A 72,089-nucleotide genomic window follows, 5' to 3' on the forward strand; every position below is an offset into this window, starting at 1 on the left:
CTTTGACTTTCTTAACTCTGGCCCATTCAATAATTGTCTTCTTTAATCGCTTCATATTTTCCATGAACCAATAAGCTTTTCCCCTATCCTCATTTGTTGCGACCGACCTCCAAGTAGTTTTAAATAAATTGTTATATGATTCCTCCTTGAGCTAGGACGGTTGAATTTAAAAGGGGTAACCGACTTTTTGTTTGGCCCTTTCATTTCAAGAAGGATGGGGAGATGGTCTAAGTCTCCTCCTTCTCCCACCCAGTGTCTAAAAACCAGGATTTTTGCCATCACTTCTTCACTCAGGAGAAAACGGTCCAGCCTCTTAGCCACCCTGGCTTCCCCTGTTCTCCTATTCCTCCATGTAGGTCTAGACTTGATCAAATTCATGTCCATCAGTTTCCTCTCACTTATCTTGTTTAAGAAGAAATCAAATAGTGGGTCGACATGTGTTGAGGGTCCCCATGTTTCTGAGAGGCCCAGGGAAAAATTCAAATCCCCCCTAATCACCAAATTCGGGTTCTCCATATAAGACTTTGAAAACAAATTATTCCAGTATGTCACCATATCCTGATAGAGACCATGGATGTTTAGGATTAGAAGGTTTGTGCACATCTCCAAAGAGTATACCTCTCCTCCTAGAGCCTGGTCAACTCCCTAGGAGGAAACGACCTTCAACCTTCCCTCTTTCACTCTAGTGGCCAATCCCTCGTATCTGCCTTTGGCATTCAGAGCCTGGAAAGTCCATCCATGCAATATTTTATGTAATGCTTTACTAATCTCCTCCCCAATACCCAATACCCAATGTTTCATTGTGCCTCTTCTCGGCCAACTTCGTGATGCGAAACTTAGCCTCATCCTTTTGTTTCTGTGCTGCTGTCCTATCCAGCTCCGCCAGATTCGGGGCGCGCCACTCGGGGGGCCGTGGTTCTAACACTGAAAATATTTCATCATCAATGGCGATGAAGGGGAGCTTGGTCGATTGCTGCATCAGATCCTTATGCACCTTGATGTAAACATTATGCATGTTCGCCTTGAAGTATGCAAAGCTTCGCATACTGTTGTGCACTGTGTGGGACAGACGCGGCCGTCTATTGATCCAAATCTGGATGCTCGCCTCCATGAGCACCTAGAAGATCTGTGTCTTGCGAATCCGCTTTGTGTCCTTGGTGGCCCAGAGTGACACGTACTTTGTGGCCTCTGGTAAGTTCTGTTCAATGCTGGGGAACTGATTGTCCTCGGGCAGTTCTTTTGTTACCAGCAAAATGGACAAGAGAAACCACGCGTAGTAGAATGTTTTGCCATGCTCCTGGGCTTTCTTATAGTTGGTCAAGAATTCCTCGTAGAGGAACTCGACCCAGTTGAATTGGACCCCCTCTGCACATTGTTAGGCAAACGCAACTACCGGCGCTGGTACCTCATCGCCGCAACATTTTCTCATTACCTTCCTGGCCAGGAGTTGGGTGGCTACATGCACCCCTTTATTTTTGATGCTGTTGATTGCATAACCCCTCTTTTTCTTCTCAACCTTGTATTTTGTCTTCTTAAGATATTCACATATAAGAAAGTTACGCATATACAGAAGATATGCGAATATCTTCCGTATATGCACAATTTTTGTATATAGAAGTTGCGCATATACGATAGATGCACATATATAAAGACGTGCATATACGGAAGATATGCACATATAAGAAATTTACGCATATACAAAATATATGTGCATAAATGGAAGTTGCGTATATACGGTAGATGCACATATACAAAAGATGGACATATACGAAAAATATGCGCATATCTTGCGTATATGCATAATTTCTGTATATGCACAATTTCTATATATGGAATTTGCGTATATACGGTAGATGCACATACATAAAAGACGTGCATATATGGAAGATATGCACATATAAGAAATTTATGTATATACGGAAGATATGTACAATTTCTGTATATGCGCAATTTCTGTATATGAAATTTGCGTATATACGAAATTTATGTATATACAGAAGATATGCACATATCTTCCGTATATGCACAATTTTCATATATGTGCAATTTCTGTATATGGAATTTGCGCATATACGATGCAGATACATAAACGACGTGCATATACGGAAGATATGCACATATAAGAAAGTTAGGGATATACCGAAGATATGCGCATATCTTCTGTATATGCACAATTTCCGTATATGCACAATTTTTATATATGGATACTGCACATATACGGAAATTGTGCATATAGGAAGATATGTGCATATCTTCTGTATCTACATAACTTTATTATATGTGCACATTTCCGTATAGGTGCAATTTCTGTATATGGAAGTTGCACATATACTATAGATTCACATATATAAAAGACATGCATATACAAAAGATATATACATATAAGAAAGTTACGCATATACGGAAGATATGTGCATATACGGAAGTTGCACATTTACAAAAGATGCACACATACAAAGTTATATATACTAAAGTTTCACATACATAGAGGTTATGTGTATATACAGAAGTTGCACATATACCTGGAAGATATGTGCATATAGAAAAATTTCGCATATACAAAAGATATGCGCATATCTTCCGTATATGCACAATTTCCGTATATGAAAAATTTCCATATATGGAAGTTGCACATGTATGGTAGATGCACATACATAAAAGATGTACATATATGGAAGATATGCATATATAAGAAAGTTACGCATATACGGAAGATATGCACATATCTTCCGTATATGCACAATTTTTGTATATGGAAGTTGCGCATATACGGTAGATGCACATATATAAAAGACATGCATACATGACAGATATACACATATAAGAAATTTACGCATATACAGAAGATATGCAAATATACGGAAGTTGCGCATATATGGTAGATGCGCATAAACAAAAGATGCACATATACGAAAGATATGCACATATATTGCGTATATGCATAATTTTCGTATATGCGCAATTTCTGTATATGGAATTTACGCATATACGAAATTTATGTATATACAGAAGAGATGCGCATATTTTCTGTATATGCACAATTTCCATATATGCACAATTTTTGTATATGGAATTTGCGCATATACGATGCAGATACATAAATGACGTGCATATACGGAAGATATGCACATATAAGAAAGTTACGGATATACCGAAGATATGCGCATATCTTCCGTATATGCACAATTTCCATATATGCACAATTTTTGTATATGGAATTTGCACATATACAATGCAGATACATAAAAGACGTGTATATATGGAATATATGCACATATAAGAAAATGACAGATATATAGAAGATATGCGCATATCTTTCGTATATGCAAAATTTCCATATATGCACAAAAAAGCAATCTCTATATAGGCGCAACCTCTGTGTATACACATCTTTTATATATACGCAAATCTTTTATATACGCAACCTCTATATATACACATGTTTTATATATGCGCAATTTTTGTATATGGAATTTGCGTATATACAATAGATGCACATACATAAAAGACGTCGAAAGATATACACATATATGAAAGTTATGTATATACGGAAGATATGCACATATAAGGAAGTTATCTATATAGACGCAACCTCAAGCTCAAAGCCCAGGCCACTGCCTAGAATGGAATGAATGCTCATAATTAATTAAAGTACAGAGAAACAATGATGCAAAAGTAAATAGTTGATCAAGGCCTTAACCATACCCATACCCATACTAGCCATGATAGGAATTTCATCAAACATATCATCGACATGTAACCTACAGGTGTAAACAACAGAGTTAAGTGTAGGGATATCTTACTTATCTGAGAATCTCCATGAATTATTGTTTCCTCATGTCACTTCCTTTACCAATTTTCCTAGCCATTTACAATGAAATGAACACCCATAGAATGTCTTTCCCAACATTCAGCTTGGAATAAGTGTCCTATTCATCCGTGGTTATTGTTTTTAACATTTATTACATGGAATTTTCACCAGGGTTGTTACATTCACTTTGTAGATCCATCTAGAACCAACCACTTTGTAGATCCATCCATCATAATTAGGTCGAAACAAACAAACTTTATAGTGGGGCAACAAATCCTTGATGGCATAATCTCGGCTCATGAAATACCTCTCTTTGAAATCTTGACGAAGGCCAGGGATGTTGATGAAATTGGACTTATCCAAAGCATATGATCACTTAAATTTGCAATTCCTCTTTCAGATGCTGGCAACCATTATATTTTCTTAAGACTATATATGATGGACTAGATCCATGGTAATAACCCCTTTCTTTTCTATTATTCTCAACAGATCTCCCTAAAGGAAATTCCACTCCATCCAAGGCTTGAGGTAAGGCGCTTCCTTATCCCCATTCTAGTTTATTATCACAATATAAGACTTAGTCCATTTTCTTCAAGAGGCAAAGTGAGAGAGTCACATAAAAGGAAAAAGATTCCTAAAACTGATTGCTCGGCGACACACCAGCAATTTGTGGACAATAATATGCTCTTTAGAGAATTGAAAATTTGAGAGATTAAAGCCTTGCATGTTATTTTGGAAAAGTTTGAGTTAGCCATAAGTATTTTGTTTCCTTCCTGTTGCGTCATTTTTGACTTTCTGTCACATCCATGTCTTGCTGTTGTATTTATGCTATAGAATGAACAGGGGAAAAATTTGAAAATTGGAGACAAAGCAGAGGATTAAAGGAATGTAGGAGTGATCAGGTGTGGGGAGACCAAATAGGGAGGACAAAGCTTCATATAAGATATATAGGGATTACATGAGCTCTGAATTTAGAAAAGGATCACAGAGGAATCGAGACCAAATCGCAATTATATCGACATAGGAGAGGCCGTGGCAGTCAGGAGGTTGATTTTCATTTAATATTACAAACATATTTTAACAGAGGAAATCCTCGTAAAACTCGGCTTAGTGGGCTTGAAATATTATTAAAATTGGCAGATAATGTTTTTGGGTACGAAAGTTGTGTATATATAAAAGATGTGTATATACAGAGGTTGCGCCTATATAGAGACTGCATTTTTGTGCATATATGGAAATTGTACATATACGGAAGATATGCGCATATATTCTATATATCTGTCACTTTCTTATATGTGAATATTTTCCGTATATACACGTCTTTTATGTATCTGCATCGTATATGCACAAATTCCATATACAGAAATTGCACATATATGGAAATTGTGCATATACAGAAAATATAAGCATATTTTCGGTATATCCGTAACTTTCTTATATGTGCATATCTTTCGTATATGCACATCGTTTATGTATCTACATTGTATATGTGAAAATCCAATATACAAAAATTGTGCATATATGGAAATTTTGCATATACGGAAGATATGCACATCTCTTCCGTATATACATAAATTTCGTATATGCGCAAATTCCATATAAAGAAATTGTGCATATACGCAATAAATGCGCATATCATTCGTATGTGTGTATCTTTTGTATATGTGCATCTACTATATATGCGCAACTTCCGTATATGCGCATATCTTTTGTATATGCGTAAATTTCTTATATGTGCGTGTCTGCCGTGTATGCACGTCTTTTATATATGTGCATCTATCGTATATGCGCAACCTCCGTATGCAAAAATTTCACATATATGGAAATTGTGCATATATGGAAAATATGTGCATATCTTCCGTATATGCGTAACTTTCTTATATATGCATACTTTCCATATATGTACATCTTTTATATATGTGCATCTATCGTACATGTGCAACTTCCATATATAAAAAAATTTCATATACGGAAATTGTGCATATATGGAAGATATGCACATATCTTTTGTATATGCGAAATTTTTATATATGCACATATCTTCGAGGTATATGTGCAACTTCCGTATATACACATAACTTCCATGTATGTGAAACTTTAGTATATATATCTTTTGTATATGTGCATCTTTTGTATATGCACAACTTCCGTATATGCGTAACTTTCTTATATGTGTATATCTTTCGTTTATGCATGTTTTTTATATATGTGAATCTACAGTATATGTGCAACTTCCATATACAGAAATTGCACGTATATGGAAATGTGCACATATAAGAAAGTAATGTATATACGAAAGATATGCACATATCTTCCGTATCTGCACAATTTTCATATATAGAAATTCGCATATATGGAAATTGTGCATATACGGAAGATATGTGCATATCTTCGATATATCCCTAACTTTCTTATATGTGCATATCTTCCATATATACATAAATTACTTATATGTGCATCTCTTCTGTATATGCACGTCTTTTATGTATGTGCATCTACCATATATACGCAAATTCCATATACAAAAATTGCGCATATATAGAAGATGTATATATACAGAGGTTGCGTATATACGAAAGTTGCATATATACAGAAGTTGCGTATATACAGAGATTGCGCCTATATAGAGACTGCATTTTTGTGCATATACGAAAGATATGCGCATATCTTCTATATATCTGTCACTTTCTTATATGCGCATATCTTCCGTATATACACGTCTTTTATCTATAGGTATCATATATACGCAAATTCTATATACAGAAATTGCGCATATACGGAAATTGTGCATATACGGAAAATATGCACATATCTTTGGTATATCCGTAACTTTCTTATATGTGCATATCTTCTATATATGCACGTCATTTATGTATCTGCATTGTATATGCGCAAATTCCATATGCAAAAATTGTGCATATAGAGAAGATATGCGCATCTCTTCCATGTATACATAAATTTCGTATATGCGCAAATTCCATATACAGAAATTGCACATATACGAAAATTGTGCATATATGCAATATATGTGCATCTACCGTATATGCGCAACTTCCGTATATACACATATCTTACGTATATGCGTAAATTTCTTATATGTGCATATCTGTCGTGTATGCACATCTTTTATATATGTGCATCTACAGTATATGCGCAACTTTCGTATACAAAAATTGCGCATATATGAAAATTGTGCATATATTGAAGATATGTGCATATTTTCCGCATATGCGTAACTTTCTTATATATGCATATCTTCCATATATGTACATCTTTTATGTATGTGCATCTACTGTACATGTGCAATTTCTATATATGGAAATTTTTCATATACGGAAATTGTGCATATACGGAAGATATGCGCATATCTTTTGTATATGCGAAATTTTTCTATATGCAAATATCTTCCAGGTATATGTGCAACTTCTGTATATACACATAACCTCCATGTATGTGAAACTTTAGTACATATAACTTTTGTATGTGTGCATCTTTTATATATGTGAATCTACAGTATATGCGCAATTTCCATATACAGAAATTACACGTATATGGAAATGTGCATATATAATAAAGCTATGTCTATATGGAAGATATGCACAATTTCCGTATATGCGTAGTTTTCATATACATAAATTGTGCATATACAAAAGATATGCACATATCTTTGGTATATCCCTAACTTTCTTATATATGTATATCTTCCATATATGCACGTTGTTTATGTATCTGCATCATATATGCGCAAATTCCATATACAGAAATTGCACATATATGGAAATTGTGCATATATAGAAGATATGCGCATATCTTATGTATATACATAAATTTCGTATATGCGCAAATGCCATATACAGAAATTGTGCATATACGGAAGATATGTGCATATCTTCCGTATATACATAACTTTCTTATATGTGCATATCATCCGTATATGCACGTCTTTTATGTATGTGCATCTATTGTATATACACAAATTCCATATATAGAAATTGCGCATATACGAAAATTGTGCATATACATAATATATGTGCATATTTTTCGAATATGTCCATCTTTTGTATATGTACATCTAGGGTATATGTGCATATATTCCATATATGCGTAAATTTCTTATATGTGCATATCTTTCGTATATGCACGTCTTTTATATATGTGCATTTACCGTATATGCGGAATTTCCATATACAAAAATTGTGCATATACAGAGGATATTCGCATATCTTCCGTATATACATAACTTTTTTATATGTGAATATCTTGAGAAAAAAAAATACAAGCTTGAGAAGAAAAAGAGGGGTTACTCAATCAACAACATCAAAGATAAAGGGGTGCGTGTAGCCACCCAACTCCTGGCCAGGAAGGTAATGAGAAAATGTCGCGGCGATGAGGTACCAGCGCCGGTAGTTCTGCTTGCCTAACAATGTGCAGAGGGGGTCCAATTCAACTGGGTCGAGTTCCTCTGCGAGGAATTCTTGACCAACTGCAAGGAAGCCCAGGAGTAGGGCAAGACATTCCATTACGCGTGATTTCTCTTGTCCATTTTGCTGATAACAAGAGAATTGCCTGAGGACAATTAGTTCCCTAGCATTGAATAGGACTTACGAGAGGTCGCAAAGTATGCATCACTCTGGGCCACCAAGGACACAAAGTGGATTCACGAGACACAGATTTTCTAGGTGCTCATGGAGGCGAGCATCTAGATTTGGATCAATAGACGGCCACGCCTATCCCCCTCAGTGCATAACAGTCTGCAGAGCTTTGCATACTTCAAGGTGAACATGCATAATGTTTACATCAAGGTGCATAAGGATCTGATACATCAATGGACCAAGCTCCCCTTCATCGCCATTGATGATGAAATCTTTTCAGTGTTAGAACCATGGCCTCCCATGTGGTGCGCCCCGGATTTGACGGAGCTGGATAGGACAACAACACAGAAACAAAAGGATGAGGCCAAGTTGTGCATCACGAAGTTGGCCGAGAAGAGGCACAATGAAACATTGGGTATTGGGGAGGAGATTAGTAAAGCATTACTTAAAATATTGCATGGATGGGCTTTCCAGGCTCTGGATGCTAAAGGTAGATACGAGGGATTGGCCACTAGATTCAAAGATACTATTATCGCCAATTTTAAGGATAAGTTGTGGGATGGCAATGAATTGGAGGGTAAAATGAAGCTAAGATACTATAAGCAGGTGATCAAACCCACCTTTGATAACCAAAATTATCTCTCTATGTTGACCAACACTAAGAAAAAAAAACATCGCTAGGATAATAACTAATTCTCATGATATTTGAAGTGAAACCAGGTTCTGGTCTACTCACAAGACTCCTTGGGATAATAAAAATTGTCAGATTTGCGATACTAAGAGGGTGGAATATGAAAAACACTTCCTTTTAGACTGCCCAACTCTTACTCACATCCTCTCTCAATTCCCTAACATCTGCCACACTTCCAATCTTCATGACTTGTTAAGTCAACCCAACTATACTAATTTTGGAGCGCTTCTTTCCCTTATTTTTAATCATAGAAACAAGATTTTGAAGAATCACAATTAGATTCTTTTTCTTTTCTTGAGCTCTGAGACTGCAATGGTCTTAGTGGATGTTAATCATCATTATCATAAATATGTGTAGAATAATATATATTTCTATTTTATAAATGCTTTATAATAATTGCAATTTTTTTTATAGAAAGATAACTAAAATATTATAAAATATGTATTTTATGAAATATTATAATTTTATAAAGTTAACTTTGTTATTACAATTTACATTAAAATTTATTATACACTTTATTTGTATATAATTTATTTCTTACTTATTCACTTAAAAACTATTTAGTTTATTAAATTAAGCATTTTTAAAATTCTCATTAGTTTATTTTTAATATAATATTAATTACTAATTTTATAAAAATATTAAAATTTAATTATGTATTTTTTGCTATTTATAGATTTTGTATTTTTTTCCTAATATAATTTTATGTTTTTCTTCCTTTAATGTTATACAAATTAATTAGTGTATTTTTACATATATTTATTAAAAGCTTAATTATATAAAAAAATCATGGTTGGTAAATATGAATGGTCAATCTAAATCTATGCCAAGTATCAAATCACTTATTGTTGTTATTTATAAAAGGAAGTAATATTTGAGTTAAGCATATATATATATATATATATATATATTTAAAAATTATGTAACATATCTATTAATCATATAGATTCATCCCCATTTATTTATGGAATTTTTTAATATAAAAAAATATGTAACAAAATTATTAATCATATAGATTCATCCCCATTTAATTACGGAAATCTTTAATATACAAAGAAGTTTTTGTTACAATACTATGGACTAATACCATAAGTTATCAATATCATATGTTCATATAATCATAATTCATTTCCTATAACATTTGTTTATATGAGTTTTTTTTAATTAGTCAATTTAACTAAAGTATAAAAATAACGTAACTCTTTTCTATAACTACTATTAAAAACATTTTAAAATCTCTCTATCATCTTTTTAATAATTAATAATAATTAAATTAAAATTCTAAAATTCTTATTCCAAATCGTTAAAATATAAATTTTTTTACATTATTTATTTATTTTTATTTTTATTATTTTTATTTTATTTACAATAACTTCTCCCATAAAAAAACACAAATACCAATTAACAAAACTAGACAATACAAATTCCATGTTAATTCAAAATACATCTTCTAATTTTTTTCCGAGTTGAAATATAAAAATGGCAATTTCGACCCGTTATAAAGACGGGGTTCCAGTGCAAATAACACAGATCATTAAAAAGAAATAAAAAATTTATCATTATATTTAATATACTTTTATTTATGTTTTGTTTTTAAATAAAATTTGGTAATACGGTTTTTTAGATTTTTATTTTTATTTTTTTAAAATATAAATGAATTTAATATTTTTAAAACCATTCAAACAAATTTATAAATTTCACAATTTAAATTTCTGGTTTTAATAAATCTATTAAATTTTAAATAAAGTTAATAATAAAAAAAAAACATAACTTAATAAAATTAAATTACAGTTAAAGATATTAAAAAATCAAATAATCGTTTAAAAGTAATAAAGATAACATGAAGTTTAAAGTTTACAAACAGTGATTAAGTAAGAAAAAGGTTGATTTTATGGATTCAAGGAGGGAAGAATTAATTTTCTTTGGGAAAAATAATCCCAAATTATTTTGGAAAGAGCCCTAACTGAGAAAGATATAAATTCGAAATAGTATTACAACTTCTAAATGGTTTGACTATGCAAGACAACTCTATGAGCAAGATCCCAAGGTTGACACTCCCCCCTTGGTAAACACTGATACTGAACTCTTCACGATGCAAGATGTAGAGATGGGTATCAAGAAATTTGGTGTTGGAAAAGTAAAATACTTAGCTGAACTCCAAGCAGATATCTAAAGTGGGGCTCAAAGATCCTTGCACCACACATTACAAAAATTTTCAACAACATCATACAACAGGGGCTCCCCATAGATTGGACAACTAGTCTGGAAATACCTCTTTTCAAAAGAGGTGACCTCAAGAATCCCACCAATTATAGGACCATCATGATAAACCCTTTGTTTGCAAAGCTATTTGGAAGCATGCTAGAAAATAAAATTAGCAAGTGGGCAGAGGAAAGAGATAAGCGTGCCAAAAGGCAAGCAGGTTTTAGACCTGAACATTCCACAGTTGATCATTGTATAACTTTAAGGAACATAATTGAAAAAGTTTGGGAGAAAAAGGAAGAAGCCTTTTGTTGCTTTATTGATTTCAGAAAAGCGTTTGACATGGTTCCTAAGAATAATTTTTGGCATAGAATGGAGGAACTTGGGGTTCCTAAACATTTGAGAGCAACTGTGTATAGGCTATATGAAGAGGTGAAAGTCAAAATTAGAACTTCAGCAGGCATTTCTGCAAGTTTTAAAAGTGATATCGGGGTCAAGCAAGGTTGCCCATTGTCTCCTACTCTTTTTGGTTTATATATCGACAAGCTTGAGGAGTGGCTAAATTCTCAAGGGGGTGATGGTATCTATTTGGGCAAGTTTGTTATAAGGCTTCTTTTGTATGCATATGACCTTATTCTCATTGCTAAATCAACTCTTGGTTTGGAAGAGCACTTACTATCCCTTGAGAATTTTTGTAGAAGTGTGGGGATGCAAGTCAATATCAGCAAAAGGAAAGTAATCGTTTTCTTTAAAAAAATAAATGATAACCAGCATAAGTTCTACTTTGAAGGCAACATTCTGGAAGAAGTTGCAGATTACAAATACCTCAGAATTGACTTCAACAAAAATCTAAGCTGGGATGGTTGTAGAAAGAAAAGAACTTTGGGGCGTTGGAAAGCATTTTATGTTTTTCAAAATAGGTGTAGAGAGGCAGAGTTATGGGATTGGAAAACCACTCAAACTCTTTTTGGGCTTCTACTGATTCCAGTGATTCTCTATGGTTGTGAACTATGGGCCAGCAGTACATTTGACATGTAGTGGAGACAAATTGAGAAAACTTTGAAGCTTTTGATTACAAACAAATTCAAGATTAAAAGTGCAATTCCTTATGCTATCTTGTTAAGTGAAACAGAGGCTCGTCCTGTTTAAACAATTGCTATGGTGTGAGTCATAAGGTATTTAAAAAAAATGAGCAAATGGAAGAGGGTAGATGACCTAAGGTTTTATTTGATGATAGATTGTGCAACATAAAAAAACTTGGATGCAACAAAATAACAAATGGTTTAGTAAGTGGGGTATTTGCTTGAACACGTGTCCCATAAACATCAAAGAGATAAAATCTTTTGTTATGGATAAGTTCCACAAGCATACTTAGGATAAGGAACTAGGAAGAAAGAAAAAGTACTATATTAAAGTGTTTAATCCCACTCATATTCATCAACCAAAAGCATACATAAAAGGCTAATATCTCTTGGAGAGCCAAAATTCTTATTGCCCAATTAAGGACTAATTCTCATCAACTGTGTTGTGAAACAGAGCACTGGAAAAGGCCAAAAGAAGTGTGGGAGGAAAGAGTATGCATTTTTTGTTCTTCTAGAAAAGTAGAAACAGAAAGCATTTCATTTTAGAATGTGAGGCCTTCAAAGACAATGGGGAAAGTTATGTAGATATGCTGGTAGCTAGCTCTTGGGATAATCTATTTAGTGAGGGGTTTGTCGAGAAGCTTGAAATATTTATTGTGAAGCTTCACAAACAAAGGGCCGAATACATCAAGCAGACGAGGAAACAATCTGTCCCATAGGCTATTTTTAGCCTTGTGGACGTTAAAATAATTTCTTTCTTCTTTCTTTTGAAGGTGGCCAAAACATTTAATGCTATTTGAGACCCATAAATTCCACTACCTCTATTAGAAGGTTGTTATTTCAAAACAAAGCCATTGTGAAGTTTTGACATTTTTTTTGCCCGTTTTTATAGTTTGAAGGAAGAATTGAGAGTGTATTGAATATTTTTAGTTATATTTGATGGAAAATGATGTTATGGTTGGCGGTCAAATTTTATCCCCTTAAGTTTGGAATTTCATATTTATTTTGTTTTTTCAAGTGGAAATTTTATTGACGGTTAATTGTTTTTGACGTCTTAGCTTTAAGTTTTATGTAGATGTGTGAAATCCAATTTTTTTAGTGTTATTATATGCAATTTTTTTATAACAATTGGAAAATAGGCTCGAAGATATTATTCAAAGAGAAAAACGCAAAATAACTCCAAACACCAAATATTTTTTTACGAAATGAAAGTGAACAATGTTCAACTAGAGAATGCCACTGCTTCAATCTTTCTTTGTATTTATTTTTAAAAGATGTTTATGAAATGTAAGTGAATGTTGTCCAATTAAAGAATGTGACTACTTCAATTTTTCCATTTATTTCTTTTTATGTTTATAAGAATCTCATTTCAAAGAATGGTGACAAGCAATAGGTGTTGCAACTAAACAAATTATCTAACTTGGCCTAGGTCTAAATCACTCATTAGAATTTATGACACATTAGAATATTAACCACTCATTACTATTTATGACATGCAACATAAATACTTAGACGTCAAAATTAAGGTTTCAAATATTTTTAATCAATCACTTTTGATATATCAAAATGTTCCTTCACTTTCAAATACCTTAAAAAAGACATTGTCTAAATATTATAAATTTTGGAGTTTCCTTTAAAAAGACATTGTTTGAATATTAGAAGTTTTGGAGTTTTTGGTTAGAATTAGGCAAAATAAATTTTGATCAAATCCTATTTTTTTGTTATTTAAAATGTATTTTTCAATTTATATATATAAATTCAACACCTTGAAAAACCATTAAAATACTTGTAGAGAGTTCCTAATTCAAACTTGTGATTCGAACAAATCTTCTGACGCAAGGCTACCTAGAACAGGGTTACTTGCGTGTATTAGTATTCAAACCCTTACGGTTAAGGCCCCTTTAAATAAACCCCGAGGGAATCAATTCCTTACAATAGCCTAGTTTTATAAACCCTCATAAACCTTCCACTAACCCTTATGCCACATATATAATCAGTTCCCACATAATCTTATGATAAGGTTGGACTTACACATAAAAAACACATATCGATGCTTTATTTCATTATAAACCCTTTATAAGGGAAATACACATAAAACACATCTTTTATTCCTTCTTCCGCCTATTTCATGGCTCTTGCACAGTTCTCGAGGCTCCTTTATCGCTAATCGTAGTCGCCATCTCTCGCGGGTTTCTTTAACACATGCCTCTATCGCATCTGATATGCGATAATGCAATAACGAATTTCAAATCCCATTAAACTGTGTCTATATATTATCGGGTTCGCCTTATCGCTTGCATCAATACTCCTCTGCCAATAAACACCATTAAATGTTGTGATACAATCACTTCGATGATTGCGTCATTATTCGCTGTCGCACTTCTTTAAGGCATGGTATATTCACTCCCCAAATTAATATCGCGATTAAATCCCCATCGTTGATCCTCCCCACAGATCCAACGGTCCTCGCTCTATCGCTTGATCGCAATCGGCGATCGCCCGAGGTCGGGGTTATTCACACCCTTTTGTTTTCCTCTAATGCGATAGTTAAAACTCCGCTCATTCTCCACAATCAGATCTCAACCGTTGATCTATTAGATCCAACGGTCCCTGAGCGCCACTTCCTCAATCTTTCACTCCTCTATTATTCGGGTCTTATAACACTTTCCGCTATGCCGTGTGCAATTCTTCTCTATGTATTCAATCTCCTCTTTGAGTCCGCCGAATTCACCTGCACATATATATATGGTACAGAAGCTCTGATTCACATTGAATTCATCATTCAATCATTCGAAACACACATTTATATTGATTTGAATTTATCTTTGCACATAACAAATAAACAAAGGATACATATTGAGACTTTGTCTCTCTCTATGGCCTGCTCTCCTAATACCAGTGGCCTCTTTTACATTCTGCCCATAGGCTTACAATCATACTCTAATTCGGCTAACTCTCTACTCTTCTCTCTTGTTTCCTTTTCAATACATCATTAGCAGTTTCTTTTACAGTTCGAGGAACTATTCCTCAGTTATGAAACAGTTTCTTCAAACTAGTTCCTATCTAATCCTATTTTGTCTAATTCAAAAACTAACAATGGTTGATTCAGCCTTAATTTAAAATGACACAAAATGAAACTAAATGAAACAAAAACTTGAAGTGTTTTCCTCTCTATTTGTCAAAATAAAATGAAAATAAAACAAGAAACATCTCCCAGCTGTCGCCTCTTCATTCGGATGCTCTTGCATCAGGCTCCCGAGGTAAATTAAACTCATGGCTCCTATCCATAAGCTCTTCAATAGAGTATTCGACGCTTTGAATCTGACCAACAACTAACCAAGAATTATCTTCAATAGGATGACCCTTCCACTTGACTAGGTACTGCAAATATTCCTTCCATCGAGTCCATTTAGTCACCTCTGTATCTAGGATCTATTCGATCTCTAGAGGCTTTGCTGGGGAATTTGTTTAATCCATTAATCATTCTCTTTCTGGGTGTCCCATTTTCGTCTTTCCGAATTGTCTTCGTCATCCACCGCATGGTAGGGGTACAGATCTGCTACATTGAAAATGGGTGAAATCCCAATACCTGGGTGGTGTAACTCCAGTTCATAAGCATTCACAGAAAACTTCCAAAGAATCCTGCAAGCCCCAATTTTTTTCCATTTCAACTTGTTGTATTTGCCCATAGGAAACCTCTCCTTGTGTAGGTGTGCTAATACCATGTCTCCTATGTTGAATTGTACCTCCGGCCTTTTCAAATCTGCCTTCTTCTTGTATCTTTGGCTGTTGTTCTGTAATTTTAATTTCACTTGTTCATGAAGATTGCTAATGCCTTTGCGAAGTCTTCACCATCAACACTCCTGCACTCCAACTGTCCCAAATCCCATAACTCATGTACTCCACGTGGGTGCATTCCGTATAGAATCTGGAAAGGACTACTTCCCGTGCTTTGGTTGGGCAAATCGTTATAAGCAAATTCCGCTTGTGCAAGCACACGATCCCACTATCGAGAATTTTCTCCAACCAAACTCCTCAATAAATTTCCCAGACTTTGGTTCACCACTTCGGTTTGACCATCGGTCTGCAGATGATAAGCTGAGCTGAAGTTTAGTTTGGTGTCTAATTTTTTCCATAAGGTTCGCCAAAAATGTCCCGTAAACTTAACGTCTCAGTTTGAAACAATAGACTTCGGCAAGCCATGCAATTTGACTATCTCGGTAAAGAACAAATGTGCTACATGTGTGGCGTCACTGATTTTCCTGCATGGAATGAAATGTGCCATTTTGGTGAAACGACCCACCACCACCATATGGAGTCGAATCCCCATTATGTCTTTGGCAGACCTAAGACAAAGTCTAAACTGACTGAGTCCTATGGTCTGTTCGGAATGGGTAAGGGTGTATACAACCCTGTGTTTTGGTTGTGTCCCTTTGCAAGCTGACACACTTTGCATCTAGTCACAAACCTTTGTACATCTCTGTGCATCTTCCTCCAGTAGTAAAAGTGGCTCAACTGATCCAAAGTCTTGTCTATGCCAAAATGCCCAGCTAAACCTCCATTATGATTTTCCTGGATTAAGTTCTCTCTCATAGAACATTCCAGAATACATAACTGCCCTCCTTTGAACAACAATCCTTCTTGCATATTATAGTCCAGCCATGAACTATTATCTCTCAACAATGGATTTTGTCAACCTTCATAGGCTTCCTTAAAATCTGCATCTGTCTCATACAAGTCCTTAAGATGTTCAAATCTTAATACTTGTATTGTACTCTCCTGTAGGATCAAATTCCTCCTACTTAACGCATCTGCCACTTTATTGGCTTGACCGCTGATGTGTTTCTACACAAACGTGAAACTCTGCAAGTACTCCACCCACTTCGCATGTTTATGGTTCATCTTAGGCTACTGCATAATATACTGCAAAGAAGAATTGTGTGAAAATAAGACAAATTCATTGGCCAACAGATAATGTTTCCAATGCTTTAGCGCTTGAACCACTGCATAAAATTATTTGTCGTAAGACGTGTATTTCTTCCTAGTTTCATTTAGTTTCTCACTGAAATAGGCTACTAGCTTGTCCTCTTGACTGAGTATAGCACCAATGGCTGTCCCACTGGCATCACAACAAACTTGGAAAAGTTTGTTAATGTCTGGTAATCTCAAAATCAGTTTTTTGGTGATTTTCCTTTTGAGAACCTGAAAACTCTTCTCTGGCACTTCTGTCCAATGGAAAGGATGATTTGTTTTCTTAATGGTGTCTAGCATGGGTGCACAAATCCCACTGAAATTTTTAATAAATTTCCGATAAAAACTCGCCAATCCATGGAAACTCCGTACCTCAAACAAACTTTTGGGAGATGGCCAGCTAACTATAGCTGCAACCTTTTCCGGATCCATTTTTAGTTCATTCTTGGAAATCACAAATCCTAAATAAATTAACTCTTTCTTGAAAAAAGAACATTTCTTCAAATTTATCAGCAATTTATTTTGCTGCAATTTTTCCAATACATACCTCACGTGTCGAAAATGTTCTTCCTTCGTCTTGCTGAATATAAGTATATCATCCAGATACACAATCACAAATTTACTAATGAATTCCTTCAGCATCTCATTCATCAATCGCATGAATGTGCTAGGGGCATTGCTTAACCCAAATGGCATAACCAGCCATTCGTACAAGCCTTCATTAGTCTTGAAAGTTGTCTTCCACTTGTCACCTTCTCGAATTATGATTTGGTGGTAGCCACTTTTCAGGTCTATCTTTGAAAAGTACGCTGCTCCACTCAAACAATCCATCATATCATCCATCCGAGGTAAAGGGAATCTGTACCTGATGGTGATCTTGTTAATGGCCTGAGAATCCATGCACATTCTCCACTCACCTCCTTTCTTGGGGGCTAAAACAGTCGGAACTGCACAAGGGCTTAAACTCTCTCAAACCAGTCCTTTGTCCAACAATTCCTGCACCTGCTTTTGGATTTCTTCATTATCCTTTCGACTCATTCGGTAGGCAGCCTTGTTTGGAAAACTCGCTCCTGGAATAAAATCAATATGGTGACTAGTGCTCCGCTTCAGTGGTAATTTGTCCGGTAGATCGTCTACCACAATATCACTAAATTCTTTCACCGTGTTTTGTATTTCCACAGGTAAATCAGTAAAGTTGGTATGTACTAACACTGCCCTTGGTCTTCTCACAACTACATAACCCAATTCACTCTCCTCAATCTGTCACAGAAACTCCTTTCCTCCTAGTAGCAATGCTTTCGTTCCACTTGTTTCTGTTGTCTCCTCTTCTTTCATGGGTACCAAGGTATGCTTTATCCCATCTTTGACAAATATGTAACAATTTTTCACTTCGTCATGGACTACCTTTCTATCGTACTTCCATGTCTTCCGAACAGAATATGGCACACGTCCATCGGCATTATGTCGTAAGTCACCTTATCCTTGTACTTGCCTATCTGAAAATCTACCTCGCATTGTTCATCAACTAACAATTGGTGTCCCTTCTGCAACCATGACACCCTGTATGGAGTTGGGTGTTTTTCTCTCTTCAAACCCAGTTTCTCCACCATCTCCGTAGCTACCAAATTATCAGTGCTCCCGCTGTCAATAATCAATTTACAGCATTTTCCGTGTGACTTACATACAATCCAGAACAATGCTTTCCTCTGTGTCTGATCAGCTATTTCCTTAGTTGGTTTTAATAATACCTTGTTCAACACCAAGGCTTCCCCGATTTCTAGCATATTTTCCACCTCCTGTGGCGGTGCCTCCGCTTCATCGGGCTTAGTGACATATGCTCCCCTCTGCCTAGTTTGTTTGTTTTCAGGACATTCAAAGGACCCATGTCCCCACTTGTGACACTTGTAACACTGATAGGCATTTCCTCTGCCTCTGCCATTACCTCTTCCTCGCTGGTATAACCTTCCTCCCCTGGTGTTACCTTCCCTTTCACTCTGTCCCGAAGTCTTCGAACTATTACCCTCTTCATTGTTGTTGGAAGTCCTACCTCTGCTAAAGGTCTGTCCTCGCCCTCTACCAGAATCACGTCCTCTTCTGGCATTCTGTTTCCTAGCAATCTTTTCCTCCGCCGTCAAAGCACTCTTATAAGCTTCCTCCATGGTCTTAGGGGAAATAATGCTAATTTCGTCTAGGATCTCCATTCGTAGACCATTCACAAACCTCACTGTTTTCTCAGGGGTATCTTCTACATAACCAGCTCTCAGGTTAATTTATAAAATTCTTCAATATAATCCTTCACAGTCATCATTCTCTGCTTAAGGTTCTATACTTGTCTATAAAGGGCAATTTGATAATCCTTAGGTAGAAACTTGCTCTTCATTCTAGCAACCACCCCGTCCCATTTTTTAATCAATGGTTTGTTTAATCTCCTCCTTTCTGCCTGTACACTGTCCCACCAAAATGCTGCATGTCCCTTCAATTTGGTGACAGCAAACCTGACCCTCTTGTCTTCATTGATTTCTTCATACTCAAAATATTTATCTAATTCACTTATCTAATCTAACAAGGCTTCTGTGGAAAAATTGCCATCATAATTAGAGATCTCCGGTCTTGGCTAGCTGCTAGCCAACAAAACTGACCTCGATAGTTTAATTTCTGGTCCTTCATTATCTGACCCATCTATTGTGGCTATGTTTTCCTCCTCACTATCATCCCCACTTTCCGGATCTCTACGCCTCCCTGCTTCCACTATTGCCAAACGTGTAGTTAGATTTCTAATCTCTTCTCTTAACCCTTCATCTGCTGCTCTTATGACGACTCTTCCTCGTCCCCTTCTTCCTACCTCCATCTTTACTAAGAGAAGGAAAACTTGCTCTGATACCAAAATGACACAAGGATACCTGGAACGGGGTTACCTGCGTGTATTAGTCTTCAAACCTTTACGGTTAAGGCCCCTTTAAATAAACCCTGATGGAATGAATTCATTACAATAGCCCAGTTTTATAAACCCTCATAAACCTTCCACTAACCCTTATGCCACATATATAATCAGTTCCCACATTATCTTATGATAAGGTTGGACTTACACATAAAAAACATGTATCGGTGCTTTATTTCATTATAAACCCTTTATAAGGGAAATACACATAAAACACGTCTTTTATGCCTTCTTCCGCCTATTTCATGGCTCTTGCACAATTCTCAAGGCTCCTTTATCGCTAATCGCAGTCGCTGTCTCTCGTGGGTTTCTTTAACACATGCCTCTATCACATCCGATATGCGATAACGCAATAACAGATTTCAAATCCCATTAAATTGCGTCTATATATTATCGGGTTCGCCTTATCGCTTGCATCAATACTCCTCCACCGATAAACACCATTAAATGTTGCGATACGATCACTCTGATGATCGCGTCAGCATTCGCTGTCGCACTTCTTTAAGGCACGGTATATTCACTCCCCGAATTAATATCGCAATTAAATCCCCGCCGTTGATCCTCCCCATAGATCCAACGGTCCTCGCTTTATCACTTGATCGCAATTGGCGATCGCCCGAGGTCGGGGTTATTCACACCCTTTTGTTTTCCTTTGATGCGATAGTTAAAACTCCGCTCATTCTCCGTGATCAGATCTCAACAGTTGATCTATTAGATCCAATGGTCCCTGAGCGACACTTCCTTAATCTTTCACTCCTCTATTATGCGGGTCCTATAACACTTTCCGCTGTGCCGCGTGCAATTCTTCTCTATGCATTCAATCTCCTCTTTGGGTCTGCTGAATTCACCTGCACATATATATATGGTACAGAAGCTCTGATTCACAATGAATTCGTCATTCAATCATTCGAAACACACATTTATATTGATTTCAATTTATCTTTGCACATAACAAATAAACAAAGGATACATATTGAGATTCTGTCTCTCTCTATGGCGTGCTCTCCTTATACTAGTGGCTTCTTTTACATTTTGCCCGTAGGCTTACAATCATACTCTAATTCGGCTAACTCTCTACTCTTCTCTCTTGTTTCCTTTTCAACACATCACTAGCAGTTTCTTTTATAGTTCGAGGAATTGTTCCTCAGTTATGAAATAGTTTCTTCAAACTAGACTTTCCTATCTAATCCTATTTTGTCTAATTCAAAAACTAACAATCACTGATTCAACCTTAATTTAAAATGACACAAAATGAAACTAAATGAAACAGAAACTTGAAGTGATTTCCTCTCTATTTGTCAAAATAAAACGAAAATAAAAATAACAAGAAACATATCCCAGCAGTCGCCTCTTCACTCGGATGCTCCTGCATCATCTTCGCTAGATTCTGAACAAATCTATCAATAAAACTTTTAAAAATACAACATCAAATTCCAGACTTACATCCACCCACCAAAATTAAAAATAAAATTCAAATTCCAGACTTACATTGACCCACCAAATTCAAAGATAAAATTTGATGAGCAAATTCCATGTGAGCGGGGGGTTTTCTCCTCAAATACAACAAACAATTTTCTGTAACTATCAACAATATTTTTGTTGAAATGGTCAAAACAAACAATAGAGTTGCACAAACATGTTTCACAGAAAAAGGGAGCATTTATTGTGAAGCTTCACAGAAAAATGGCCGAATACATCAAGCAGATGAAGAAGCAATCTGTCCCATAGGCTATCTTTAGCCTCTTGGATGTTAAAATAATTTCTTTCTTTCTTTCTTTTAAAATTTCTACTTAATCAAGATGGATAAGGCTCACCGTGTGCGTGTGCGAAAGAGAGTAATAGTTGTACTGTCCACAAACAACAGGCTCTTCATCTTCATGGATGATGGACCTATTTACGCCCGCCACATGTCAATCATCGGAGTTGCTTCATGTCACACTGTCCGACAACGGCACGTGTTATCTGCAATCATTCCTGTTATGTATTACAATTATGGAAATCTACATTCAAAAGAATATTTTTGATAAGTTATTAATTTTTTATTATAATAAATATAAATATTTTGAAATGTAATATATATTATTAAAACTAGTTTTTTATTTTCAATTATTTAATTATAAAAAATTTAGTATAGTAGTTAATTAAAATTATTTTTGTTTAGATAATTGAGTGTAGAGTAGATCGTGAGAGGGTGCTTTGTTAAAACACTTTTTAGTGAAAAGGTTTTTGGCAAAAATCTAGTCATGTTAAGGGCTGGTGTGAGGGTGCTTTGTTAAAACACTTTTTGGTGAAAAGGTTTTTGGCAAAAATATAGGCATGTTAAGGGCTAGTGTGACCGAGCTCAAGTGTGATCCTTGGTGATTTTAAATACTAAATATAGTGTATATAGGACATATTTGAACCCAAGATCTCTGGTTTACTTAGACTTCATTTCCACAGCCATGACCACTTGAGCTACCCCACATGGACAAGTATACATGAGTAATAATTCTTATTAAAATATTTTATTGATAAGTTACACTGAATATTTTTTTATATACAATATTAAAATGTTTTATTTTAATACATTTTTCTATATATCGATATATATGAAGTTGACATGGACATAAATTAGTTAACATAGATCTTCAAATAGTTCATTTAAATCTCTGGTTGAAATAATTTTGAAAAGTATAAGATATAATCATCTTACTCATACATTTTCTTACTTCTATTCATTTTTTATAGCTGAAATTATTTTCTTATTTAAAACAAAAGTTTTTATTTTTTGTTTTTATTTTAGGAGGAAATTATTTTTCTATTTAAAATAAATTTTTTATTTTTATTTTAAGAGTGCTGAACATAATTACACGTCCATTAAACTTTCAACTTAATTATTTCATTCCAACCCACCTAATTTAAGTAAAATAAAAATAATAAATTAACCTTTAAACAACGTATAATAAAAATAATAAATTAACCTTTAAACAACGTATAATAATTATCTTTATTATAAAAAAAATGGCTGCTTTACCCAAAAGGGCATAAAAGTTCTTAAACTCATACGATTTTAACAAAATTATATAAGCTTTACCCAAATATATAAAATTGTAAATATAAGTAACATAAATTAATGTTAGATTTATCTCAAATTTATAACGAGCCTAGTATCGACTTACTCTATAGGATTAATCCCAACATTTCTACCGGACCATTCCAAAATTGTCAAAAAGTAATTATTTTAATTTTAATGCACAATTAATTTTACTACACAATTAACTTAATGATCATGTGACCTATGGCAACGAAGCTCGAGGTTCCTTCCTGCCAGAGCTACGAATGTTATTTAAATGTCCAGAAATCCCAATTTCCTCCTGATTAAACTCTGGGTTTTATGCTGTTGGTCTTCTATTTATCTTAGGTTTCCTTTCTGATAGATCTGGGTAAGAACCGCTACGTTGATAATTCTTGTGCAAGCATTGTCATTAGAATCATGGGGACGGCCAAAGGCATCAATGGGTGGTGGTTGTTCATGGCTATGTTGGGATTCTGTTTAGGTATATCGTTTTTTATGGCTATGGGAGAGGAGTTCCCGGCAGTGCAGCTCATATACCACATGGGGCCTCTGCTGAGCTCTGATATAGATGTTCACGTGATTTGGTATGGGAAGTTCAGTCCGATTCAGAGATCGATTATTGGGGATTTCTTGCAGTCTCTGGGAGAAGAAGAAGAGGAAGCACTAGAGAGGAACCAGCCATCTGTACATGAATGGTGGAAAACCACTGAGATGTACAGAGAGGATGGATCATTCGATATGAGCTCTGCTGTACCGAGTAAGAAGAAGATTGAGAAGATTGCACTGGGGAACCAGACACTGGATGAGTCCTACAGTCTTGGAAAATGGCTACAGAGAACCCACATTGAAGCATTGGTACTCAGGGCATCTGTGGCGTCCAATGGGTTATGGGCTGAGAAAGGGGTTTTCTTGGTCCTCACTGCCCAAGATGTTGTAGTTGACAGATTCTGTATGAGCTCTTGTGGGTTCCATTCTAGTGCAAGAAGTGGAAAAGGGGGCTGCTCTGTCTCTCTGCCATATGCATGGGTTGGGAATTCTGTAACGCAGTGCCCTGGTCAGTGCGCCTGGCCTTTCCACCAGCCTCTCTATGGTCCTCAGACTCTACCTCTGGTAGCCCCTAATGGCGACGTGGGCGTGGACGGTATGATAATAAATATTGCCACTGTGCTTGTGGGGACTGTAACTAATCCCTTCAATACTGGTTTTTTTCAAGGCGATGCTGCTGTGCCGCTGGAGGGTGTGTCTGCTTGCAGGGGAATTTATGGAAGAGGGGCATATCCCGGGTATGCAGGCCAGCTCCTGGTAGATGAAACTACAGGAGCCAGCTTCAATGCTCGGGGGCTCAATGGCCGCATGTTCCTCCTTCCAGCCATGTGGGATCCTCTTACCAGGTCGTGCAAGACGTTGGTTTAATTTAGACAGGTTTGTTCTACTTAGTCTAGAACAACAGTTCTCCTGGAGCTTCTGTATAGTACAATCTGTGCTGGTGGCTGTGATAAATCCTTGTATTTTTATAAGTTGGGCCTTGTATTGAATTCTGTTGCCCATTATTGAATATGATACAAGGGATTGGGGCAGCTAAATTCCTATTTTGTCAGTGTTCATAGAACGAAGTCAGAACTGAAGTTTGGTTTTTCTGTGTATGGTTCCTCCAATATGTGTGAGATGAGGTCTGTCTCTGAACAGTTTTCATGTTATATGAGATAAAACAGAGCCATAAATTTGAGGAAATTTAGCTAGTTGACCAGATATTTCATGCCTGTAGCCCTTCAGGCGTTTGCCTTATACATAGCAGTCCCCATTGCAAACTAAATAAGCCAGGAATCTCAAGCACCCACACCTAATTGAGTTTCTTATTCTTAATGTTTAAGCAAATTGTTTTGAACCTGCGATCCATCCAAAGGCCAGACGTCGATCTAAACATTACCTCAGGGAAGAATAAATGTGATCATGAAGTTTTAGTATGACTTTGGCGCGGTGCCCTCTCATTTCTTCACATTATGCATTCCGTCAATGTTAGTACACAGGGAACTTGGAAGTTAAGACCATAAGCAGGGTCTTAGTGAAGTTCTGCAGGTTATTTACTTTAAAGTAAGGATTCTAGTGAAGTAGAGTGAAGTTCTATAAGTCATTTACTTTAAAATAAATAGAATTAGTAAAGTTACTTATACCCAGCCTAAAAGAAAAGGTTCGAAGAAAAAAATTAGTCATAAGCAAACTGGATTTGTACCCTATGGTTGCGTAAATAAATATATTAATAATGTTTTTAGATGATGTGATCTGCAATATATATTTCAATTTATCTATAATTTTAGAAGTGCCATAAACTATATTATTTTATAATACAAAGAGTTTGTTGGATAAAGTTTAAAGGGTTTATGAGTTAGCAGGTTAGGTATTATCGGATTCACAATTGAATATATTTTATTATATGTGTGAGTTAGTGCGGTGTCAAATTTGTTAGGATGATAAAAAATAGTTTGAATATGGTTATTTTGTTTTCTTTTTTAATCCTATAACTATAGGTGTTTGAATCTTATTTTTGATGGTGGAAATGGATTCAACACCATTAAAAAATCTTGAGCAGGAAATGGATTCAACACCATCAATAACTTGTTAGATACCCACAATCTTGAAGTTTAAGAATTATACTTTAGATTTCCAAAAAAAAATGGTTTTGGTCCATGCCTAAATGTCAACCATTTTGGGGCAAATTTGAAGTTTCATTAGACTATGCATTCTAATATAACAATTGGAGTTATTTTCAGTTAATGAATAATGCTTTAGATATTAGAGGGTTGACCATAGTGGATTGAGTTTAGTGATTTATATGAGTGTATTTTTTGTTTTTGTTTTGGGACATAGTGGATTATGGATTGTGAGTTTAATGGCTTAGTGGTTAAAAATGGGTAGGGTAAATGAATTAAGGGGTTCATAATAGTGCATTAGTTTTAATGAGTGAGTATAAATTAGTGGGTGTAACTTTAGCGGGTTGAGTGATTTATGTTTAATTTAAATTGAGGAGATCGGTTGATTACACATTATGAGATTAATGACTTAGTGGTTACATATGGTGACTAAATTAGGGGTTCATGATAATGGATTCATTTTAGTGGGTTCCTATGAATTAGGGGTTCATGATAGTGGATTTATTTTAATGGTTGAACGATTCAAGTTTAACTTAATTTTAGATTAATGTGTCTAATGTGTTAGGGTTATGAGTTTAATGAATTAAATAGGATGAGTGAATTAATAGTTAGGTGTTAGTGGGTTAGGAACCATTTAAATAATAAATTAACATAGGTGGATAAAAATACTCATGTATGTAACATTTATATTATTTACTACTATAGATCCATCATAAGCATGGATCGTCTTTTACATATATAAGATGTGATTTCTGTAATTGTTGTGAAATAACAATTTCTTTTGGTGAATTTGTTTCTGTACACAGATAGATAACAAATTGACAATAGACAAAATGTTCCTTTATAAAAAACCATTGATTGCTAATGAAGTTTGGGTAACTGTGCACAACACATGTATTATGCACAATTACCCAAACTTTATTAGCAATCAATGATTTTTTATAAAGGAACATTTCATTCTTTGTTGCTTTGTCGATCTGTTATCTATCTATCTGTGTACAAAAACAAATTCGCCAAAAGAATTTGTTATTTCACAACATTCAGAGAAATCACAACATTCACAAAATTACACAGATTCTGGAAGATAATTGTACTTATTTGTTTTCAGTTTATACAATTAGAGAATTCAACCAGGAGAAGGCCACTCCTGCCAACTAATGAGATTGGTCTCCAAAACCAATTCCTCCCCTCAAACCTTTTCAATTTTTCAATTTCAGAACAATAGATAGATAGTGACCTATCAAGGTCTATTCTTAGGCATCAAGACCACCTAGTCTAGCCTAAACTCACAGGCTCACAAGCCAATCTTAAGGTTTCCACTGGTTTTCAGTTCGACTCAAGAATACCCATTAGAGAAATTTTGAGGTTTGAAATGAGTATCTTAAGAAATATTATAAAATAATAGTGGAAATAATAAAATAAGATTGGATTACCTCATCAAATTTTGGAGGGAAGAAAACTACTTTTTCAACTTATATCACCACAATTTTACTCAAATTTCAAGTGAGAGCACTTGTTGGATGTGGAATTTAATTCTTTATCCAAGGAGTGCCCATATTGCATGCTTTCAATAGACCTTGCTACATGAAAAATGAGAAATACATGGAAAAACATGATTGCAATAATATATTTTCGTGAATTTCTCATTTTCATGTAGCAAGGTCCATTGAAAGTATGAAACATGGGTATTCCTTAGACGAAGAATTAAATTTTGCATCCAATGAGTGTTCTCGCTCGAAATTTGAGTAAAATCATGGAGAGATGAGTTGAAAACATGAGTTTAAAAATAGTTTTTTATTTTTTTATTTTTTTACTCCAAAAATGGTGAATCATCCCCCATGGATGACATCATCATCTTGAATCCTATTGGTTCGTATAAAATTTGTTTTGGTTGTACATTTTTGTTTTGAGGCCTATTTTTGACCTCAAAATTTCTCTAATGCTAACTCGCAGCATCCTGCTTCGCCTCAACAACTTTCTGCTTAAAGTATCAATTATTTGTTCTTCCTTCAAAATTCCTCTCGCTTTCTTTCCTGTCTTCCTTGGCTTCTTTTCCGACTGAGATGTTATATCTCTAGGGAGAGGAAGTAATTGTCCTCTAATTGTTTGGTAAATGAAAATTTTCATATAAGGTATTTTCTAGTGAATTCCAAGATTTATCATAACCTTTTTTTTTTTAAATGAATTAAAATAAAACTTTAAACACTAAAGTTTTGCACTAGGCTTTTCACTTAGACCATAAGTTACCAAGTCTTGTGCAGTAAAAGTAAATAAAAAAAATATTTACGGTAACTAGGGGTGTTACATCTCTCCCCCCTTATGCGAAACATAGTTCCTGATGTTTATTCTTGCCCTTAGAACATGTCAAGATATGTCTATCGCATAAAGCTTTCATCCTCCTAGGTGGCCTCTTTCGGGTTAAAGTGCTTCCAGTGCACTTTAATTTGGGTGATAGCCCGCCTCTGTAACATTATTTCTCTCTGATTGAGAATCCACAGACTCTACCAAGAATTCTCCATCTAGTTCGACCTGTTCCATAATTATGAAATTTACATTAGTTCATATTAATAATCAAACAAAAGATATATATACATCAAAATATTAATGTTAAATTTTACCTGTACATTCTGCCAGTTAATGATATGTTTAGGATCATATACATAATTCTTTAACAATGAAACATGAAACATGGTTATCTCAAAATATTAATGTTAAATTTTACCTGTACATTCTGCCAGTGAATGATATGTTTAGGATCATATACATAATTCTTTAACAATGAAACATGAAACATGGTTATGGACTCGTATATGACTATTTAATACTTGTTGGTATGTTACAAGTCTAATTCTTTCCATGATTTGGAAAGGACCACAAAATCAGGGAGCTATTTTAGCACAACCACCCCATCTCAAGATACTTTTCTTGGGTTTGACTTGCACATAGACATGATCTCCAAGTTACTCGAAATTCTCTATAATTCCTATTTTTTTTTTTTGCATAAGCCTTCTGTTTGTCTTGAGCGACTTTTAAGTTTTGTTAAACTTTTTTTTACAGTTTGCTCCATTTCTGCTAATATATCTGGTTTTAGTATTAACTTATCTTCAGGACTACTCCAATTAGTAGGTGTTCTACATCTTCTTCCATATAAAACTTCAAAAGGACTTATCTTCAATTATTCATGATAACTATTATTATATGAAAATTCAACCAAGTGGAGGTATTATTCCAACTTGGTTGGTTGTTGCATAACATACATTCTTAACATATCCTCAAGTACTTGGTTCACTTGTTTGGTTTGTCCATCTGTTTGTGAATGTCATGCAATACTGAATTAGAGTTGGGTATCCAATCAAATGAATAGAGCTTTCCAAAAGGCAGAGGTGAACTTTACATCCCTGTTAGAATTCACTACTTTTGGTATGCCATGTAACCAAAATATTTCCTTCAGAAAAAATATCAACAATTTTGATAGTCTTATATGTAGATTGTACAAGGATGAAATATGTTGTTTTACTCGATTTATCTACCACAACCATAATTGAATCATTCCGTTTATTTGATATAGGTAAACCTACGATGATTTCTAATGTAATAGTATCCCATTTCCACTCAGGAATGAATAATGGTTAAAGTAAATCGACTAGATGTTCATGTTCAACCTTAACTTGTTGACACTCCATACATTTGGCTAAGCAATCTGTAATGTCCTTCCTCATACTAGGCCAAAAATAGTTTTTCTCTAGTTCTGAAAATAGTTGCTGATATCTAGGATGGTCAACATAAGGAATTCTGTGAATCTCATCTAAAATTAATTGTCTAACAACCATTCGATTAGAAACATATATCCTTCCTCTAAAAGTCAATAAATTATCTTTGTATACCATATTCATACTTATTTTCAGAGTTGTTTTCCAGTTTAGCTCGCTTCCACAAAAATTCATATTTTGGATCTTTTATAACAACCTCTTTAATCTAATCCAAAAAGTTAAATTATATTTGATTGTAGGAAATTTCATATACACAGTGTAATTTCTAACTTAACGCATCAACCACCCAATTTTCCTTCCCTTTTAAATGCCTAATATCTAAATCAAATTCACTAAGAAAAATAGTCCATCTTACTTGACGGGCATTAATGTTAAGTTGTTTGAAAAAACTAGTTAAACTGCTATGGTCAGTCATTAATACAAAATTTTAGCCCAATAGGTAGTGTCGATACCCTCAGTGTATGCATTACAATAGCCAATTCTAAATTGTAAGCAGAGTATCTCTACTCATGCTCCTTTAGTTTCTAGGAATCATAAGCTATTACTCTACCCTCCTACATCAACACTCCCCTTATTCTTTCTTAGCACACATCTGTGCAGAGTACAAATTCCTTTTCTGGGTCTATAATTCTTAGTACTGGGGAAGTAGTCAATAAATGCTTCAACTGTTCAAAACTTTGTTGGCAATCTACTGGCCACTTGAAGGCTCTTCCTTTCTTATGCAAATAAGTTATAGGGTAAGCAATTCTAGAAAACGACTTTATAAAAATACGATAACACCCCGCTAAGACCATGAAAGATCGAATGTTTGCAAAGTTTTTGGGGACATGCCCTTCCATAATGGTCTTATTTTTTTCAAGGTCTACAACTATTCCTTCCAATGAGATTATATGTCCTAAGTATTGTATTTGATATTTATAAAATTCACACTTATTATATTTAATGTATAGTTGATGTTCTTGTAAAGTTTGCAACACTATTCACAAATGTTCCTTATGTTCCTCTAAGCTCTTCGAATAAATGAGAATATCATCTATAAAAATCAAGACAAATTTGTCTAAGTATGGGTGGAAAATATCCTTCATCAAACTAATAAATTTTCCTGGGGCGTTGGTAAGCCTAAATGGAAAAATCCCAAACTCGTAATGACCATAATGAGTCCTAAACATTGTTTTACAAATGTCTTCTTCCTTTATTCTAATTTGGTGATAACCTGACCACAAATTAATCTTAGAAAAATAATGTAGCACATATGACTTGATCAAATAGATCATCAATCCTAGGCAATGGGTATTTGTTTTTAATGGTCAATTTGTTTAGCTGTCTGTAATCGATACTAAGTCTCAAAGTACCATCCTTCTTCCTCACAAATAACATAGGGACTCCCCAAGATGACAAACTTGGGAGAATATATCCCTTATCAAGCAATTCTTGTAGTTGTACATTTAATTCAGTTAATCTAGGCATGCTCATGCGGTAATGGGCTTTTGACACTAGGGTAGATCCTGAGACTAGTTCTATAGTGAAATCAATATCCTGCTCAGGAGGCAACCCTCAGATTCCTCCGGAAACACATCAACAAAATATTGAACAATTGGTAAGTTTTCTAAGGTGGTTGTCTTGTCTTTGTAACTATTGTATCCTACTTGGACAATATTTGACAACCCTTCCTAATACATTTACCTAATTTTGAGGTTGTGATTAGTCACAATTTTGTTCACTCTTTGAATCTCTTTTCCAACACCCTCTCAACTGAGGAAGCTAATAGTTTTCTCCTTACAGTTCACCAAGGACCAATGTCCTCTTACTAGTCCATTCCAATTAACATGTCATAGGATCCTAAAGGAAACATATTTAAATTTACTTTAATTTGTTGCCTTGCTATTTTAACTGGGCATTTCTCTACCTTAGCTGTCACCCTTCTCTTGGCCCCAATAGCCATTTATACTAGCCAGGGGCTTTTAATCCACTGGCTTGCAAACGACATGACTCAACTACTTTTGGACTGATGTAACTAAGACTTGCTCCTCGTCCTATCAAAATAGATACAACATAGTTAGATATCTAACCTTCAAGTTCTATCATAGTCAGTTGATATTCAGTCTAATGATCTTCGAGAGCAGCATTAATTTTTGGTATACTTATTGCTACTCCTCCCACTGTAGATGCCTCTTGAATGTTTGCACCTAGTTCCTTCCTTGCACGGTGGGGACAATTTTTATAGTAGTGGGGTTTTCCATGTTGAAGAATGTAACTAGTGTCAGCTTTCATAATTATATTTGAGTCATGATGTAATGTATTTATCAAAAGAAAGAAAATGATTTTTTATTATTAAAGAAATTGACTTATTAAAGCATGGGTTTCATGCTTGGGTCAATGGTTTATAGGTAAAAGCCTCCATTATAGGCTTCTAGAGTTTATGTCAAGCGTCCTCGTCCATGTCATAATGTAATAGACCCTTCTTGGGAATTTTCAATCAAGAAACACATTTATTTTGATGTAAAATAGGTCTTCTAGGCATCCTCCATCAAGTTGGTCTCAAAAAGGACAAGTCAACCTAATTGAGGGGCATAATCTCCTATATAAAGGAAACAACTTGACCTCATTTGGAACACTCACTCAACATGTTCGATCTGCAATTTCTGGGATAAGAAAAATTGCATAATTCAAGGAATAAGGAGGAAAGGGCTAGCGAAAAAGGACATTGTCAAGCACAAGAAGTCAAAATTTTCTCTTTCTCTCACACGTATGAAGCTACTGAGTTGTTGGAAGGGCTGAAACTGCAGTCTTGAGGTTGGGCCAAAATTATGAAGTTGGAGTTAAATTTCTGAAGCAGGGAAGTAAAAATTCTGGGTTGAAGTTGAATTTGAGAAGCTGACACTTGGTGACTTTGGGAGATATCATCTATTGGAAGGAAGGGTTGACTTGGTCGAGGAAGGTCTTTTGGCCTAGGATCTTGGTCTATCTCAACTTGAATTTGCTAGTGGAAGAGTTTGACTAGGTTTTCCCCTATATACGAGTTTTAGCCCTGGATGAGTGCTTACATATGGTTTCATTGATCTTTGTGTTTGGTTTTGATGATTTCTTGTTGAAACAAAGATACAAGAAGAACATAAGAATGTTAATAAGAACACAAATATATCACAAGTAATTATCAACATAAGAAAATATTTCCGCCTTTCCGATTTCCTAACATGGTTTCGGAGTTAAGGTGAAGAAGGAAGAAAAGACAACTTGAATATCTATTGAAGAAAAGAGGATTAAAGGAAGGTCATTAAGGAAAAAGGACTATACAAGGATATTGTTATCTACAATGAAGAGAGAAAATAAGCTAGAAGGAGACTCCAACTACAACACATGGAAAAAGAGGATAGATCTTATCCTCACTAAGCACAAAGTTTTGGACCTTGTTCAAGGAAAAGTCGAGAAACCTACAAATGATGAAGATAAGGAGAAGTTCAGAGAAACCGAAATCTTGGCCATGATTCTGGTAGTAGATGGAGTAAAGGACAACCTAATTCCATACATATCCAACATAGACTTTTCTCAATAAATGTATGAAGATCTTTCCAAGTTATTCACAATTAAGAACATTGGTCAGATAACTAGCCTCAAGAATGAACTAAGGACAATAAAGATGACAAGAGATGATACTTTGTCATCATATTTTGTAAGGATATCTAGAATAAGATATGAACTCCAAGCAGTAGATGAGGTTTCACTAGAAAAAGCACTCGTAATTGTTGTTCTTCTAGGTCTACCATAATCTTGGATTGCTTTTGCATCAAGAATTAGCAGTTGGAAGGATACTCCAAATTTCGAACAAATGTGGAATGCATGCAGTCAAGACTCGATGACCGAATATCATTGATAAACAACAAGAAGGAGGATGAAGAAGATAACACCTCTAATGCCTATTTTTCTCATCACAAGAAGAAGGAAACCTTCAAGAAGTTCAAAGGACCAAAGAAGAAAGGTGACCTATCCAATATTGAATGTTACAACTGTCATAAGATGGGTCATTACAAAAATAAATGTCCTGAGAATCCAAGGAATAAGAAGAAAGATATAGAGAAAACAATATTATCGATGAAACTCCACCTAAGAAGAACAAGACTAAAGAATCAAAAGTAAAAGACTTATACCACTGAGTCCTATATTACATTTTCAAATCATTTTGATAAGTTGTAGGTGTCCTTAAAAAATATAGAATTAAGAGGGAGCTTCCACAATTTTATCAAAAGATAAGTATTTTGTTCTTTGTTTCATCTTTTTAATGTTTTGTTTCCTCCTCACATCAAGGTTTGTTTGTATTATATGCTAATAACCCTTTCATTATATTTTCCTTGGTAGGAAATATTTTAGAATACACAAAGGTTATGGAGGAGATTTGAAGCATGGAAGAAGTTTTGTTGCAAAGGAAGCCCTTCAAGAATTGATGTCCTACAAGGTTTGTTAAAGAACAATTCAAGGTATGTCTTAAACTACAAGTTTTTTTACAATTCTCCCTTCATAGAAAAGGTACGTTCATTTTCTTTTTAAATTTACTTTAATTATTGACATCGTTATGTCTAGGGTTTTGAATCTTAAAGATTATTGTTAGGGTGATTAATCATTAGATTGAATCTACCCTCTTTATACTAGCATTTGATCATTCTTGTGAAACCCTAACATTTAGGGTTCATTGTAAAACCTAGCCTCTTGATGCTAAGGGTATATCAATGTTGATTATGGAACCCTAAAGTTCTTAAGGGTTTATTGATAAAGCCTATAAAATATGATGAAATCCTGTTCTTTTGAAGTTTAGGGTTTTGATAATGTTATGGTAAAAGGCTTAGTCCTTTAGGGTTTGGTGGATTAGGTTTTATGAACAAAACCCTTGTAATAATTAAAGTAAGATCCTAGGAATGAACCTTTGATCACATTCATCCATATGATCAAAACCCTAGCCTAGTGAAAATTGTTGTATATCTAACCTTGATGTATTGATGTTTTTATCTTGGGTTTAACTAATAGATATTAATATGAGATGCTAGTGTATGTTTATGAAACCCTAGATATGCATATGCATGTATGCTATCTTGATTAATGATGGAATCTAGGGTAGAGATTGATATTATAGAACATGATGATATTGTTTTCATGATTTAGTTGTGATAATAAAATCTAGGGTTTGCAACTAACCTTAGTGGAGTCTGACATAAAAGCAAATTGTTGAAACCTTAGATGTATAGTAATATGATTGGATTGTTATTGCTGATATATAAGGCTTTGTGTCTCAAATATGGAGTCTAGGGTTTATGAAAAAAACCTAGCAAGATGTTAAAGTCTAGTATGTAAAAAGATGTGACGCTTGCTAAATATGAACCTAACTAGGTTTAGGTATTTGATGTCTAAAACATGAATGATTTGATTCTTCCATTGTAATTACATGATTTTGATATAGTTAACTTCATGCTTCGATTTGTATTTGGTTGTACTTGCTATTAAATTTTTGCAGGTACATGACCTTCAAGATTTTCATAATGACGAGCATGGTGAAAAAATCTATAAGAACGATGATGATCAAAATGACCTTGATGCCATGAGAAAACAAATGAAACCTTGAAAAAAATGAAGTATATCTGATGTTGTTATTCTCCCTAAGTTGAGAGGGAGCATGGTTAGAAGAAAGGGCACATATCCCCAGTTGAGAGGAAGCATGGTTAGAAGAAAGGGTACATATCTCCAGTTGAGAGGGATCATAGTTAGAAGAAAGGGTACATATCCCCAGTTGAGAGGGAGGGCATATTATGGCATTCATAATGAATGACTTGAAGAAAGAATGAAACCAAGAAATGAATGAAAGAACTACAGATGAATTTACAAGATTTGAGAAATACTGAGATTGTATTGGAGAAGTGAAAGAATAAAGATTCCAACAAAGTTGTATAACTTGATGATGATATGAGTAGCACCAGGATGATTGTGGACCTCGAAGGTTTGTCTTTAATTGTATATATATTTGAAAGTTTATTACTGATTGGGGTTATGATTGTGCAGGATCTCTCCATAATAAATTTAACATTTGCATCATGCTTGGATTGATGGATATATATCTGGTAAGGAGACGTGAAGCATCTTGTGGCAACAAGATGCTTGGGAGGACATCTAGCCAACCTATGTGTTGATATCTAGATCAACACATATATCATGTCTGCTGGAAGGAGACATCAACTTCGTATAAAAAACCCAATGTGTTTCATATCTCCTTGAAAATATCAAGCAACTGAAATATGAGAGGCGTACCCGCTAATATTATGTAAATTGGTACAATGGAGAACTTCTTTGATTGTTCATCAAAACTTATCAACAATTTATTTTCATATAGGGCTTATGAGTCCGATAACTACCACCTCCCTAAGAATTTTCTCTACATATTCTATGAAATATCATAAATAGAAAGAAATCAACTTCGACGTGGAGTTGTGTATACAAAATTCCATTCTAACTTCAATATTGTAGAGAATATTTGCAAGCATTTATTTCATTCATTGCTTTCTTCACAGTTTCAATAGCTACCAAATCAATGATGATAGTTTGCACAATTTGAAACCCATATTTTGACATAGTCTATATCAAAAAAGAAGATAAGATTACAAAGAATGCTCAAAACTTCTTTTACAAAACCAGGAGAAGCATTCATTGAAATCATAATAGGCAATGCATTAGGCATCCTTCAATATGAAAATAATTTGAAGGTATTTTCCCCACTAAATATTAAACAAGAAACATGTAAGAATTTTTGCGTTTGTATTCATCCTTATTTGAAAACATAAACTAAACATGATTTGTCTTTCACTATTTTCTTTGTTTCACTTTTGCGAGTTCCACTTCAATTGATTTAGCAATGTCATTGTTTTGCTCAAAAAATTCATCCAAGTTCATCTTTGATACACTTGTTGGAATGACTGAACATGAAAATATGGTCATGAGCTTAAATAGTAGTGCAACAATTATGTAAAACAACAAAGAATGCATTGAGATTTCCCCTATTCATCATGAAATTTCTCAAGCACGTTGCGATAAGTGCGATCGTCTGGAGATGGCATGCTTATCCTTATTAAATGTATTGGAAAGATGTCATGCATCACCTTTTGGAGTCATCATGTCAAAATGTCAAGCATTAGGTTCTACAATCTTAGTGTGGTAACACCAAAATATTAATCGCCTAGAGAATCTGTTGTGGTACCCAACAATCCCCTATCATTTATAGTTAGAACATTTAAATAATGGGGATCCTTTTAAATTTTTCTCTAGGTTTTATAATAAATAAATTAATCATAATAGATTTATATTCCAAAAATTCCAAAAAATCCAAAATATGTCATTTTCGGTTATCTTTTAGGTTTAAGTCCTAGTTGAATAAATTAGGTTTACTTTTTAAATAAAATCGTGCATCACAAAATGTTTAGAAGTCTTGATAATATACTTTATCAAACGTTGCAATGCGAGATATTCGTTTGCAAATAAAGCTTCTCTTAATAAAACAAAGAAAAAATGCTCTCCCACACATAAAGCTTCATTGGAATCGCCACAGAGACATGTCATTATCACATATTGCGAGTCACAAATCCTTACCAACTCTTTATTAGCTCATACATCTCTATGTTGCGATTGCGATATAAAGGAAACATTGCCTGATCTCTGATGCATGTATGCGATATTGCATATAGCAAATCGCACATCGCAAATCACATCGTCACTTCAAACAAAATACTTCCAAAGAAGATTTGCGACGCGAAATTGCTATCTAAGCTACACTTAATGAGGATCCGTGTGTACTTTGATTTTCATTAAATTTCAAATCTAATGGTTTTGATTTTCCTCGTTTGACGAAATTGATTTAATTGGAATGTTGTTATTTGAAACATATGTATTTGTCCCGCGTGTCCTTTCATCCTTGGAGATCTAAAACATTCCTTAGTGTTTCCTTTCTGCAGGATAATTCTAATAAATGACATTACCTTGAAATGTCCAAAGTAGGAAAGAAAAGAAAAGGTTCATCTATTCAAACCGAAGTAACTCAATTCAAACTAGAAGAAAAATATATGCCTCCGTTATTCACAGACACCACATGCACGCTGATTCTGGTACTTCTTCTTGGGAATCAATGTACAATCTATTTGAAGAAGAAAACCCCAAAGTAGTAGCAGTTAAGCAAGCAACAAATGACCCCTCATCATCATCCAAGGCTACCTTCTCTAATGTTGCTAATTCCTTTCTTCACTGAATTGCTGCGTGACCTAAAATCTTACTCTATGTAGATATGATCAAGTGGATGATTGATAATGTGAATATTGAAGACAATACTTTCTTAACGTCAAGGAAAATGATAGTAGGATTCTTCAAAGCTGCAGATTTGAATAGGATGTATCATTTTCCAAACCCTTAGAAGATTTACGGCAAGCAGTTTATTAAAATATTTGTAGATAAGAAAAAATTAGAATCAGAGCCCATTAAGAAATGGAGACAAGACCCAAGAAAACACAAGAATGATAGTAAGGGTATGTATTATTTAACTTCTCTTACCAGTCCATTCTATTATGTTTCTGCTATGATATGTAGATTGTTCTGTTCTCCGTGGTGGGTTGTGTTATATTCTTTCCACGACTACCTCCCCTAGTTAACCGGGGGGTTAGAGGGGTGACAGAGCCCCCCCCTTCGTTGTGTCGATTGCGTAGCGAGGGGGTCACAGGGGGTTTGTGGGGGGTGGTTAGCCCCCCTCTATGGGGTCCAGGGCATCGCCCCAGTGAAATTTTTTTTGGACCCTATATTAGGTTGGGTGGACCTACCTATGGTTTTGTGCATGGTTTTTGCACATGGTTTTGGGCGCAATGGTTTTTGGTCCATGGTATTGGATGCTTCAACATGTATAAATATGTATTGTAACATTGAAAGAAACATAATGAAAAATCAATCTGGTAGTCCCAGTTTTGGGATCTAGGGGAAAATCTTTATGTATATGTGTTTTATGTGTTATGCTCTCACATTGTTTATTTTCTATGTTTTAGAATTCGTATGCAGGTAATTTTTGTATGGGGTTAATACCTACATTTGGTATTAGAGCTATTTTGGCTTCAAGGAGATGCCTTTGTTGCTGAGGGGTTTCACTTGGCCCTGTGGTAGACCCTGTTCAGTGGGAGATCTGCGGGATCGATTCTAGTGGTGAAAGAAGATGATGAGCAGTGGAAAGATAGAGATCGAGAAATTTGATGGTCAAAGTTTTGAGTTGTGGAAACTCAAGATGGAGGATCTGTTGGTGGATAAAGATTAGTGGATCACGGTAGATCTGACTACTAAACCAACAGGAGTGTCCGATGAAGAATGGAAGAAGTTGGATTGGAAGGCAAAGATCACAATACGATTGTGTCTCAGATTCAGTATTACTGAATGTATCTGGGGAAGCTACGACGAAGGCTTTGTGGGACAAGTTAGGGACTTTGTACCAATCAAAGTCTCTGGTGAATAAACTATTCCTACGGAAAAATTTGTATAACCTAAGGATGAAAGATGGAGACTCGGCGACAAAGCATCTGAATGCATTTAATACTGTGGTAAGTCAGTTATTATTTGTTGATATTAAAATTTCAGAAGAAGATAAGTACATCAGTTTGTTGTGTTTTCTACCAGATTCATGGGATAGTCTGGTTATTGCAATAGGTAGCAATGAAACTGCCTTGTAGCTTGATGAAATAGTCTCATCCTTGCTGATGGAGGAGATGAGACAGAAAAATATGGAGAGCTAGAATAGTGACGCCTTGTCTGTACGAGGACGGTCCCAGAACAGAAAAGAAAAATAAGTCATCGAGTGGGAGATCTAAATCTAGAGGGAGATCTAAATCTTCAGGAAAACCTATAAAGGTGGTGTGTTGGAAATGCAGAAAGGAAGGGCACTACAAAAGGGACTGTAAATCTAAAGCTCCTGACAAAGGAAAGGGATATGATGATGCTCCTTCTACAGAGGTGAAAACCACCTCAGATGAAGGTGGGGATGTATACTTGGCTTCTTCAAGTACACATGTAGATCATGAGGCATGGGTGATTGACTCAGGTGCATCCTTTCACTTCACTCCCCATACAGAGTGGTTCTGCGAGTATGAGAAATACGATGGTGGTGATGTCTTCTTAGGGGATGATAGGAAGGCTAGAATCGTTGGTAATGGAAAAGTAAAGTTGAAGTTGCAAGGTGGAAGGGTTAGAACACTTTCGGGTGTTTTGCATATTCCTACATTGGCCAGAAATTTGATTTCCATAAGCAAGCTAGATGATGCAGGTGTAAAAACAATGTTCGAGAAGGATACCTGCAAGATGGTTCGGGGAGAACTGGTATTGATGTGGGGGGTTCGGATTGGAACTCTGTACAAGCTGCAAAGTAGCATTGTTGTTGATGGGTGCAACAGTTATGTGGTTCCTGAAAGTGGAGCAGAAAATCTAGTGGTCTCTGGAGAGAAGACCATGCTATGGCAACAAAGGCTTGGACATATTGGAGAGAAGGGCATTCGAATACTTCATGGTAAAGGTATGGTAGAAGGTATGAGTAATAGCTCTCTGGATTTTGATTTCTGTGAAAATTGTGTATATGGGAAGCAGAATTGAGTGAGGTTCCCCTCTGGTGGTAAGAGGGCGAAACATATATTAGAGCTTGTGCAGAGTGATGTGTTTGGACTGTGAAGTTTCCATCACTGGATAAGTCTGTGTACTGTGTATCATTTATAGATGACTTCTCAAGGAATACATGGATATATTTCCTTAAGAAGAAACTTGAAGTCTTTGACAAGTTTAAAGAATTTAAGGCTCTGGTGGAAAACTAGACAGAGAAGAAGATAAAGATGCTGAGGATAGATAACGGTGGAGAGTTTTGCAATAAAGAATTTGAAGAATTCTGTAAGAAGTGTGGTATAGCATGGCAGAAGACTACTCCATACACACCTGAGCAAAATGGAGTTGTAGAAATAATGAGCAAGACATTGTTGGAAAGGGCAAGAAGCATGCTCAGTGGTGCCGGGTTAGGACAAGAATTCTGGGCAGAGGCGGTGGAGACAACATGTTACCTGGTCAACAGTTCATCTTCATTAGTGTTAGATGATAAGACTCCACAAGAGATATGGACTGGTAAGAAACCCTCTCTTTCACATCTAAGGGTATTTGGATGTGATGCATATGTACATGTTCCAAAGGAGAAAAGAACAAAGTTGGATAGTAAATCTGAATAGTGCATCTTTTATTGGGTATAAGGATGGTTTAAAGGGTTATAAGCTTTGGAACCTAGTAAGAAGGAAGGTTGTGTACAACCGAGATGTGGTGTTTAGAGAGGTGAAAGATGTTATTAAACATGAAGTCCCATCAAAGGAACCTGAGAAGATAGAGTTTGAGATAAAGGAGGAAGAATCAGACTCTACAACAGAAGAGGAATCAGAAGATGAAGAGCCACAAACTCTGGTTGTGAGAAGGTCAGTTCAAGAAAGAAGGCAGCCAGAAAGGTATAGTCCATTTGATTTCTGTTCAAATTTTGCTTTATCTATTACCGATGATGATACCAGAACTGTGAAGGAAACAGTAGATTTAGAGGATGGAAAACTCTGGAAATAGGCCATGGTTGATGAAATGGCATTTTTTCAAAAAAATGAGGCTTGGGATCTGGTGGAGTTGTTGGCTGGAAGGAAACCCATTGGCAGCAAATGGGTGTTCAAGAAGAAGACAAATGTAGAAGGAAAGGTGGAAAAATACAAAGCTCAGTTGGTAGCAAAAGGTTATTCCTAGGTGCCAGGAATTGATTTGGTGATATTTTCTCTTGTTGCTAAGGTAGCTTCTATTAGATTAATTTTATTTGTTGCCGCTAATTTTGATTTTGAGGTAGAACAAATGGATGTGAAGAAAACATTTCTTCACGGAGATCTGGAAGAAGAGATCTACATGAAGCAACCTGAAGGCTTTGTGGTGAAGGGTAAGAAAGAACTGGTATGCAAGTTAAAAAAGTCTCTGTATGGGTTAAAAAAGTCACCAAGGATGTGGTATCAGAAATTTGATACATTTATACAGGGACTTGGCTTCACCAGTAGCAAAGAAGACCACTGTGTGTATTTTAAATTAATTGGTGACCGTGTTATTTATCAGGTCTTGTATGTGGATGATATGTTGCTGGTTGGAAATGACAAAGAAATTATCCAGGATTTGAAGACCCAATTGTCCTCCAAATTTGACATGAAAGATCTTGGTGCCGCGAACTATATTTTGGGCATGGAAATTAAAAGAGATCGAGCAAAGAGGAAGCTCTGGTTAAACCAGAGGAAACATGTCGAGACAATACCGCAGAGGTTTAATATGCAGGATAGTAAACCGGTGAAGGTTCCTATTCTTGTAGGTGTGAAGTTATCTGCTGAACAGTGTCCTAAGACACAAGAAGAGGAAGAGGACATGTCCCATGTTCCATATGCAAGTGCAGTCCTTAGCCTGATGTATGCAATGGCCTGTACTAGACCAGACATTGCACATGCAATGGGAGTATTGAGTAGGTTTATGTCAAAACCAGGGAAGGAGCATTGGACAATAGTGAAGCGGGTTTTTAGGTATTTGCGTGGCATTAATGATTATGGTTTGTGCTACCAAGGAAGACCAAGATTGGACAAAGTGTTGGATATTTGTGTCTTTGTTGATGCAGACTAGGCTGGAGATCTGGATCAGAGAAGATCTACACTTGATATGTATTTAACCTATTTAGAGGTGCAGTCAGTTGCATGAGTAAGAAACAATCTGTAGTGGCACTATCAACTACAGAGGCATATTACATGGAAACCACTCATGCAAGCAAGGAAGCAGTTTGGTTGTAGAGATTATGTTCAAGTATGGGGTTAGTACAGGCAGCTATAAGGATAGACTATGACAACCAAAGTGAAATTTTCTTGGCAAAGAACCCTGCTTATCATTCAAAGACAAAGCACATTAATGTTCAATATCACTTTGTGAGGGATATGATAGAAGACAAAAATGTGTTGCTGGTAAAGGTAGACACTTTGAAGAATACTGCAGATGCATTAACAAAATCTGTGAGCTCTGAGAAGTTCTCTTGGTGTAGAGAAACAATGGGTGTTGCAGGGCTAGATAAATGACTAAGCTCTCTTGTGGCCCCCTGTGGAAAGAAAACAACAAGTGGGAGAATGTTGGACTATGTTATATTCTTTCCACGACTACCTCCCCTAGTTAATTGGGGGGTGGAGCCCCCCCTTCGTTACGCCGATTGCGCACTGGGGGGTCACAGGGGGTTTGAGGGGGGTGGGTAGCCCCACTCTACGGGTTTGGGGCAGTGCCCTGGGAAATTTTTTTGGGACCCTATATTAGGTTGGGTGGACCTACCTATGGTTTGGTGCATGGTTTTCGCACATGGTTTTGGGCGCGATGGTTTTCGGTCCATGGTATTGGATGCTTCGGCATGTATAAATATGTATTGTAACATTGAAAGGAACATAATGAAAAATCAATTTCGTAGTCCCGGTTTTTGGATCCAGGGGAAAATCTTTGTTTATATGCGTTTTATGTGTTATGCTCTCACATTGTTTATTTTCTGTGTTTTAGAATTCATATGCAGGTAATTTCTGTATGGGGTTAAAACCTACTCTCCAAACACACAAAAATTTATAGTTGAATGGGTTCTCTTGATTCAAGATGCTTCTAATTCTGAAGTTATGGATTGGGCCACTATCTTGTCCAACAATATTGTGTCCAAAATCTTAGAATATAGGCAAAAGCACAATGTTTCATAGAGAATCATGCAACTTTTTATATGAGTGCCTATATTATGGATGCCATTTGTTTCTCTTTTGATTTTCCTTCAATGGGATGGAAATGGACACTCGAAGACCCTACAAAATTCACTTATATCATGATATCCTATGGGAATCTAAGTACCAAACTCATTTTTACAGAATTTGCAATAAGGTAATGCTGCCTTTGTACAAAGCAATTTTTGATCGAAACGCCCCCAGGTTGTCTCAGGAAGCCACGATAGACTTCATTGCTATTTGCAGTTGGTTTACTGAAGAAAATTTCACTTATGTGAGAGTATTTGGGAGTCTTGCGGCCCCACATGTTCTTCCTATTTATGTTCCTGATAAGCTTCTGGCCCGGGAAGTTTCCTATCAGACTATAGGTCATGGTGTAACTAAAGTCTTGAAAGGCTCCAAAAAGGCTATTTGGCCACAATTTCCTATTCAATGTGGAGTATATGCTCTTGACAATTATAATCATGCTGTCCTAGAAATCAAACAAATTGAGGGCTTGCAACTCCCCACTATTCCTCCTAGACAATATGTACCTAAAAAGGTCATTCATGATTTCACCACTCAGGTTAAAATAAGGCCATTTGTTCATGAACCTGATGATTTTGATGATTTTTTTGAGACATGTGAGTCATATAGACAGGTGGAACATTTAGCACAAATTCGATTGGGCCCCAAGGATTTTGTCTTATTCCAAGAGTATAGAAATAAAAGGCTACAGAAACTGTCTTTTGAATGCCTAATTGTTGTACAACCAAAATTTCCCATAGGAAAATCTTTGCCGTCATCTACAAAAGAAACAGAAAAGACACCCACTACTGCACTCTCAGAGAAACAAATAGAAGAGCTCTTGTCTACTAGTGAGCTCGATAAAGTCTAGGATCAGTTCAACAAAGAACTAGATAGCACACAAGAGAAGGAAGTACATGATTTAGCTTCAGTGGAGATAGATAAGACTCCTGTAGCTAGTAAGACGAAGTCTCCTATATATGAGTCATCAAGTCAAATAATGGATAAAGAAGTTATTTCGATAGTCTCCACCTCCGAGATTGTCCTTAGAGTAGAAGTGATTCCACCTCTTGTTATTTTTTATAATCCTGAACATCGTGTTGTTGTGAGTTGACAAAAGAAGAAAAGAAGAATGGAACATTCTTAGGAACTTATTCATGAAAGTGTTACATTAGATGTGGTATGGAAAGATTATGAAGCTAATTCGTTGATGATTTAGCTAAGCTTTTGCAATATGCAGGAGCCTATGATATGACCACCATTTTTAAAGCTACTGAATTTCAACAATTGGTTAAAGAAAAAAATGAAAAAATCTTGCAATTAGAACAAACATTAGTTAATTCAAGACATGCTATTGAGCAGGAATGAAAACTCAAGTTTTCAAAATTACAAACTAAGTTTAATAAATTGAAATCTCAAAATGAAACTGATATTTAGAGTTGAAATGCACAGATTGACCAGCTTCAACTTAGAATAACTCAGATACAAGAGGACACTAATATTGAAGGATTTAGAAAAGAAGCTGGAGAGATCAATGCTCTCCTCGCCCAATAACAAGTGAACTTCTATAAGAAGTTGAAGATCATCAATGACCTCGGCAAAAACAGTGACTCATTGATTGATCAAATGTCTGAGTTAAGAACATACTAGGAAGATATCAACAACAAGATTTATGATTTCATCACTTGGCAAGATAGTTTGGATGGAATAAAAGAATATCTTCCCAAAATACAAGATAATACAAATATCTTCGTTTCAGGGATTTGGATATTAGATTAAAGCAGACTGAAGAAGAAATTTATATAGCAAGAGACCTAGTAGGCCAAATTACCAAAACCATTTTAGAAAGTCTAAATATGCTAATCTTATTACTGAGTGCCGAGGGGAATTCTTTCTAGATACTCAAACACTGATAGAGTATTTGCATAACAAGTCAAAGGAAAAAGAAGTTAGCATCAAGAAATAGTTAAATCGTGGATATCATCAACAAGTTTTGTTAAAGCCCTAAGGTCAATGGTTAGTTCTTCACAGCCTTGTTAATATAACTGAATACATGCTCCCACCTCTTTAAGATGCCTTGTTTGGAGGACATATGCAGATCACGCTAGCTCATCCCCCAGGGTTGAAGCTGATGGGAGCTATTTATAGGTTATGAGAACAAATGAGAGAGCAGTCAACATCCCATCTTTAGTTTCTTGTTAAAATAGAAGCTATTTTTATCTTTTTGTTCCCTCTTTTGAGGAGTGTTTGTTTCAACCTCCTTAGAAAAATATGCATTTTCTATTTTGATAGTATAACTTTTATTTATGAATACCCTCTCATGTTTTCATAGAAGGGGTTCAGATTTTTGTAAGAAGACTCAAGGAACTTGCACTTCTGTATTTCTTTGATAATTCTAATAGAAAGGCTGGGCCCGAGATTGTCTTCTTCCATAAGCAGAGCACTGATATATGTGGTACTATTATATTTTTATTGATGCTATGTTTTGTGTTTAAAATTTAGTAAAGTTTTATTATTGTTTTATTATATGCAATATCAAAACTCAATTAAGCATTGTTTCACTATTGAAAAGTGTATTAATTGTTATCTTTAGTTGTATGTATGAAATGGTATACTTTTTATGCGATATGTGCTTAATAATTAAATTGATTAACTATTTAATAAATTTAATTATCTTTAATTTGTTTTAAATATTTTAAATAATTGATGATCTATATTGTCTTTCATTTATAAAGAAATCTTTATGAAATCGAAAAGGAAAAGTTAGTCATATTCCAAGAATTAGATAGGTAAATATAGATTTATTTATTTGTATTCATATTTACTCTATCAAATAGTTTTCATCCCATATATATCACACCTCAAATTCCATCATATATTTGGAAACTGGTCCCTATATCCCCAGTCGGAACCGCTATCCCAAACGAAAAAGGAATGGTATTCAAGTTCCTGAGTGGATGGTTTCCCCGATGTTGAAGCAAGGATATTCTGAGCCTTCAACAAAACTCCAAAAAACAAAATCAACATTGGAACCACTCTAATTTTTTTTGGTACCAACAAATAAATTTTTTTGTACCAACCAACAAATATAACAACATTTTTTTGTCCTAACCAACTAATATAACAACATGGATCATATATTGTCACTGCCTAGCAATTAACAAATAATGTCAATATACAATGAGAAAATTTACACATATATATACTACATAAAATAAAATAAAACACAATGTGAAAACATATGTCTTCGCGAATTTCATGTAACATAAGTGAAAAATAAAATGCGAAATAATATATTTTGATAATAGAAAGTAAGATAAAAATACCATAATATAATAGAAAACAAGGGATGCTACGAGGAAGCAAGTCCCTGACTTGAGCACGATGCTAGATTGGATTGACTTAAAATTTTGAAAAATAATAATATGACACACTAAATCTTACTATTGATGAAGCAAGAGGGAAGGACGCTAGGCCACGACATAGGATAAGGTTGTTCGTTCGACCGAGCATTTGATGATAAATAGAGATGAGGAAAACGGGGAATGGAAAGGGAGAGAATCAAACCAGAACGTTAGGGGGATGGTGGAAAAAGAGATGAACAAATGAACATGCACACTTACTTATGTGATTCCTTCTTGGATAGACTGTTTATTTGGGGTTGGGAGCAGGCACAAAGTTTGGGTGGAAGATGTGAATCACTCGTTGCAAGATCACTTTCATTAGATATATTTTCTAGGAAAACAACCTAGGTTCCAATCGAATAAGGAAGAAACCAAAAAAATAATACATCAATATGAATCCAAATCTTAATACAAGCAGTCTCAGACAACGAAAATTATGAATTCAAAGGATTTTTTTAATCTGTTTCAATCTTCCTTGTTGCCTGTTCCCAACATTGTTGCTGGGTGAAGAAAGCAAAAAGCATTAGGAAATAAGTAAACATGTTAGTAGCCCATGGGGCTTTGGATTGACGGTAAATGGGTGCATTGTTAAGGCACTCCATGTGATAGGTCACTGCTTCAAATCCCCTATGGGTCTTACCTACCAAAAAAAAGTAAACATGTTAGTACATTTTATTATTACTCCTTGCAACGTGGAAACACTTATGCAAATAAATCATTGGCTGCATGTGGGCCAAGGTAACTTGTAAAATGCGCTAACCTCCATCATTGTCATCCCAGGGATCGGTTTAAGTTGTCAAATGCACTAACCTCCATCATTGTCATCCCAGGGATCGGTTTAAGAAAGGCTAACAAGCCCAATTGACAAGAGTACATTTTATACAATATAGTACTCAGGTTCGTAAATTTTATTATTACTCTTCGCAACGTGGAAACACTCATGCAAATAAATCATTTGCTACTTAGGTTAGTAAATCTTATTATTACTCTTCGCAACGTGGAAACACTCATGCAGATAAATCATTGGCTGCATGTGCGGCGAGGGTAACTTGTCAAATGCGCTAAGTTCTATCATTGTCATTCCAGGGATCGGTTTAAGGAAGGCCAATGAGTTTGCAAATGCACTAACCTCCATCATTGTCATCCCAGGGATAGGTTTAAGGAAGGCCAACAAGCCCAATTGACAAGAGTACATTTTATACAATGTAGTACTCAGGTTAGTAAATTTTATTACTAGCACAACCATATTTACTAAGGTAAATATGGTTGATATACGTTGATAGGTGTCTATGAAGCATATATACAACCACATATTCTAATGTGGTTGATACACACTGATAGGCTTATATCAACTACATTAATAATTATTATCGGTATTTAGGATTATTAATAACTATATAGATATTAACAACTAGCTTATTTATATATATTACTGTATAAATATTATATTAATATTATAATAATTATATAAACTCCTAATGTATATTAATTAATAATAAGAATAACTCATAATAATATTAGATTATCATTATATTATTTAAATAATCTAATAATATAATATAAAAAATAATAACAATTATATTGTATTATTATTATAATAATAAAATATAATATTATTATTATATAATTATAATAATATACAAATATAATTATTATTAAAATAATAATATAATAAATATTATTATAATATATTATTACAATAAGAACAATAAAGACCAATTATTTATTATTTATGATAATTAATAACTATACAAATAATAGCCACTGTATTCTTATATAATTATATATTTATGATTATTATATAGTTATTATTATAATAATATAAACTCATAATAATATTAATATTATTATTCTTATTAGTATTAATATTATTATTAGTATTTAGGATTATTAATAATTATATAAATAACTATATAAGATTATTAATAATTGTATAAATATTAACAACAAGATTATTTATATATATTACTGTATAAATATTATATTAATATTATAATAATTATATAAACTCCTAATATATATTAATTAATAATAAGAATAGCTCATAATAATATTAGATTATCATTATATTATTTAAAAAATCTAATAATATAAAATTATAAAAAATAATAATAACAATTATATTGTAATATTGTTACAATAAAAAATATAATAATAATAATAATAATAATATTTCATTATAATATTATAATAATATTATATTATTATGATATTATTATAATAATATACAAATATAATTATTATTATAATAATAATATATTCATTGTTTCATTCAAAATCATTTGAAAAATATTTCGAGAAAAAGATAAGGCAAGTATATCGGAAATCAAAATATAAAAGAAATGGAGAAATATATCGGATTTTACAAAGGAAAAGAAAGGAACAAATCTTAAAACATTAACACCGGACCCGATAATATATATGCCATATTTTATAATGACGGTGGGTCTCAAACAATGTAAATCACTTATATTATGTGTATACGACTCTGCCGATTGCGATATGGGTGGGCCAGACCCAAAATAATATATACAACATTTTTAAAAGTTCGGCGGGTCCACTATAATGAAATCTCTTTATATACATGCATATGGGTTCTGCCGATCGCGATTTGCGATGACGGACCCGAAACGATATATATTATTGTTTTATACTTATAATATTACATGTACACGACTTCGCCGATTGTGATATCGGTGGGCCGGACCTGAAATAATATATACAATGTGTTTAAAAGTTTGGTGGGTTCATTGTATTGAAAGCCCTTTATATGCATGCATGTGGGTTCCACCGATCACGATTTGCGATGATGGACCCGAAACGATATGTATTATTGTTTTATAATTGCGGCGGGTCCGTAAGACAACATATATATATATAGATATATATATATATATGAAAGTGTCGATTGCGATGAGTGATTGGGTTCCAGACCCGATAGTTCATACGCTATATTTTATATCACTCAACGCCTTCGTCTTATCGCGGGTTTCAAAGACTTTTATTGATATTCGTATATATTGTGGTCTACACTCTTTTAAGGATTAAAGGCTTGTATGTAATGCTTCCGATAGTATAAAAGCCTTGATAAAGTTATATGTCCCCGCTTTAATGTAACTCCACGGTTGAAAGGCTCAAGGCCTAAAGAAATGCTTCTGATAGGCTTAATGGGCCATAACCCACATGCCTCAAGATCGATATTTTTTTAAGGAAAGGGATTTTGGTTAACCCCCAAGATCTCTTTTCATAAAAAAAACCTAAGATAAACAAAAGGGACTAATATTATAAACCTGAGGAACCAATAAACCCAATGCTTTAATATTATAAACCTAAGGAATTATTGAACCCAACAGATAAATATTAAAAACCTAAGGGATAAAGAAGTGCAAGGGATTGATATTACAAATACAAGAGATTAATAAAGATGATCATGATTGATATTATAAAACCCAAGTTAATAATAAACCCAAAGGATTAATACTAAAACCCCAAAGGATTATGAACTTAAGGAAAAATATTAAACCGAAGGGACTAATATTATAAACCGAACATTGGTAAACCCTAATATAAATATTAGAAAGACTAAAATAAACATGGTTTATTTTCATGGTGAGAGATTCCTTGTCACGATGTGAAATTCAACCATGGTTGACCATGGTTGTCTATGATTGACAATTGTTGACCACGATTGATATTATAAACCTAAGGGAATAATAAACCCAAGGGATTGATATTATAAACCTACAGGAGTAGTAAACAAAGGGATCAATACTAAAACCCCAAGGGTTTATGAACCCAAGGAAATAATATTAAACCCATGGGACTAATATTATAAACCCAACATTGTTAAACCCAAATATAAACACTACAAACACTAAAATAAACATGGTTTATTTTCATGGTGTGTCAATCTTTGTCAAAATGCGACATTCAACCAAGGGACTAATATTGTAAAACCAACATTGGTAAACCCAAATATAAATACTACAAACACTAAAATAAACATTGTTTATTTTGATGGTGAGGAAATTCTTGTCACAATGCGACATTCAACCATGATTGACCATGTTTGGCTATGATTGACAATGGTTTACAATGATTGATATTATAAATCAAACGCAATAATGAACACAAGGGATTGATATTATAAACCAAAATGAACATTAAACCCAAGGGATTAATACTAAAACCCCAATGAACAATAAACCCAAGGGATTAATACTAAAAGCCCAAGGGATTATAAACCCAATGGAATAATGATAAACCGAAGGGCCTAATACTATAGACCCAACAACATTGAACCATGGGACTAATATTATAAACCCAACATTTCTAAACCCAAATATAAATACTACAAACACTAAAATAAAGATGGTTTATTTTGATGGTGAGACAATTCTTGTCACAATGCGACATTCAACCATGATTGACCATGTTTGGCTATGATTGACAATGGTTTTACAATGATTGATATTATAAACCAATGGAATAATGAACCCAAGGCATTGATATTATAAACCCAAATGAACAATAAACCCAAGGGATTAATACTAAAACCCCAATGAACAATAAACCCAAGGGATTAATACTAAAATCCCAAGGGATTATAAACCCAAGGGAATAATAAACCCAAGGGATTGATATAATAAACCCAATGGATTATTATTTATTTTCATGGTGAGACAATCGTTGTCACAATGTGACATTGAACCATGGTTGGCTATGATTGACAATGGTTTACCATGATCGATATTATAAACCGAAGGGAATAATAAACCCAAGGGATTGATATTATAAACCTAAAGGAATAATAAACAAAGGGATCAATACTAAAACCCCAAGGGTTTATGAACCCAAGGAAATAATATTAAACCCATGGGACTAATATTATAAACCCAACATTGTTAAACCCAAATATAAACACTACAAACACTAAAATAAACATGGTTTATTTTCATGGTGAGTCAATCTTTGTCAAAATGCGACATTCAACCAAGGGACTAATATTATAAAACCAACATTGGTAAACCCAAATATAAATACTACAAACACTAAAATAAACATACTTTATTTTGATGGTGAGACAATTCTTGTCAGAATGCGAGATTCAACCATGATTGACCATGTTTGGCTATGATTGACAATGCTTTACAATGATTGATATTATAAACCAAACACAATAATGAACTGAAGGGATTGATATTATAAACCCAAATGAACAATAAACCCAAGGGATTAATACTAAAACCCCAATGAATAATAAACCCAAGGGATTAATACTAAAAGCCCAAGGGATTATGAACCCAATGGAATAATGATAAACCGAAGGGCCTAATACTATACACCCAACAACATTCAAGCATGGGACTAATATTATAAACCCAACATTGGTAAACCCAAATATACATACTACAAACACTAAAATAAACATTGTTTATTTTGATGGTGAGACAATTCTTGTCACAATGCGACATTCAACCATGATTGACCATGTTTGGCTATGATTGGCAATGGTTTACAATGATTGATATTATAAACCAAACAGAATAATGAACCCAAGGGATTGATATTATAAACCCAAATGAATAATAAACCCAAAGGGATTAATACTAAAACCCCAATGAACAATAAACCCAAGGGATTATTACTAAAATCCCAAGGGATTTTAAACCCAATGGAACAATAAACCCAAGGGATTGATATAATAAACCAAAAGGAATAATAAACCCAATGGATTATTATTTATTTTCATGGTGAGACAATCCTTGTCACAATGTGACATTGAAGGTGCAGCTCTGCGGAAATTTCTTGTCACAATGCGATATTCAACCATGATTGACCATGTTGGCTATGATTGACAATGGTTTACAATGATTTATATTATAAACCAAACACAATAATGAACCCAAGGGATTGATATTATAAACCCAAATTAACAATAAACCCGGATTAATACTAAAAGGCCAAGGGATTATGAACCCAATTGAATAATATTAAACCGAAGGGCCTAATACTATAGACCCAACAACATTGAAGCATGGGACTAATATTATAAACCCAACATTGGTAAACCCAAATATAAATACTACAAACACTAAAATAAACATGGTTTATTTTGATGGTGAGACAATTCTTGTCACAATGGGACATTCAACCATGATTGACCATGTTTGGCTATGATTGACAATGCTTTACAATGATTGATAGAACCCAAGGGATTGATATTATAAACCCAAATGAGCAATAAACCCAAGGGATTAATACTAAAACCCCAATGAACAATAAACCCAAGGGATTAATACTAAAAGCCCAAGGGATTTTAAACCCAATGGAATAATAAACCCAAGGGATTATTATTTATTTTCGTGGTGAGATAATCCTTGTCACAATGTGACATTGAAGGTGCAGCTCCACGGACATTTCTTGTCACAATGCGACATTCAACCATGATTGACCATGTTTGGCTATGATTGACAATGGTTTACAATGATTGATATTATAAACCAAACACAATAGTCAACCCAAGGGATTGATATTATAAACCCAAATGAACAATAAACCCAAGGGATTAATATTAAACCCCAATGAACAATAAATGCAAGGGATTAATACTAAAAGGCCAAGGGATTATGAACCTAATGGAATAATATTAAAACGAAGGGCCTAATACTATAGACCCAACAACATTGAAACATGAGACTAATATTATAAAACCAACATTGGTAACACCCAACCATAAATGCTACAATCACTAAAATAAACATGCTTTATTTTGATGGTGAGACAATTCTTGTCATAGTGCGACATTCAACCATGATTGACCATGTTTGGCTATGATTGAAAATGCTTTACAATGATTGATATTATAAACCAAATGCAATAATGAACCCAAGGGATTGATATTATAAACCCAAATGAACAATAAACCCAAGGGATTAATACTAAAACCCCAATGAACAATAAACCCAATGGATTAATACTAAAACCACAATGAACAATAAACCCAAGGGATTAATACTAAAAGCCAAACGAATTATAAACCCAATGGAATAATAAACCCAAGCAATTGATATAATAAACCAAAGGAATAATAAACTGAAGGGATTATTATTTATTTTCATGGTGACACAATCGTTGTCACAATGTGACATTCAACCATGGTTGGCTATGATTGACAATGGTTTACCATGATCGATATTATAAACCGAAGGGAATAATAAACCCAAGGGATTGATATTATAAACCTAAAGGAATAACAAACAAAGGGATCAACACTAAAACCCCAAGTGTTTATGAACCCAAGGAAATAATATTAAAGACATGGGACTAATATCATAAACCCAACATTGTTAAACCCAAATATAAACACTACAAACACTAAAAAAACATGGTTTATTTTCATGGTGAGTCAATCTTTGTCAAAATGTGACATTCAACCAAGGGACTAATATTACAAAACCAATACTGCTAAACCCAAATATAAATAATACAAACACTAAAATAAACATGGTTTATTTTGATGGTGAGACAATTCTTGTCACAATGCGATATTAAACCATGATTGACCATGTTTGGCTATCATTGACAATGGTTTACAATGATTGATATTATAAACCAAACGTAATAATGAACCCAAGGGATTGATATTATAAACCAAAATGAAAAATAAACCCAAGGGATTAATACTGAACCCCAATGAACAATAAACCCAAGGGATTAATACTAAAAGGCCAAGGGATTATGAACCCAATGAATAATATTAAACCGAAGGGCCTAATACTATAGACCCAACAACATTGAAGAATGGGACCAATATTATAAACCCAACATTGATAAAACCAAATATAAATACTACAAACACTAAAATAAACATGCTTTATTTTGATGGTGAGACAATTCTTGTCACAATGCGACATTCAACCATGATTGACCATGTATGGCTATGATTGACAATGCTTTACAATGATTGATATTATAAACCAAACACAATAATGAACCCAAGGGATTGATATTATAAACCCAAATGAACATTAAACCCAAGGGATTAATACTAAAACCCTAATGAACAATAAACCCAAGGGATTAATACTAAAACCGCAATGAACAATAAACCCAAGGGATTAATAATAGGAGCCCAACGAATTATAAACCCAATGGAATAATAAACCAAAGGGATTGATATAATAAACCCAAAGGAATAATAAACCCAAGGGATTATTATTTATTTTCATGGTGACACAATTGTTGTCACAATGCGACATTCAACCATGGTTGGCTATGATTGACAATGGTTTACCATGATCGATATTATAAACCGAAGGGAATAATAAACCCAAGGGATTGATATTATAAACCTAAAGGAATAATAAACAAAGGGATCAATACTAAAACCCCAAGGGTTTATGAACCCAATAAAATAATATTAAACCCATGGGACTAATATTATAAACCCAACATTCTTAAACCCAAATATAAACACTACAAACACTAAAAAAACATGGTTTATTTTCATGGTGAGTCAATCTTTGCCAAAATGCGACATTCAACCAAGGGAGTAATATTATAAAACCAACATTGGTAATCCCAAATATAAATACTACAAACACTAAAATGAACATGCTTTATTTTGATGGTGAGACAATTCTTGTCACAATGCGAGATTCAACCATGATTGACCATGTTTGGCTATGATTGACAATGGTTTTCAATGATTGATATTATAAACCAAATGGAATAATGAACCAAGGGATTGATATTACAAGCCCAAATGAACAATAAACCCAAGGGATCAATACTAAAACCCCAATGGACAATAAACCCAAGGGATAAATACTAAAAGCCCAAGGGATTATGAACCCAATGGAATAATATTAAACCGAAGGGCCTAATACTATAGACCCAACAACATTGAAGCATGGGACTAATATTATAAACCCAACATTGGTAAACCCAAATATAAATACTACAAACACTAAAATAAACATGGTTTATTTTGATGGTGAGACAATTCTGGTCATAATGCGACATTCAACCATGATTGACCATGTTTGGATATGATTGGCAATGGTTTACAATGATTGATATTATAAACCAAACCAAATAATTAACCAACTGCTTGATATTATAAACCCAAATGAACAATAAACCCAAGGGATTAATACTAAAACCCCAATGAACAATAAACCTAAGGGATTAATACTAAAATCCCAAGGGATTATGAACCCAAGGGAATAATATTAAACCGAAGGGCCTAATACTATAGACCCAACAACATTGAAGCATGGGACTAATATTATAAACCCAACATTGGTAAACCAAAATATAAATACTACAGACACTAAAATAAACATGGTTTATTTTGATGGTGAGACAATTCTTGTCACAATGCGACATTCAACCATGATTGACCATGTTTGGCTATGATTGGCAATGGTTTACAATGATTGATATTATATACCAAATGGAATAATGAACCCAATGGATTGATATAATAAACCCAAATTAACAATAAACCCAAGGGATTAATACTAAAACCCCAATGAACAATAAACCCAAGGGATTAATACTAAAAGCCCAAGGGATTATGAACCCAAGGGAATAACATTAAACCAAAGGGCCTAATACTATAGATCCAAAAAAATTGAACCATGGGACTAATATTATAAACCCAAAATTGGCAAACCCAAATATAAATACTACAAACAATAAAATAAACATGGTTTATTTTGATGGTGAGACAATTCTTGTCACAATCTGACATTCAACCATGACTGACCATCTTTGGCTATGATTGGAAATGGTTTACAATGATTGATATTATAAACCAAATGGAAAAATTCCCAAGGTATTGATATTATAAACCCAAATGAACAATAAACCCAAGGGATTAATACTAAAACCCCAATGAACAATAAACCTAAGGGATGAATAATAAAAGCCCAAGGGATTATAAACCCAATAGAATAATAAACCCAATGGAATAATAAACCCAAGGGATTGATATAATAAACCCAAGGGATTATTATTTATTTTCATGGTGAGACAATCGTTGTCACATTGTGACATTGAACTATGGTTGGCTATAAACCTAAGGGAATAATAAACCCTTGGTATTAATATGAGAAACCCAAAGGAATAATAAAACGAAGCAATTAATACTAAGACCCCAAGGGATTATGAACCCAAGGGAATAATATTAAATCCAAGGGACTAATATTATAAACATTAAAATAAACATGATCGACCATCATTGATTTTCATATTGAGACAATTCCTATCACAATTCCATGTTGGGCCATGGTTGACATTATAATAAACCATGTTTGACTCAGGAATAATAAACCCAAGCGATTGATATTATAAACCCAAGGGATTAATACTAAAACCCCAAGCGTTTATGAACCCAAGACAATATTATTAAACAAAAGGGACTAATAATATAAACCCAAGGGAATAATGAACCCAAGGGATTGATATAATAAACCCAAACGAATAATAAACCCAATAGATTAATAGTAAAACCTCAAGCGATTATAAACCCAAGGAATTATTAATATTAAAAAGTTGAAGAATGAAGAAAACCAATAATTTTATATTATAAACCATTGGGAATTAGTAAACCCAAGGGAAAAATATTAGAAACCTCTTGTGCTATACAACAACCCTCCCCTTGTTAAAATTTTTATATATTTTTTTTTTACAAGAAATGGGTCCCTTTTTTAATAAAGTTAGCTAAAATCAATATTTCTAAACAATAAGTCTTTTTCTTTTAGGATAACTTCAATAACAATCGCATTTTGCAAAAAATCCATATGATACATGAAAATCCTTATGATGAGGTCCAATCCAATGTAAACGTGAAACAAAACCTTGTCATAAGATAAACTATAAATGAAACATATCGCATCGCGCACATCCTTTGGCTAAAAGATGGACTTAACATTTCCTTTGGCATTCCCTGATGCGATAACACAATCGGAAAGCGCATATCGCAAATTTCTTAAGGAAACATTCCATGGGGTCATACAACTTCGTTGATGTGACAAGCCGATCACAATCGCGCATCAGTAAGGTCCCGAAACACATAACGAATGCCCATTTGAGATTCGTCGATGCAATTTCATAATCATAAATAAAGGCGCGCTTTTTAATAAAGTGGAAATAGTACGGTTAAACGAATGCTTGTGGGTTTTAAGAGCATAAATGATTAGTAAATGAGAAATAAATGATTTATTGATTTCTTAAAGATTATCCTACCTCCCTATGACAACTCACTCTTTATCGCAATCAGAGCTATACGAAGGAAACGGCTAAAGCATAAAGTTGGGCCTATCGATTTGCGATATGCGATTATTTCTAATCGGTGATTGGGAAAGTCACCATATTTACTTTAAAGAGTCGTTATTAATATGCACGATACGACATATCATTATGGCATTTAATGATCATGATTGGTAGTTGCCAAAATCATTAATAAAGTAGTTATGGTTGAATCCTTCGAGGATTTCATCCGTGGGAACATAATATATCAAATTCATATCACTTATTGCGGTTAATTGCTTTTAACCTTGCATATTGTGCATTATCTTGGAACGGTCCTCTGTTACGGTCATCTGTTTCTTTTGCAAAGTAAGTTTGAATTCATCAATTCAGTAGAAATGTCAAAGAAATCAAAGAAAGAAAAGATTCCAGTCTTAAGCAAAGAGGAACCAGTAAAGAAGGCCTTGATAGGTGATACCAACTGTGTTGGCCTAGGAAAAGATTCATGGGAAAGCATATACAATTTATTGGAAGCTAAAGATCCAAAAGAAATTGAAGAAGAAATGACAACAATTGATTCCATTGACAAATCAGAGAATACTCTCAAGGATTTGGCCAGTTCTTTTCTCCACAGAATAGCTGCCCGCCCCACAACATTACCCTACAATGACTTAGTTAGATGGGTAATCTAGAGTATCAACATATCAGACATAGCATTTTTTATGGCTGATGAAGGATGTTCGGGTGGTTTAGAGAAGAAGATATCCAAAAGATGTACCATTTGGCGGAACCGTAGAAGCATTACAACAAGGCATTTGTCAAAGCCTTTGCCAAAGAAATTGACGTGGAATCAGATCCTATCAGGCAGGGGAGGCATTACCCAAAAAACCACAAGCATGAGTCATCGGGTATGTATTCCATTGACTCCTTAGCATCTCCTTACTACTATTCTGGTGCTATCATATGTCGACTCTTTGGAGTCTCCGATTTCGCTAGGTTTTCAATTGAAATGGTTCCTTTAATGGAGGCAACAATTAACTTGTATATCATGGATTGGGCAACCATTTTGTTTGATAAAATGGCCAAACGTGGCCTTCATTCCCCCTCCCATGTGGTATTTTCACACTGCATGACTTCAAACATGCAAGGAAAGAAGTAGAGAAAATAAAGGCGCTAAAGTTAGCAACCATTCCAAAGAGGCAATATGATCCAAAAGAAATAGGCTATAACTTCACGTCTCATGTAAAAATTTCCAAGTTTGAACATGAGAAAGATGATTATGATGATTTTTTCACCTCAACAGAGTTATTTTCTCAAGTAAAACAACTTGCAAAAATCAAATTGGGAGTAGAGGGAGTAGAAGCATTTCTAAATTTCAGAACAAGGAGGTTGCAAAGTATACCGATGGACTTATTAAATACCACCCCTATGCTGCAACAAGAAGGCCAAAGTGAAGGAAAAACTACCCAGAGGATTCCTGTAAAACATAAGAGCCTTGAAAGGCAGAGGACAAAGGAAGGAACTAGTGAGCTCCTTCATACTGATATAAATATTGATCCAACTTTAATCAAGGAATGGGAGCAATTCGATCTACTCATAAAAAACCTAAAGGACTCCCAAAACTTCATTACACCAAAACCACCCACAACACAATAGTCTGAGGTTATTAGTGTTCTGATTGAAGGGACAAGCGGCCTACCCAAAATGCAGCAGGATATAGAAATCATTCCCGAAAATCCCACAGAAGGGATTGTACTAAAAATAGAAGAAATACCACCCCTTGATGTATTCTACAATCCAAAGCATAGGGATGTAGTTAAAAGACATAGGAAAAAGAGGAAAACCAATCAAGGACCTCTTTTAACTCCTCAGGACGAAATGATGAATGTGGTATGGAAGTCAGAAGTCAATCCTTCTGAGGATTTAACTAAATTATCTCAGTATGCAGGGGCTTATACAACAACAACAATGGACAAAGCCTCAGAGGTCAGTCAACTAATTAGGGATAAAGATCAAAGGATCACTCAGCTTGAGATGCAATCGGCAGAAGAACAACAAAATATTAATCAACTAGAACAATAGCTAGCAGAACAAAGGCAACAAAATGAGAAACTTAAAGAACAGTTGAATCTGGAGAAACAAAAAATTGATAAGCAGGCTCTCCAGAAACAACAAAAGTTGTCTCAAGAACTAAGCAGCCTTCAGATAGTGATTGAGCAAGAAAAGAAGGCCAAGGATGATCAAATTGCACAAGTACAATTACAGATAGAAAAATACAAGGGTTATCCACAGGTTACTGAATTCAAAAAAGAAGCCTTGGAGATAACCAAAGCCTTGTCCCGGCAATTGAACATCCTTTCCCATAATATATCATTGGCCGACCCGTTGTGCGACATCTTTGCATCATTGATTGAGAAGGCAGTTGACAGAAGATTGGAATTGGAGAAAGCACATGAAAAAATAACAAACTTTCTCTCTTGGCAAAATTCAAAGTAAGTAATGGATGCAAATCAGCCAAAAATACAAGAATCGCACAAGGAAATCCTATTTTCGGAATGGGAATCTCAGCTAATGAAATTCGAAAGAGAAATTCTAGAGCCAGAGCTACAATGAATGCTGTAATCAAATTAGTAAATAACAGTTTACATATGTCTAATTTGATTTTTGATTTCTCTCCAGGTAAACTCCCGAAAGCAAAGGCACTGGAACATCATTGGAGACAGGAGTTGGCAAGCAGAGAAAAACATATCAGAGAAGTTCAAAACTTCACATGGGATGCATTTTGATCTCTTCTATTCAAGCCTCATATCCAGGAGATGGCCATGAAATGCCTGTCTGACGCGGTCAACTGCATGGTTCCCGAACTCTCCGATGCCACCTATACAGCCCAACTACATTCTAGGATGAGTTAGCCTCTGGAAATCCATCCAATTCTAGAAATCTGTGAGCTGCAAGCACAAGAGAAGAAGCGGATTCAATGAATTAGTTCAACCACCATCGCATTGCTAATTTTATACCAAATCCCATATTTTCATGTCACAGTTTGAATAACTTATAGCGATTTTTGTTGATAGTAGTTTTTATTTTTATTATTTAAGACCCTTTCATGTATTTAGAAAGGGTCCTCAATTTGTATAAAATTTTGACTTGGGAGGTTGCAGTACTGTACTTCTAAATATTTTTTTGTTTTTGTTTTTTATTTTTATTTTTTTATCAAAAAGTGAATCAAGGTTTCACCTTTTTATCAAGAAGCTTTTTCAAGACTCGCATTTTTGCATCTTCTGGAGGTTTTCTGAAATAGCAAAGTGGAATCGAAGTGTTGTTCACATCGCAAGGATTCAAATGCATGTGGTACTTCGATCACTATTTTTTGTCTTATTTCCTTATGTGAATGAACACTTCTTTGAAAAATGTTGTTGTTGATATGTGTATTTTTTCTCAAATAATTCTCTATCATATCATTTATGAAGATTGAGAATTGCTATATTTCAAAGGATATATGCCAGCGATATATATATTTTGATGAATGCGATAATGTTTTTATAATTACTTTGTTTAATTTCTTAAACAAAGAAACCATTATATGAATTCACCTTTCCATTTGATAAGTAAGCCATCTATATGCTTATTTGTCTTTTAGGAATAATCAAACATCACATTTTTTATAAATTACCCAGCTTAGATAAGAATATTTATATATATTTTCAGTTGTAGGATAAAGACATTGTCATAGATCCATTCCACTTGCTTCAAATTTGCGAAGCGAATCTCATGTTCTTGAAAATGGAGTAAATGTTACTCTGCTGTTTAAGATGCTTGTGGCAATATTAATATTTCCTATAGAAGAGTCAGAATAGATTAGTTCGATTGTGATCTAAACCAAAAACAATATAATAACCACATTGCAAACCAATAAGATTTTTCAAGACTTGCACTTTTGCACCTTCTGCAGGTTTTCTTAAATAGGAAAGTGGAATCCAAGTGTTGTTCACATCGGAAGGATTGAAATGCATGCGGTACTTCTATCACTATGTTTATCTTATTTCCGTATGTGAATGAACACTTATTTTAAAAATTGCTATTGTTGATATATGTATTTTTTCTCAAATAATTCTTTATCATATCATTTAAAGAAGAACAGCATAACAAGACACTTTAAGACCAGAGATATACAATTTTGTACATAAAAACAACATTAGTGTTTAAAATAATCACAATTTAACCAACATTGCAACCACAAAAAGAACATTGAGTCCCAACATATATTTTTTGTTTTTTCTACATCAAATAATCCACTACAAAATTGAAATTCAAAACTACAAAGAAGGCCACAATGTTATTAGTTGTATTTCATAGTGATATGGAATTCAATCGCTCCTCTTCCTTCTTCCTAATTGTAACATATGCGCTATCTTTCATCTTGGCATAATGTTGGAAAGAAAAAGGCGGTGCAATGCGTAAACCATCTATTTATTTCACTCTTGATATGGCTGTGAAGGTAAGGCCTTGATGCTCTCTATTCCCGATATCAACTGACACTTGTTCTAAAGTCAATCCCTGTGACTTGTGGATTGTAAGAGCCCATGCCATCTTCAAAGGAATTTGCTTTCGATTTCCTCTTATCACTGGGGTGATAGGGACAATGTTTGGATTGCTTGAATCAAATGGAACACCAACATACTTATCAAAAATAACAGTTGTGAACGCTAGAAGTCGAGGTGGCTTAGAGGTAGGCGGATAGAATATATCCTTAAAAAAACCAAGTGCACCATTCACCAAGCCAACTTCAACCCATAAATTACATGTCAACATAACACGCTGACTACGACACAACAAAACTTCACGGTCTAATTGATCATCATCAACACCACCGACTTCTGAACGCCTTGAATATTTAGCAACACATCGTGCAATTGGAGAACTTAATGATTTTAACATATGCCTATTATGTAAGGAAACCAAATTATTTGTTGGAAACATGTGAATTGCTGCATTAAATATATCTCTTTCTATAGGATGCAACCTCATATCAGCCCGAGACATAAGAAAGTCCCAATCTTCAAGAACAGGTTCTCTGTTTCTTATGTTATTGAGGACACTATGAAAAAAAGATTGTTTCTCATTATTCCCTTGTTGGCGAAAGATTGTGTCAAGAGTGACAACGATGTTGAATTTGTTCCACAAGACTTTCCCTACTGTATTACCTGCATACAAAGTCTTATCTCTAAAAGGAGGCAGCTGGCCAAGGTCACCCACAAGGATGATGGATCTCCCACTAAAAGGACAATTCTTTTTCTTTGGAAATGCTTCTCGCAACCGAGCATCTATTTGTATAAACAACCTTGATCCCAGAAAGCTCATTTCATCAATCAATACATATCTAACATGTCGCATTTCTTCTTGGAATGTTGCAAGTCACTGCCCTGTAGTGGCTGCATATCTTTAATTGGGATTTTTAGAGCTAAGTGTATTGTTTTTGCATGTATATTAAAAGCAACTATTCCTGTTGGCGAAAGAAGAATCAAAGGGCTTCTTCCATCACTTGAACTATTAGTAATAGCTTCAAAAATACAATGGATAAGGAAAGACTTCACAGTGCCCGTAGTGCCCTGAATAATCATAATAAGAGCTTCACGAATTTCATATTCAGCAAAGTGCCTTAACACAATCTCAAAAGCAAGTCATTTTTTCTGACAAAGAATCTGGAGATGTAAATGTTCTGTTTGAAAGGTCAACAATATCACCCACTGATTTTTCATTCCTTATAAAATTAGTAGCTTCCTCTGCAACATCATCAAAAATAGTTGTACTTTCCCAGTCAAAGGATATATCAAAGTCCCTTCGACCGAGGGTTTCAAGATCAGAAAAATTCACATCGTTTGGTGGAACCAAACATGAGAAAATCTACCATTCTTGAAAATCATCTTCAACATTCATTTCATGGTTAGAAAAATCACCATCTTATTCATCTTCAATATTGTTTGTAATTGATGGTTGTCGATCAACATGCCATGCTCGATATCAAAAATTCCTCCAAATTTCAATAATAACTTCAGCTGAAAGGCCAATATCTGTAGAAATGTAGCGAAATGGCTTGTATAATAGCAATTCTGACCAGAAAAAGGTTTCAAATTCCTCTGAAGCCTCACCGGGAATAGAATAAAACCGTGGCCAAACCTGAACAATAGCATGAACATCTCTAGCCTTCCATGGATCTTGTTTACGCTTGCTATCAAATGTCAAAGATCTTACTGTTTCTATCAAAGATAGATGTTCAAGGAAAAAAGGTCTCTTCTAATAATGTTGAACGAAAGTATTCTCAGATGAACATTGCAAGCCATCCCTTGATATTTTCCTAAAAAAATTTCTTCCAAAATTTAAGGAAACAAATTTCCGACTACAAACAATAAGAGGCAGCTTAAGCAACATATGGCATGTTTTTTGTGCTCCAATGTCACGATCAACAGTGCAAGAAACTTTCTATATGCACATAAAGCACCATCCTCAAAGCCAATAGAATTTGAAATTCTAGTTAACATATGATGATAACTTTCATACCTTTTCTCTGCTTTCGATGCATACTTAGCAATGTATTTCAACACAACATAGAGAGAAAGCACTGGCTGGAAATCAACATTTGCACGCCACATTGTTAAAAGGTCAATGTTATGTACATTAAGCTTGTCATCATTTCTTGCTGGCTCATATTTGTTTCTTTCTTGATCATCTATGAACAATCTTGATTCACCACAAAGATCTCATGGAGCATTGTACCAACATGTTAGAATTGCGCCCTTTTTGTGCAAACAAGAATCCACAGTACAGTTTGTGTGCCTTTGGACACAGTTTAACAATTCTTCGTAATCATTATGAGGATTACAAGAGAAAACCTGACCAATATTCAACAGGCAAGGGTCATCATTGAGGCTTCGTCGAACCATTATGTTGCGACGATGTATGTCATGCGGATTCCATGTAGTTACATATTTGTCGAAGAAAATCTTTGCAAGTTGTACATCAGAACTATTTGACCAATCAAGTATTTCCATGTTAGGAGCAACTTCTAACCATAGGAAACCATAGATATGTGCCGAACCCCTGTGTTGCCACTCATATCTGAAATAAATGAACATACAGTTACTACAAACAATAAAAATATAATCACAATAAAAGTTGAAAAAGTATAGAAAAAAAATTCAACACAAACCTGTACCAAAAATCTTTAGCTTTAAGGTTTTTTTGGATCACTTCCTCTCGAAAAATATTGAATCCATGGTGCATAAATGCCGCCACAATATGAGGGTACTGGATAACATTCTCAATTTTCATACAATGGTCATTCGAAGAACAAGAATGTGAATGTATGGGCATGAGGTTATGCAACTTTGGCCACTTTGTGTTAGCTGCACTCAAAGTAAAAAATAAAGATGGGCATCCTAACTAAGTAATCATGTCCATCAATTCAGATCGACACTTAGTCCAGTATGCCCTTGTACCTCTCAGAGAATAACCAAACCACATAAGATGCTCAGCCAACTTATTATCTGGTAAATCAGATAATTGGTGACACAACTCCTCAATTGTTGTAGGTGAGTTATCATGTAAATGTTTCTTTACAAAAACTACAGTAGTTGCTTGGCTCCGATGTTGCATTATCATGTTTAATAAGTAATATCAAAACTAAGGATGGCTTCCAAAAATCTGATCATAGTACCTAAGAAGATGCAATGCATACTCATGAACTTCAACACTACAAACACATGGTTGCAACCAATCAGCTTCACCAGTGGGGAACAATGTTGGGAATTCCATATCGAACATCCCCTCTGTATTATATTCATTCACTGGAGAGCTTCCAATAGTGGGCCATTCCATGTTTTGAACATGTGAAGAATGAACATTATCAAGAAATGCTCTAATTTCTTCCACTTCTCTGCGTTCATTTGGTAGGAGAGCAACAAAGGAAGAAGGATGAGAGGGAAAATGCTCAGCATGAAGCTCTTCATTATTAGTTTCATTAATATCAGATCCTTCAATATGACAATCAACAAATTTAAGCCTAGAGGAGACATATGTTGATCTTTCGGGCAGAGCATTCACTGAATCATAATCAATTACAACATCTCGATAGTATTGATCACAATGGATTTTGTAAAGCAATGCATCCATCACTTGAGATATTTTGACATAACATTCATAATATTTAGACTTAGCGCCATGTCTCCTCACAATTAGAAAGTCAATATCTTCAACACGTCGGGGGAGGCTTCGTACGATTGTAAAAATATCTTGAGGAAAGCTAATTGTATGACCACTATACTTATATTGGCCACCTCGAGCATACGTCACTTGCAAAATGGGATTCACATGTGCTATTAGCATTTCTTCAACTTGAGTAAGAACTCTTAAAATATGAGGTTTCTCACTAGGATCCATGTTATTATACCGACAAAAATGATGGGCTCCTCTTTCACTCTTACATCGTCTGCAAACAGGTCCTTCAGGATGTCTCACAACAACGATTCCGGGATATGATTCTTGGCAAATGTGGAAAATCTGGACAACTGACAAGCTATCTATTTTTGCTTGAAACCTTTTATGCACTGCAATAATGTTTTCATCAAAATGAATATGATATCTACTCGCCGAACCATGTTGAAAACCATTTCGATGAGTAAAATATCTTCTAACATTTACTTCATTTTCAAGAACATGAGATTCCCTTCGCAAATTTGAAGCACGTGGAATGCATCTATGAGAATGTGTTTCCAAATTTATGGTGTGCATTTTGCGAATCTAAGAGGATGTAAAGGTCTCTTTGTCACAAAAGACTTTAAAATTTAATTTGCAACTAACTATAAATGAAGAAAATGAAAAAGAATGAAATGGATTCAAAATTTACATATCTGTCTTCACGTGGATGAGGGTTGTCAGATGGTTGCTCTTGGATTCTAAGAATAGTGGATGAAACATTTTTTCATACAGGTTCTTTGCCTCTATTCAAATCAGTTCTTTCCTGTTTCAAAAAAATAAAATAAGTTATAAAACTAAATGTCCAAAAATGAAAGATTCAAAAATTGAAAACCATATTTACTAAGGTAAATATGGTTGATATACGCTGATATCAACACAATTTCAAGGCAATTGTAAATGAGAAAATGAGAAAAATATAAAATCCACTCAACATTTACATTTGTTTGGTGATGTGGATGAACCCTATGAGATAGTTCCTCTTCACTTCTAACATCAGTATATGTAACATCTACGAAGTTAATTTCTATGCCTCTATTGGAATGACTTCTATCCTATTCAAAGAAAATAAAAGATGCCATAAAATTCATTGTCTAAGTAATTAGAAATTAAAAAAATGAAAATAAAATCAAAAAACACTGAAAATTTACATTAGTTTGGAATGTAGCTGAACAACCACAATTGTAGTGAAAAACAAAATATAATTGTGTTACCTCCATTGCGCCACGGGAAATTTCATGAGGGATGACTGATTCTCTTGGTGGGACCACATTACTTTGAGAAGCGGGATTTGAAGGTCTTTTGTTTCGAGCAGCTGAATCCAAATTATCAATCAAATGGCCAAGTAAACTATCATTCAAATCATCACATAAAATGTCATCATTATCTCGACCATGGCTTATTTGTAACCTTTGGCCATCAGAACATGCAATTGGACACACGGAAGGGTCAGGGTGGACATTTGCATGCACAATATCGATATGTCGTTCTTCTCGATTGCAAGAGGTTTCCCCAGTGTTATGAACATTTTCATAAGAGCATCAAACAACAAGACTATGTTGAGGAGGAGCATATCCTGACAACGAACTATCAACAAGAAATGTTCTTTCCATTATATCGTCCATACTGCGATAATTACAAGGAACTATAGAATCATTTTGAAGAGTGGCTTCACTCGTTTTTCTCTTATATGCAGCTCTCCTATGCTCATTTATCGCATCCTTGTTTTGTTGATACCACAAACAACGAATTTCATTAGACCTCTCATGTGATTGTGATGACAAAGTTCCTTTTTTTGCACGCATGCTTGTGCCTTCAGATGACATGTCAACAATGAATAATAATTATTCACTATGCAATCATAAACATGGAACATAAAAAATGTATATCTTATTTTTTTTCCAACCATATAAACTTATGAAAATGTATAATGCTTTTTCCATATGCCTAAAAACAAAAACGAAAAATTTCAAAATTGCAAAAAAAACAAATGAATTCTTCCAAATGGCTCAAAGAAAAAAAAGTCTAAATTTCCATGTGTCATACTATAATCAAAATGGAAACCATACTATTTCGACACGATAATCTAAAAATTTGGAACTATATATACTATCAAAATATAAATATAAATATTAAAATGAACATAAACATATAAAACTATTTGAGAATCAATGACAAAAACCATTACAAATATAATGTATAACATAAATCATAGAAATTATAATTATTTATACAAACAAAGAAAAAAGCATAACATCGAGAAACATCCACATGTAACTAAGAAAACTTTAGCAAAAACAATATTAAATATTTTACATCATAAAGATCGATACAAACATAATTTTAGAGTATTACCATCAAGACACATAGTATGTATAGAGGTAGAAACAGAAATATTTTCCACAACCACAGAGTGTATAAAAAATGGAAATATTTGTAAGAACTCCTAAGAATACTAATGTCCTAAGAATCCATCACCATAGCCAATGGTGGAATCTCATCAACAGAATCCATACGGGCAACAATTGCAAAAACGTCTCCATACTCAATCAGATCATTGCAGTCCTCTTGTGCTGGGTACCAAAACCGAGACATCTGCTCATTAGTTAAAGTATCAATTTCTATTGGAAAACAGATGCGAGTTACCATGTCATATAATAGGAAAGGAACCTCACTGCAGTTGCGCATAAGAACCAGACCATGGACTGTTCGGAACAGAAGATAGCCAGGACATTTGCTATTTATATCTACAGAAATTTCTTCCAGCAACTTCCATCTGAAACCCCAATCATCTTCAAAGTAGTCAATTCTTCGTTCAAAACACGTTGAACAAATTGGAAATGATCTAATTCTTCAATTGACCATACAGAAGTGGACCCATCAATGACAAGGCATATCAATTGATTCATGTATATTGCTAACAACATACAACATATTTCACTGATTGATACAAATGAAAACCCCACTCATTTTTTATTAGGTCAAACCAGTAGATCGTATACCCATACTAAGGATAATATTCATACTCCTTGTCGAGATACAAACAAAACAATTTACTTTTATAAAACACTACATTCTTGGGGGATGAAGTGCCACCAAATGGAACAACATCCCTTTGCCATACCCTATAAAGACTACTACAAACATAAAATACAGACTGCATTCCATCAGAGATATGTTTTAGAACAACCCAGTCATATTTTTTGGTGCTTACATTTTCCAATAATGAAAAAAACCTCGAGTCTCCAATTCGTACTGGCCCTATGTTTTTAAATGCCTTTGTAAATGGATTCGCTACAAAATAGTTGTGTGTTTGGGAGCATTCTGTTGGTAAGGATAAAACCACCATTGGTCCAACAACACACTCTACTCTGCATCTTGAATCTATAAATCCCAAATGAAATTGATATATGTGGCCATTCTAATTAAGGTATTGGGCAGCAAAACAATTGTCTTTACTATTGAGGAAACAAACGAGAAATCCAAATTGGTTTGTGGAGACATTCTTGCAACGTAAAAAGAAAGAAGGGTCCTACAAAGCATTCTTCCATTTTTTACATACACTGCCAAACTTTATCACAACCGATAAAGGGAGCCACAACAAGACAAGTTCAAGAACTTCAAATGGAAGAGAACTCCAAATAGCTGGATCCATGATGAAATAGTGAAATCACCTAACAGTAAAAAGAAAAGGCATTTGATATCAACAAAACAATTTAATGTTGAATAAAATTAAAAGTAACATAAATACATAATTTACCACACACACTTTTCCATTCTGTTGAGACTATGTTAACTGAAAACATAGCAAAGGATCATGAATCTGTTATCACTCAGGTTTTCCCAGAAGTTGTAAGAAAGGTAAAAGAGGCTGAGGTAACCACTAACCAATCTTTTAGATACAAAATCTAGCCAATTTGTATCCAGAGAGGGTTCTCTCTTTATGATTTTCCTTTGGTTTTAAAGGTATTAGGCTAGTTATGAAGTTCGAGGGTTTTGTTTGAGTTTGGGTGGTGAGATTCAATAGAACAGAGAGGTAAGGCAGAGTAGTTCAGTCCATTGGGCTAATGGAGTCAAAGAAGATGGCTTTCTGGATTGGGTTTCTTAACAGAGGATGGTTTCACAAAGCAAGGTAGTCAAACAGGGAACAAATAAAGACTTGAAACAGATGGAATGGGCTCAAATGGGGTGAAGGGCAGTTGAGAATCCTTCAACCTATTTAAAGAGGGAAATTGGATGATTACTGATAAGGAGTAGTTAAGTATTCTTTAGCAAATAATCAACATGAAAGAATTAGGAAACATGAGCAATTAAGATTTCACTGCTTATCCTAATTCTAAAGAAAACACAAAGAACAATAATGACTTGAAAATAGAGTGCAATCAAGCATATTCTGAAATTAAATCTTTTCCTTATCATTCAGATTGTGAAACACAGATGATGTAATAAACTAAGAAAATTTTAAAACACAAGATATGGAGGACTTATTGATCCAGTGGTTGATTCAAGAACTCTGTGACAAGTCCTCTGCTGCAATTCTTCATCCAGTAGGCCATGCAACAGTTGATTCCAACAGCTCTTTATTCCAAAAAATCAATATTACAACAAAGTCTAGGAATCCACCCACAATACTCCAATGGGGGGGGGGGGGTATTTATGCAAAAAATTATAAAACAAATATCTCATAACAGAGTGAGATAATATCTAGGATGACTAAAAATAGTTTACAAGAAATAGAAACAACTAGCCTTGAAAATAGGAAAAAGATAAACTGATGTTGTGCTAGTCCTATTTTTGTTGAATGTGCTGGAGGCAGGCCCTATAATTCGGCTGGCAGTTGTCTTCTTCAGTTACTCTGTGCTGGCTTCCCTGTCTTTACTGATACTCTTTAAGCTTGATCTGATACTCTTTGACCTGTTTTGACCCCTGTTCATCTTACTCTGGTAAAAAGCTCTGTTTGGCCATCTTTCCTCTGGCAATTTGTGTCTCTGAAGGTCCACGGGTTAGGGTAGCAATCTCCCTATATCTATCTTTATTTCTCTCTTCTGCAAGCTTGGAATTCCCTCGGTGTTGGCTTAATTTGTGTTAAAGAGGAAGAAACTCTAAAATGGCAAGTTGGTTGAGGCCGTGAGCTCGTTGATGGAGTCTTTGTGGTTGGGTGGCAGTTGAAAACTGGACTCGGGCGTTGTTATGCCTGGAGCACTGTATGCAGTGAATTACACTGAAAAACATGTTTTTGCTCGTTTAATTAAACCAAACAAAGGCTGGTGGGATTTTTTGATTTGATTGAGCGTATGACATAAGCGATACTAAAGTGATGTTAGCAGGGTGGAGTGACGTCAGTGGAATCAGAGTGACGTCAGCGGGCTGGAGTGACATCAGCGGGGTGGAGGGTGGTAAGTAGTTTGATCGCACTGATTTTAGGGCTAAGTGGTTTTGAGAAGATGGAGAGCGAGCACGTTGGATGGGCGACGCATGGCAGAGGTACGACGGAAAACCGTCGGGCGATTGTGAGTTAACGTGCGGTCAAAAGGGGGGTCGCGATATGTATGTCAACCGTTGGATGAACGAGTGGGGATCGGATAGTGGACGG

At 34.7% G+C, this 72,089-nt stretch overlaps 1 pseudogene; it reads left to right on the top strand.

The window, feature by feature from the left end:
* The first annotated feature begins 23,759 nt into the window (after positions 1–23,759).
* LOC149249752 (protein EXORDIUM-like 2 pseudogene) lies at positions 23,760–24,755 on the top strand (annotated as a pseudogene).
* Positions 24,756–72,089: the final 47,334 nt, after the last annotated feature.

Source organism: Pinus tabuliformis, chromosome 7 (genome assembly GCF_031772625.1).
Source record: "Pinus tabuliformis cultivar Carrire ecotype Pingquan chromosome 7, CPIR1, whole genome shotgun sequence".
Classification (NCBI taxonomy): Eukaryota; Viridiplantae; Streptophyta; class Pinopsida; order Pinales; family Pinaceae; genus Pinus; species Pinus tabuliformis.